Source organism: Artibeus jamaicensis, unplaced genomic scaffold (assembly GCF_021234435.1).
Source record: "Artibeus jamaicensis isolate MK-2021 breed Jamaican fruit bat unplaced genomic scaffold, CSHL_Jam_final contig_61, whole genome shotgun sequence".
Classification (NCBI taxonomy): Eukaryota; Metazoa; Chordata; class Mammalia; order Chiroptera; family Phyllostomidae; genus Artibeus; species Artibeus jamaicensis.
In genome coordinates, this window is record NW_026521906.1 from 2968694 (window position 1) to 3040782 (window position 72089).

The window sequence follows — 72089 nt, forward strand, 5'->3', positions numbered from 1 at the left end:
GGTGAACATAGGCAGGAAAATCTCAGATATTCCAAACAGTAATATTCACCAATATGTCCCCTAGAACAAGGAACAAAAAGAGAAGAATAAAATAATGGGACTTCACCAAAATAAAATGCTTCTGCATTGCTAAAGAAGACATCGGTAAAATTGAAAGGAAACCAAACTTATGGGAAAGTATATTTGCCAATGATACCTCAGTCAAGGGATTGAGCTCCAACATATATAAAGAACTCACATGACACCACTCCAGGGTGACAAACAACCCAATTAAAAAATGGACAAAGGACATGAACAAAGAATTCTCCATGGAGAACATACAAAAGGCCTAAAGACATATGAAAGAATTCTCGGCATCATTAGCCACCAGAGAAATGCAAATTAAAACTACATGTAGACACCACTTCACAACAGTCAGAATGGCCATCATAAATAATTTAACAATCTTCAAGTGATGGCCAGGCTGTGGAGGAAAAGGAATTTGAGGCACTCTTTGTGGGAATGCAGACTGGTGCAGCCACTGTGAAAACAGTATGGGATTTCCTCAGAAAACTAAAAATGGAACTGTCTTTTGACCTGGCAATTCCACTGCTGGGATTATACCCTAAGAATACTGAATCACCAATTTGAAGGAACCTAGGCACCCCAATATAAATAGCATCACAACTTACCATAGCCAAGTGTTGGAAGCAACCTAAGTGCCCATTCATGAATAAGTGGATGCAAAAAACATGGTACATTTACACAATGAAATACTAGGTAACAGAAAAAAGAAGGAGCTTCTACTCTTCATGACAACATGAATGGATCTGGAGAATATTATGCTATATTAAATAATCCATTCAGTAAAAGACAAATACTGTATGATCTCATCTATATGTGGAACTTAATCAACCAACCAAACAAGCAAGCAAAATAGGACCAGAGACAATGAAATAAACAACAAACTGACACTAACCACAGGGGGAGTGGAGGGGATGACATGGGTGAAAAGAGGGAGTGTCATCAAGTAATGCGTATAAAGGACACATGGCAAAGCCAAAGCACATTTAGGATCGAGAGTGGGAGGTGCGGATGGGTGGGTCAGGTGGGATTAATATGGGGAAATGGAGGCAATTGTACTTGAACAACAATAAAAAAATTAATTGATAAATTCATACTTGAAATTTCATTCAGTATATGATGTGTTGACTGCCTTTAATTAAAGTCTAACAATTAGTTATCAGTAATTTTCTTTCTAGGTAAAAATTGGGAACCAACTGGATAAAGAAGAGAGTAGATAGAACGACTGCTTAGGTAATCAGTATTGAAATGTAAAGGGAATCCTGAAGATTTAAGCATGAGTAAAAGAAGAGAGATAAAGGGGACAAGAAAAGTTGCCCAATAATGATTACTTTCTTCATTATCTTTATGAGTATATCAATGGTGGGCCTTAGCCTTAGAATAATAGAAGATAGGCTGAAGAAAAGGGTGGAGTGACATGAGGGCTGCTGGACATGGCCAAAGGGAGAAAAATGGGAACATCTGTAATAGTGTAAACAATGAAAATAAAGTTAAAATATTAATTTTACAATAACACACATAAAAAGAAAAAATTAACAGTCTGCTTCGTATAAACATATTTCAACACCTAGCCATCACCTCATTCACTAACAGAATATGCACAAAATGTCGCTAAGAAATTTGATGACATTTGCCAAAAAATTTTGTGTCCTTATACTTCCTCTTCTCCCTGGTAAGGGTTAAAGTCTTATACATGTGGCACTGAAAAGGAGTCTGGAAATCTTCCCCTTTCTTGTACTGCAGAGGCAGTGCTAAATGATTACTTTTACCAGGTTTTTTTTAAATTTCAGTTACTAAACATATTGTAAGATACTTATGAGGCACTAGAGGTTATTGAAAATATTATTGATGTTCTCTTGCCCCTGGTCTCCCACAGGCACAGAGCACAGTAATTTTGCCTTTGGGAGGCACTAATACAACTCAAGGAACAGCTTCAAATAGCTTTATTTATGTAATTTACTATAGCTCATTTTATTTGCTACCGAAATATCATTTGTTTCATATTTTTCTTCTTTCTGGTTGTTTAGAGTACAAATTAATTTCTTGTGGATCAAGGCTGATATTATTTAAAAATGAGTACCTATTAGTAAATTACATGAAAATAGTTAATTAATTATTTAATTAGTTTTGCAGTAATAAAAATTGTCCTTTGAAAAAATATGAATATAACCCGACCAAGTTTTTAATGGCCTTCAGGATTAGCTGCAATTATTTAGAATTTCTTAGCTTTTCCTATATCATACAAGTGAAAATATTTTTTAATCATACTTTATGAACATATGATTTAGGGTTTTAGCTGAGTTATCAAAAAAGGGAAGACTCGGCTAATCTGAGAAGTTGAACAGTGAATACCTTAATTGTATTTCTAAAGCTATCAACTATGATTGTTTCTACTCATTAGATGCTAGGTTTACCTCACTAAATATGAGTAAACTTAGTGGGCTATGATACTTTAAATTATGTGAAAAATTCTTGTCTACTGTGTTCTCAACAGTCATTCTCTGCACTGTGCAAAAAGGTCCACAGGTATAATCCAATTTTGCAAGTATACTGGAATCACTGTTGATTTGAGTTGATTAGCTGTTCCTATTAGCCTTTAGACCTAACATATCCTAGATTCCATTATCCTGACTCCTACCCTGACTGATAAATGTCACCACAATCCTCTTCTACTGTTGTGTGCTGAAAGAACCCAAGCTCTTCAAGGCCTTCTGGGGAATTAAACACTGGTATGTACTGTGAGTCATTGCAAGATAATGAGCATTCAGTAGAACTAAAAGAAGTAAAATATTAAGAATAGGAATAAGGCAAGAATAAGTTCTAAATAATGGGAAGATGACAATAACAATAATATTAGCTTCCTACTGTTACTGAACAACAGGGAGGGGCAATACAATATTTGGCCCACCTAGGGATGCCCAAAACTGCTATACAACAGGGGCCCCTCCCAAAAACAAAATACTAAAATCTACTGGGCCCTTCTGTCTGCCGCCAATTGGAAAGACATCTCTTAATGCCAGAGATTTGTGAAAAGGAAACAAAATGTTTATTTAATGCTATTCAGGCCTAATGCCACCACTAAAATATCAAAGTCCTTTAGGGTATATACACCTACACCCACACAGCGTTCCCTTCTCCCACTGTCCCAACTCCGGGTACCGTAAATCAGGAAAAGAGCACACGTCTGTGTTGCAGGCCGCTGGCACTGTCAGCTGTGTCACTGTGCAGGATCTTGAGTTAATCCAAAGTACTGTGGTACCCTCTCATGGTCCACTGGCAAGAGTCCTTTGTACCCAGTTCCAGTCAAAGTCTCTCTTGCTTTTCAAGCTCCGCGGCCAAAGGGGGCACCCCAAAGCCGCATGGGCCTCTTCTACCAAAGCTGCAGGAGTCCGCACTCCACCAAAAGCATGTGGCTTTCTTCTTCACCTGGCTGCAGGGATCTCCACTCTGGCAAAGCTGCGTGGTTCTTCCCTTTCACCTGGGAAAGAAGGGGTCTGCACCCTGCCAAAACCACGTGGCTCCCTCTTTCACCTCACCAAGAGGGGGCCCTCACTCTGCTGAAACTGCGTGGCTCTCCCCCATCTGGCCAAGCGGGGACCCTTCATGTCCTGGAGCCAGTCTTTTCCAAGCTCTCACACAGGCCTTCTCACTCAGGAGCGCAGCCCCTCGTTACCATCCTGAGTCCCCAAGCCCTTCTCACTCAGGAGTGCAGCCCCTAGTTCCCATCCTGAGTCCCCCTAGTTCCATCCTCAGTCCCTGCTAGTTCCATCTTCAGTCCCCATCCACTACCTTCTCCTTGGCTCCAAACTTGGCCACTGCTATTTAACATATCTATGAAACCAGTTAAAGGTTATAGATATGTTAAATAACCATTCCTCCAGAGGTTAGCTCCAAAACTGTTGCTATGCAAAATAGCTCTCAATGGCCCTGGCTCCATTCATCCCTTCCCCCTGGGGGGGGGGGGGGGTGAGGACATCTTATATGTCTCTCCAATATTTCTATACATTTTGAATTCTGGACACCTTTCTAAATCTTTTTTTGGGGGCCCCCTGGCTGCACCCTGTATCACTACCATAATTCATGTGTTTATTATTAATCCTCCATAAACATAGCAAAGTTAAGACTAATTCTTTCAGAATCCAAGATGGCAATTACACTCACCTCCTCCCATGAATAAACTGGAATTACAATTAAAATATAGAACAATCAACCTAAGTAACTAACTGAAAGCTAGTTGAACAGAAGTTTTTTAACCAAAGATTTGCAGAAGTTAAATTGAGACTGGTAAGAAAGGAAGAAGTGCAAAACAGCCTGGCCCCACTCCCATATGTGCCAGCTGAGAATATGGAGATGCTTATCTGATGCAAAAATTCCCCCTCAGGAGTTCAGAGTCTCAACTCCAAGTGGGACTTCCAAGCCTAGAACACCAGAGCCATAAACAGGCACCCATATAACATCTGGCTGTAAAAAATTACAGCCAGGGCTGGGGATTCTATCTGCTACAGAGAAACTGGAATCTGTTAGAAACCCAGGTGTCCATTAAAAGGACCAATGCGTGAAATCTCACTCAGACCCTCTGGATTTTAGCAAAGAAAGGGAAGTTCAGAGTGAACTAAAGTCATGTGAGGACAGACTGGGTCTGTGGCTGCAGAGAGAGACCTGAAAGGAAAGCCTTCAGGGCCCCTGTGCTGTGTGTCCTGTCCCACATTGTTCACAGATACCATTTTTCTTGGGTAAACGCATTGCTCCTCTACATTTGGCATCAGCATGGGAGAATGCAACAGCATTACCCTCCCCACTCATGTCACCTCGTTCTGCCAAACTCATACTCTTTCAAGGAGTCAGCTGCCTAGAAATGTGTCATAGATGTTTAGGAAGCTTCAAGGGGTGTCAAAGACTGAGCTTGCAATTCTGGGGTGGGGACCATCCTCCCCCTTCTCACTGATGCTGCCCTATCCCCGTGAAAAATTCACTAGCCTTAACATACTGACTCCTGATGACCTAGCCCTTATAAACTAGGGTTCTTGAGGAGATCTGGCCAAAATCAAGGACAGAATGAACTATGTGGCTTTCGGGAAGAGGCCATTTATTCTTTGCATGGCTGACTGATGCCACCATTCTTGTGCAATGCCCTCCATTCGCACGGCCATATCTATGTATTTGGGGGCATGATGAACATTTCTGGTCTCACCATGAGAACTTCATGAGACCATGCCCCAGTATAAAAATATGAGGGCACTTTATGGTTAGCAGCTGGCCTTGGTGTACCCTGGGATTCTTTCTTTTTTTAATTTTTATTTATTTATATTTTTAAATTTAATTATTGTTCAAGACAGTTTTCTGTCTTTTACTCCCATCCCAGCCCACCCCCTCAGTGCTCCCTATGTCCCTCCCATTTCTACCCCCTTAGTTGTTGTGCATGTGTCCTTTATACTTTTTTCTGTGAATCGTTCCCCTTTTTCCCCTGAAATTCTCTCCCCTCTGGTTCCTGTCAGCCTGTTCTCTATTTCACTGTCTTTGGTTATATTATGCTTGCTTGTTTGTTTTGTTGTTTAGCTTCCTGTTAAAGGTGAGATCATATGATATTTGTCTTTCAATGCCTGGCTTATTTCACTCAGCATAATGCTTTCCAGTTCCATCCATGCTGTTGCAAAGGGTAGAAACTCCTTCTTTCTTTCTGCTGAATAGAATTCCATTGTGTAAATGTACCATATTTTTTATTGTTTTATTTTTTAAATTTTATTTAGTTATTTTTCAAGTACAGTTTTTTGTCTATTTCTCCCATCCCAGCCCCTGCCCCCCCGCCCCCCACCCCTTGCTCCCCACCTCCCTCCCATTTCCACCCTCCTTAGTTCTCCTCCCTGTGTCCTTCCTATTTGTTCCTCCAAATCCCTCCCCCTTTTTCCCCTTAAATTCCCTCACCTCTCCCCTCTGGTCACTGTCCCCTTGTTCTCTATTTCAGTGTCTTTGTTTTTATTCTGCTTGCTTGTTTGTTTTGTTGTTTAGCTTCCTGTTAAAGGTGAGATCATATGGTATTTGTCTTTCAACACCTGGCCTATTTCACTCAGCATAATGTTTTCCAGATCCATCCATGTTGTTGCAAAGGGTAGGAACTCCTTCTTTCTCTCTGCTGCATAGAATTCCATTGTGTATATGTACCACAATTTTTGATCCATTCATTTACTGATGGGCACCTAGGTTGCTTCCAACTCTTGGCTATTGTAAATTGTGCTTCTATGAACATTGGGATGCATAGGTTTTTTCGGATTGGTATTTCAGGGTTCTTAGGATATACTCCTAACAGTGGAATTGCTGGATCAAAAGGCATATTCATTTTTAGTTTTCTTAGAAAATTTCATACTGTTTTCCATAATGGTTGTACCAGTCTGCTATCTCACTAACAGTAAACTAGGGTCCCCTTGGAGAGGTGGTGGGGACAACTTCTCCAACATTTGTTGGTTGTTACTTTGTTTATGATGGCCATTCTGACCAGTCATTACACCCTTATTAATACTGATTCATTTGCTATTGACAGTGAGACTGTGGGGGGAACTATATTTGTGGATGTGGGTTTGTTTCTGGGGCTCTGTGGTTTTGTTCAGGCAGTACCTGTGCACCAGTACACAAGACAGGGTGGGCTAAGTGACCCTTAGTCAACTAGAGGCGGGGAAGGACCAAAGAAAGGTTAACTCAACAACAATCAAAACTCAATTACATCCAGAAAACCATCATAAAAGGCACAAAAACATCACAAGAACATCAAGTTCAGGCGATGAGACTGTACCACTGAACTTCACAGGACTCGCAACATAGTTCATACCACAAAGTCAGAAAGTAAAAACCGATCACTTTAAGAAACAGAAGCAAACAAGAAGAGTCCCACAAGCAATGGAAAGACAAAGAAAACAATCCCCAATCAAAAGGAAAGGAGGAATCCTTAGAAAGAGTGCTAAAGGAAATAGAGGCAAGTCAACTCAATACAAACTCCATTTTGAACTCAATATGGAGTTCAAAAACAATGGTTATAAGGAAGCTGAATGAACTCAGTGCAAATTATCAAAAAATTACAGGGAAATTATGGGCAACTTACTGCAAACTATAACAGCATTAAAAGGACATATAAATAATCAGCAAAGGCCAAGAAGAAATGAATAATACAATTTCTAATTTAAAGAACACAATAGAATGAATCAAAAACAGGCTCGATGAAGCAGAGGATTGAATCAGTGAGATGGAGGACAAAGTAGAAAGAAACTTCTAAAAAGAGTAATAAAAAAAAGTCTGAGAAAGAACAAAGAGGGGTTACGGTAAATTCAGGACAACATGAAATGAAATAGTACCTGTATAATAGGGATACCAGAAGGAGAAGAGACGCAAAGGATAGAAAATCTATTTGAAAAGTAATGATGGGCCCTGGCTGGTGTAGCTCAGTGGATTGAGCATGGGCCTGTGAAGCAAAGGATCACAGCTGGATTCCCAGTTAGGGCACATGCCGGGGTTGCAGGCCAGTTCCCAGTGGGGGGACACATGAGAGGCAACCACACATTGATATTTCTCTCCCTCTCCCCTTCCCTTCCCCTCTCTCTAAAAATAAATAAATAAATAATATATTTTAAAAAAGAAAAGTAATGATGGAAAACTTCCCTAATTTGATGAGAGTAGAAGCCACACAAGACCAGGAAGCAGAGAGAATCCCAATCAAGAAGAACCCGAAGAGGCCCACTGCAAAACACATCATAATTAAAATAGCAAAAGAGAGAATGTAAAGACAAAAAGATAATCTTAAAGGCAGCAAAGGAGAAACAGAAATTAGCATACAGGGGAACCTCAATAAGGCAAGTAGCTGACTTCTCAACAGAAACATTACAAGCAAGAAGAGAATGCAAAAAATATTTCAAGTATTGAAAAGCAAAGGCCTGCAACTGAGATTAATCTATTCAGCAAGGCTTTCAATTAAAGTGGAAGGTGAAATAAAGAGTTTCCCAGACATAAGAAGGCTAAAGCAAAACACAAGCAAATGAGAAAATCTTGTGCTTTACACATATAATCTTCATGTGTATGAGCTGTATATGATATGTGTTTGTCTGTGTATTACATGTGGTACATTTTCTGCCTCTGGATGGCATTACTAAGCATAATGTGTTATTGGCCTAAAGAAATTAAATACTTACATAAATTAAGCAAGATTTTGTGGTTTGGACAAATTATTTTATGTTACAACTAGTTTTAAGCATAAATAATATCTTGAAGTTATTACCATAAAAATATGTTGTCTTACAAAAAGTTTATGTTATAGTCCTTTGGTTAAGTTTATTTGAGAGCCTTCCCAAGTTTAACATTCAAGAACTTTAAAAAATTTTGTTGTTGTTTTTCACTTACAATTGTCCCCATTATTCACCCTGTTACTCTCCTATACCTCATTCAACCTCTGTTCCCAAATATAATACACATTCCACTGTCCTTGTCCATGGGTCCTTAGCATATGTTCCTCTTCTATCCCCTGTTAGGGGCGTGGATCTTCCTCCCCTCTCCCTATTGGTTACTGTCAGTTGGTTCTTTATTTCAATGTCTCTGGCTCTTTTTTGCTCTTTTATTTGTTTTGTTGATTAGGTTCCACTTATAAGTGAGATCATATGGTATTTGTATCTTACCACCTGCCTTATTTCACTAACCAAAATACTCTCTGGTTCTGTCCATGCCATCATTAAGGGTGGGAGCTCCTTCTTTCTTTCTTCTGTATAGTATTACATTGTGTAAATGTACCATCTTTTTTGATCCACTCATTTACTAATGGGCATTTAGGCTGTTTCCAGCAATTGGCTATTGTAAATTGTACTGCTATGGACATTGGGGTGGATCAGATTTTTTTCAATTGGTGTTTCAAGATTGTTAGGCTATAATACCAGCAGTGGAATCACTGGATCTAAAGGCAGTTCCATTTTTATTGTTTTGAGGAAATTCCATATTATTTTCCACAGTGGCTGCATCACCAACAGTGTAATAGGATTTTCTTTTCTCACAACCTCATTAGCACTTAGTATTCAATTATTTGTTTATAATGGCCATTCTGACTGGTGTGAAGTGCTATTTCATTGTGGTTTTAATTTCCGTTTCTCTGATGGCTTCTGATGTTGAACATCCTTTCATTTACCAAGGAGACCTGTGTAGGTTTTCCTTGGGGAAGTGTCTGTTCTGGTTATTTGCTCATTTATTAATTGGATTGTTTACCTTCCTGGTGTGGAGTATTGTGAGTTATCTATATGTTTTGAAGATCAAACCCTTGTGTGAAGTATCATTGGCAAATATATTTTCCAATAACTTTGGTTCCCTTTTTACTGTGCTGAAGTTTTCTTTAGATGTGTAGAAGCTTTTAATTTGATATAGTCCCATTTGTTTATTCTCTCATTTATATTCATTGCCCTGGGGGACATGTCTATGAAAATATTGTTGCATGGGAAATATGAAATTTTCATGCCTATTTTCTCCACTAGGACTTTTATGGCCTAACAACTTATATTTAAGTATTTTATTCATCTTGAAATTATTTTGGTGTATGGTGTAATTTGTGGATCTAGTTTCATTTATTTAAATATACCTGTTCAGTTCTCCTAAAAATATTTGTTGAAGAGATTATTTTTACTCCATTTTATATTTCTGCCCCCTATGTCAAATACTAATTCACCATAAGTCTTTGGTTTATTTCTGGGCTCTCTAATCTGTTCCACTGGTTGATTTGTGTTTTCTTACGCCAGTGTCAGATCATTTTTATTATAGTGGCTTTGTAGTATTTTTGGTAGTAGGTATTGTGATCTCTCCTACTTTGTTCTTCTTTGTCAAAATCATTGAGGCTATTCAAGGTTGTTTGGTTCTATTAAACCACAATTTTGAAATGTTTGTTGTATATCTGTTAAATGTGTTTTTGGTATTTTAATAAGGACTGTGTTGAATCTATAAATTGTTTTGGGTAATATGGATGTTTCAATGATGTCAGTTCTTCTAATACGTGAAAATGGATGCTACCAATTATTTTTTTCTTCCTTAATTTATTTCTTCAGTGTTCTGTAGTTTTATGAGTCCATGTCTTTTACCTCCTTGATTAGGCTTGTTCCCAGGTACTTTAGTTTTGTTGTTGCTATAGCAAATAGTATTTTTTTCCTTATTTCTGTTTTTGATGTTTCATTGTTGGTGTACAAAATACCTTTGATTTTTAATGATGATTTTGTCTTCCATCATTTTGTAAAATTCACTTATTAGGTCAAGTGGTGTTTTGGTGAAATCTATAGAATTTTTTGTGTACACTATCTTGTCATTTGCAAATAATCTCAGTTTTACTTCCTCCTTTTCAATTTGTATGCCTTTTATTTCTTTTTCTTGTCTGATTGCTGTGGTTAGACTTTCAATACTAGGTCGAATACAAGTGGTGAAATCAGATACCCTTGTCTTGTTCCTGATCTCAGTGGGGAAGCTTTTAGTTTTTGCCCATTAGTATGACATTGTCTGTAGGTTTCTCATATCTGGAATTTATTATGTTGAGGTATACTCCCTCTACTCTCACTTTGCTGAATGTTTTTTTCATAAGTGGATGCTGTGCTTTATAAAATATTTTTCAGAATCTATTAATTTTATTATATGACTTTTGTTTTTGTTTTGTTTATGTTATGTATTATGATTACTGATTTGTGAATATTGTGCCATCCTTCCATCCCTGGATGAATCCCAGTTAATCATGGTATATAATTTTTTAATGTATTCTGAATGCAGTTTGCCCATATTTGTTGAAGATTTTAGCAGCAATGTTCATCTGCAATATTGGTCTATAGTCTTGTTTGCCGTGTCTTTATCTGGTTTTAGAATTAGCATGATTCTTGGATTTTTTGGAATTGTTTGAGGAGGATAGGCATTATCTTCTTCTAAAATAATTTCTAAAATTCTCCCGTGAAGCCGTCCAGTCCAGGGCTTTTGTATGCTGGGAGTCTTTTGATTACTTCTCCACTTTCACTACCTGTTATTGGTCTCTTCATACTTTCTGCTTCTTGTGATTCAGTTTTGGAAGTTTGTATGTTTGTAGAAATTTGTCCTTTTCACGCAGGTTTTCAAATTTCTTGGTATGTAGTTGTTCACAGTAACTTCTCACATTTCTTTTTTTTTAATATTAAATTTTTTTAGTTACTTTTCAAGTACATTTTTTTAATCTATTTCTCCCATCCCACCCCACCCCCCCGCCCGGTCTCCCCCCTCCCTCCCACCCCCCCCCCCCCAGTCCTCATCTCTGTGTCTTTCATACTTGTTCCTCAAAATCCCTCCCCCATTTTCCCCTTAAGTTCCCTTCCCTCTCCCCTCTGGTCGCTGCCCACTTGTTCTCTATTTCAGTGTCTTTGTTTTTGTTCCATTTGCTTGTTTGTTTTATTCTTTAGCTTCCTGTCAAAGGTGAGATCATATGGTATTTGTCCTTCAATGCCTGGCCTATTTCCAGTTCCATCCATGTTGTTGCAAAAGGTAGTAGCTCCTTCTTTCTCTCTGCTGCATAGAATTCCATTGTGTATATGTACCACAATTTTTGATCCATTCGTTTACTGATGGGCACCTAGGTTGCTTCCAACTCTTGGCTATTGTAAATTGTGCTGCTATGAACATTGTGGTGCATAGGTTCTTTGAAATTGATGTTTTAGGATTCTTGGGGTATAATCCTAGCAGTGGAATTGCTGGGTCAAAAGGCAGGTTGATTTTTATTTTTCTGAGAAAATTCCATACTGTTTTCCATAATGGTTGTACCAGTCTGCAATCCCACCAACAGTGAACTAAGGTCCCCTTTTCCCCACACCCTCTCCAACATTTGTTGTTTGCTGCTTTGTCTATTATAGCCATCCTGACTGGTGTAAAGTGGTATCTCATTGTGGTTTTAATTTGCATCTCTCTGATAGCTAACTATATTGAGCATCTCTTCATGTGTCTCTGGATGTTCTGTATGTCCTCTTTAGAGAAGTGTCTGTTCAAGTCCTTTTCCCATTTTTTAATTGGGTTCGATGTCTTCCTAGAGTGGAGTCGTGTAATTTCTTTGTATATTTTGGAGATTAAACCTTTGTCTGAGGTATCATTGGCCAATATGTTTCCCCATACAGTTGGTTTTCTCTTTAATTTAATACTGTTTTCTTTAGCCATGCAGAAGCTTTTTATTTTGAAGAGATCCCATTTGTTTATTCCTTCCTTTATATTCCTTGCTCTAGGGGACATATCGGTAAAAATGTTGCTGCGTGGAATATCTGAGATTTTCTTGCCAATGTTGTCCTCTAGGACTTTAATGTTGTCACGGCTTATATTTAAGTCTTTTATCCACCTTGAATTTATTTTGGTGTATGGTGTAAGTTGGTGCTCAAGTTTCATTTTTTTGCACGTAGCTGTCCAGTTCTCCCTACACCATTTGTTGAAGAGGCTATCTTTACTCCATTTTATGTTACTGCCCCCTTTGTCGAATATTAATTGACTGTAGAGGGTTGAGTTGATTTCTGGGCTCTCTGTTCTGTTCCATTGGTCTATGTGCCTGTTTTTATGCCAGTACCAGGCTGTTTTCATTACAGTGGCTTTGTAATACAGTTTGATATCAGGTATTGTGATCCCTCCTACTTTGTTCTTCTTTCTCAAAAGACCAGCTGCTATTCAGGGTCATTTATGATTCCATATAAATTTTTGAAGTGTTTGTTCTATGTCTGTGAAATACGCCATTGGTACTTTAATAGGTATTGCATTGAATCTGTATATTGCTTTGGGTAGTATGGACATTTTGATGATGTTAATTCTTCCAATCCATGAACAAGGTATATGTATCCATTTGTTTGTGTCTTCCCTGATTTCTTTCTTCAGTGCTGTGTAGTTTTCTGCATACAGGTCTTTTACCTCTTTGGTTAGGTTTATTCCCAGATATTTTCTTTTTCTTTTTGCTATATCGAATGGGATTTTTTCCTTGATTTCTGCTTCTGCTGATTCATTGTTTGTATACAAAAATGCCTTTAATTTCTGGATATTGACTTTGTATCCTGCTGTTTTGCCAAATTCATTAATTAGTTTGAGCAGTTTTTGGGTAGAGTCTATAGGATTTTCCATGTACACTATCATGTCATCTGCAAACAGTGACAGTTTTGTTTCCTCCTTTCCTATTTGGATGCCTTTTATTTCCTTTTCCTGCCTGATCGCTGTGGCCAAAACTTCTAATAGTATATTGAATAGAAGTGGTGAAAGTGGACATCCTTGTCTTGTTCCTGATCTTAGTGGAAAAGCTTTTAGTTTTTGCCCATTGAGTATGATATTGGCTGTAGGTCTCTCATAAATGGCCTTTATTATATTGAGGAATGTTCCCTCTATTCCCACTTTGCTGAGTGTTTTTATCATAAATGGGTGTTGTACCATATCGAAAGCTTTTTCTGCATCTATTGATATGATCATGTGGTTTTTGTCTTTGCTTTTGTTTATGTGATGAATTACATTTACTGTTTTGCGAATGTTGAACCATCCTTGAATCCCTGGGATGAATCCCACTTGGTCAGGGTGTATAATCTTTTGGATATATTGTTGGATGTGATTTGCCAATATTTTGTTGAGGATTTTAGCATCTATGTTCATCAGCGATATTGGCCTGAAGTTTTCTTTCTTTGTTGTATCTCTATCTGGTTTTGGAATTAGGATGATGCTGGCTTCATAAAAGGAGTTAGGGGAGTTTTCCATCCTTTTGGATTTTTTGGAATAGTCTGTGAAGAATGGGGGTTAGCTCTTCCTTAAATGCTTTGTAGAATTCTCCTGTGAATCCATCTGGTCCGGGGCTTTTGTGTGATGGGAGTTTTTTTTATTACTGCTTCAATTTCTTTTGCTGTTATTGGTCTATTCAGGTGTTCTACTTCTTTTTCATTGAGTTTTGGGAGATTATATTTTTCTAGAAATGTGTCCATTTCCCCTAGGTCTCAAATTTCTTGGCATACAGTTCTTCATAGTAATTTCTTACAATCCCTTCTATTTCTGTGGTATCAGTTGTAATCTCTCCTCTTTCATTTCTGATTGTGTTTATTTGTGTCCGTTCCCTTCTTTTCTTGATGAGCCTACTTAAAGGCTTGTCTATTTTGTTTATTTTTTCAAAGAACCAACTCCTGGTTTCATTGATCTTTAGAATTGTACTTTTAGTCTCTATGTCATTTAGTTCTGCTCTGATCTTAGTTATTTCCTTCCTTCTACTTGATTTGGGCTGTTTTTGTTGTTGTTCCTGGAGTTCTTGCAGGCGTAGAGTAAGGTCACTTGTTTGAAATGTTTCTGTTTTTTTTTAGGTAGGCCTGTATTGCTATAAACTTCCCTCTCAGGACTGCCTTGGCTGTATCCCATACGTTTTGGGTTGTTGTGAGATCATTTTCATTTGTTTCCAGAAACTTTTTGATTTCTTCCCTAATTTCATTCTTGACCCATTCATTGTTTAATAGCATACCATTCAGTCTCCATGATTTTGGGTGTTTTGGGTTTTTTCCTTTGGGGTTGGTTTCCAGTTTCAGTCCCTTATGGTCAGAGAAAATGCTTGGTATGATTTCAATTTTCTTGAATTTGTTGAGGCTTGTTTTGTGCCCTATCATGTGGTCTATCTTTGAGAATTTTTCTTGTGCATTTGAAAAGAATGTGTATTTAGCTTCTTTGGGGTGAAGAGCTCTGTATATATCAGTTAGGTCCATTTCATCAAGGGTGTTGTTTAATGCCGCAATGTCTTTGTTGATATTTTGTTTGGAAGATCTGTCCATTTTTGATAGTGGGGTGTTAAAATCCCCCACTACAATTGTGTTGCTGTCTATATCTTTCTTGAATTCCTCTAAGATTTTCCTTATATATTTTGGTGCTCCTATGTTGGGTGCATATATATTTATGATGTTAATGTCTTCTTGGTGGATTCTTCCCTTGAGTATTATGAAGTGACCTTCTGGGTCACTCTTTATGGCTCTTTCTTTGAAGTCTATTTTGTCTGATATGAGAATTGCTACCCCAGCTTTTTTTTCTTGTCCATTTGCTTGGAAAATTTGTTTCCATCCTTTCACTTTTAGTCTGTGATGGTCTTTTGTCCTGAGGTGGGTCTCTTGTAGGCAGCATATGTGTGGGTCATACTTTCTTATCCATTGAGCTATTCTGTGTCTTTTGATTGGAGCATTTAATCCATTTACATTTAAGGTTATTATTGATAGGTACTTATTCATTGCCATTTTTGTACCTGTGTTCCTCTCTGTCTCTTTTTCTTCCTTTCCTTAAAGCAGACCTTTTAGTATTTTTTGTAGAGCTGGCTTGGTGGCAGCAAATTCTTTTAGACTTCTTTTGTCTTGGAAGCTCTTTATTTGGCCTTCTATCTTGACTGAGAGAGAGCCTTGCTGGGTAAAGTAGCCTTGGTTGTAGGCCTCTGGTTCTCATTACTTGGAATATTTCTTGCCAATCTCTTCTTGCTTGGAGTGTCTCCATTGAGAAGTCAGTGGCTAACCTTATTGGGATGCCGTTGTATGTTATTTCTTTTTTCTCCCTTGCTGCCTTTAAGATTCTCTCTTTGTCTTGGAATTTTGCCATTTTGATGATGATGTGTCTTGAAGTGGGCCTCTTTGGGTTCCTCTTGAATGGGACTCTGTTTGATTCCTGGATTTGTGTGACTTTTCCTTTTGTCAAATTAGGAAAATTTTTTCTCATTACCCTTTCAAATATGTTTTCTGTCCCTTGTTCTTCTTCTTCTCCTTCTGGTATTCCTATTATTTGGATATTATTACGTTTCATATTGTCTTCCATTTCTCTTAATCTTTCTTCATTCTTTCTGAGCCTCTTTTCCCTTTCCTGTTCTTTCTGTGAGATGCTTTCTACTTTGTCCTCCAATTCACTAATCCGATCTTCTGTTTCATCCACCCTATTTTTAATGCTTTCCACTGTGTTTTTAATTCAGAAATTGTGTTCTTCATTTCCTCTTGGCCCTTGCTAATAATTTCCATTTCCTTTTTCATGTTGATATAGTTCACAGTGAGATCATTGTAGCTTCCCTGTAGTTTCTGGTAGCTGATTGTGAGCTCTTTGAACTTCCTGATAACCAGTGCTTTGAATTCAGTATCTGATAGTTGACTTGCCTCTATTTCATCTAACATTCTTTCTTAGGATTCCTCCTTTCCTTTCATTTGGGGATTGTTTCTTTGTCTTCCCATTGTTTGTGAGACTCTTCTTGTTAGCCTCAGCTTCTTAGATTAATCTGTTTTGACACCCTGGGTTTATGGTATGAACTTTTGTGGTGGAATGGCTGTGAATTTCAATGGTGCAGCCTCTTTTGGTTATCCTGTTGTTCTCTGCTTCCACCTACTCAAATATGCAGCAACTTGTGGCTTCTCTCCTACAACAATGTGCAATTTGTCTCTCTGACTCTACTATTGGGAGGCCTCTTCTATGGGTCCAGCTCTGGTCTTTTCATATTTTCAAGTTGATTGTGACTCTTGTGGGTAAAAGAAAGAAATGATAAGGAAAGAAATAAAAGGAAGAAAGAAAAAAATGGTAGGGGAATGGAAGAAAGAGCAATAAGTTTAGAAAGAAAAGAAGGAATAAAACAGAAAATCCGAGAAAAGAGGACAAAAGTATGGAAAGATGAAACAGTAATAACATTTAAAAGAAATAACAGATTACTTTAAAAAAGCAAAAAAGATAAAGAAAAGGAATAGAGAAGGAAGAAAGGTAAAAAAAAGAAATAATAAAAATAAAATAAAGTAAAAAAAACAAACAAAAAACGCACAAACAAAAATAATATCTCAAAAACAACCTCAGAAAAGGAAATGTCACTTGTTGGCTTCAAACTAGCCGAACCGGTTTTTCTGGTTGCAGTTGGCTGAGGGTCGATTTTTGTGATTTTTTCAACCAGCCCCTCTCAGGATCCAGACACTTGGTTCCTGTCCCCCAGCTCCCTACAATGGGGAGCTAGGACTTTCTCACAGCACTCCCCTCCCAGGGGTTACTGCCATAGTCTGGTTTACTGTGCTTGCAGGCACCTGCACCGGCCTAGTTGCCTGGTTCCCTCGCGATTGAGCACAGGCCTGCCCCCGTTCAGCTGGGAAGCCCCAGACCCTGTGCCCAATCCTGGGTTTGCTGCCAAGCTGGGTGTGAAGCAGACCAGGCTGCTGTGTCTACTGGATTCAGAGCCCCAGGCTGCACCTCTGAGTTCTCCTGGGCTGGCAACCACAGAGTCCTTGGTTGGGGCCCTTTGTCTTCCTCACCCTCTCTGTAACCTCTATCAAACAAGTCTCTCCTGGCCCCCCACCTTGCTTGGCCAGAAAGGGAGGGGGTTGAGGGTCTCAGCTCTTTTCCCAGGACCCCTCAGCGTCCCGGGCTTCCAGATAGTCTGAGGGGGGTAGACGAAGCCGGGAGCCAATCTGAGGACTGGGCGCCGACCTAGAAACTCTGTGTGCACATCATGGCACGTGCGTGGTGTGTATCCCTTCTGCTCCTTTGTTTGTCTGGGTCCCCTGGCCAACCTCTGGCAAAAAAAAAAAACCTAGTGATGTAGCAGCACCAAGCTGGGCGCTGCACCCAGAACTGTGTGCAGGCTGAAATCACCTCTGCTCCCCTCTGGTTGGGCCACTTGTCAGGTCCCGGGCCCAAAAATCCCAGGGAGGGTGCCCTCAGGGTGCTGAAGGCTGTCCCAGGAGCCCTTGGGCTCTTGTCACAGGGCGCTGGTTCCCCTACCCTGCACGGGCTGTTTCTCCCTGCTCCGTCCCAGAGACTACTGTACTGCTGCTCTCTCCCTACCGTCTGGTTCCTCCGTGACCGGTCTCTTATTTTCATATATGCTTGGCAACTGCTGGCTTGCTGGCCTCACCTCCTCCGATCGGATAGGTTTCTGTCTCTTTTGTACTAGGAACTGGTATCTGCTCCGTCCTAGTCCACCGCCATCTTCAAGATGAATCTTAAATAAAACTCCAGGGAATTAGGTTGAGTAAAAAAAGCCCTCTCCAAACAGTTAAATATTGTGGGACTTGACTTCTTTTAACATTCTTGAAATGTCAGAATTATAGAGCAGGAGAACAGACTGTGGTTGCCCCTGGTATTTGATTCTTATCAAAGAACAAAGCTCTTGGCTTTACCCACCAGGTGTATCAGTGGCAGAGTTCAACTTCTCACATTTCTTTGCATTTCTGTGATGTCAATGGTAATCTCTCCTCTTTCATTTTATCTGGTTGGGTTCTCTCTCTCTGTGTGTTTTATGAGTTAACGGTTTGTCAATTTTATTTATATTTTAAAGCAACCATCTCCTGGATTTATTGATGTTCTGAGTTGATATTTTAGTCTGTATGTCATTTAATTCTGCTTTGAACTTAATTATTTTCTTTTTTCTACATGCTCTGGGATTTGTTGTTCCTCTATTTCTTATAGTTTTAGGGTTATGTTGTTTATTTGAAATATTTCTGTACTTTATCAGTAGGCCTGCATCGCTATGAACTTCCCTCTCAGGTCTGCCTTCACCTTGTGGCATATGTTTTGAGCTGTTATGTGTCCATTTGTTTTGTTCCCAGAAACTTTTTGATTTCTTCATTGATCTTTTTGTTAATCCATTCATTTTTAATATGTTATTCACAGTACATGAGTTCCACTGTTTTTGATTTTTTTTCCTTGGTGTAGGTTTCTGGTTTCAAGTCTTTGTGATCCAAGAATATGATGATATCATTTCAATTTTCTTGAACTTCTTGAGGCTTGTTTTGCATCCTATCATGTGGTATATCTTTGGGAATGTTCCATGTGCATTTAAAAAGAATGTATATTTTGCTCATTTGTATTGAAAAGTTTTGTGTATGCCAATTCAGCTCATATCACCTAGGATGTCTTTCAGTGCCACCATATCCTTATTGATTCTTGGGTTGGAAGATCTGTCTATTGTTAATAATGGCATATTAAATCCCCTACTCTAAGGGTATTAATGTCTTTATACTTTTTGAAGTCCTCCAAGATTTTTCTTATATAACTGAATGCTCCTACATTGGGTGCGTATGTTTACAATGTTTATGTCTTTGTGAATAATTTTCCCTTCAGTATTATGAAGTGACCTTACCTATATCTTTTAATGGGCTTTTTATAGATTCATTTTGTCCGATATAAATATTGGTACTCTGGCTTTTTCTTGCCTATATGCTTGGAATATTTTTTCCAAACCTTCACTTTCAGTCTGTATAAGTCTTTCATTCTGAGGTGGGTCTCTTGTAGGCAGAATATGTGCCAGTTATGTTTTTTTATTCATTTAACTACCATATGTCTTTTGATTGGAGCATTTACTCCATTTACATTTAAGACTATCATTGATAAGCATTTATTCATTGCCTTTTCCCACCTTTGTACTTCTATTCCTCTCTCTCTCTTTCACTCATTTCTTCATTTTCTTAAAGCAGTCCCTTTACCATGTCTTGCAAGGCTGATTTGGTGCAGGCATATTATTTGAAACTTCTTCAGTCTGAGAAACTACTTATTTCACCTCTAGTTTAAATGACAGCTGTGCTGGATAGAGTGGTGTTGTTTGTAGGTCTTTGATTTTCATTGCTTGGAAGGTTTCTTTACCTTCTCTTTTGGCTCCAACTGTTTCTGTTGAGAAATCACTTGCTAGCCTTGTGAGAGCTCCCTTGTATGTGGCTATCTGTTTCCCCCTTGTTGCCTTTAAGATTCTCTCTTTGTCTTTGAATTTTGCCATTTTAATTATGATGTGCCTTGGTATATGCCTCTTTGGGTTAATCTAAATTGGGACCCTCTGTCCTTCTTGGATGTGTGGGACTTTTTCTCTCATCTAGTTAAGGAAGTTTTCTATAATTACTTTTTTCATACAGTTTTTCTGTCCCTTGTTCCTCTTCTTCTCTTTCTGGTGTCCCTATTATATGGATATTGTTATATTTCATGTTGTCCTACAGCTACCTTAACCACTCTGTGGTTTTTTTTTTGCATCATTTTTTATAGTATTCTTGTCTACTTTTTCCTGGAGCTCACTGATTCAACCCTCTGCTTCCTCTCACCTGCTTTTAATTACTTCTACTGTGCTCTTCATTTCATATATTGTTTTTTTTTAATTTCCTCCCCTCTCTTATTGATAGTTTTTATGTCCTTTTTCATGCTGTTATAGTTTGCCATAAGTTCCTTAAACTTATGGCAAACTATAGAGTTCTTTGATGTTTTTACTAGCTCCTTAAGCATTCTTTTAATCAAGATTTTGACCTCGATGTCTGATAGTTCGATTGCTTCAATTTCATTTATCATTTTTTCTGAGGATTTTTCATTTCTTTTTGATTGGGAATTGCTTATTTTTCTCCCCATTTTAGGTGACTTTTCTTGTTTTTTTTCTGCTTGTTAGATTTATCTGCTTGAATCTCTGTCTTTCTGGTGTGATCTTCTGTGGTAGGAGTCCTATGAGACTCAGTGGTGTAATCTCCTTGATCATCTGTGTTTGATGCTCTTCAGCTGACCTTTATGCCTTTTATATGATTGTAATTGGTTTTGATTGTTGTTGATTTGTTCTTTGTTGGTTTCTTCCCTCTAGCTGACCGATTGAGAGTCACTTCACCTCGACATCTTGTATATTGTTGTACAGGTACTGCCAGAACAAAAACCAAACAGCTCAGGAAACAGACCCACACCCACAAATATATTGCCACACACAGTAATACCATAAGCAGCAATCTTCCAATATTAATAAAGGTTTAAAGATATTAAGACTGCTCTAAGAAATGAAAGGTGAATACGAGATGAATAATTGAAGGAAAATATTTTTTGTGAGGGCAGAGGGAGAGGCAATAATAAGAGTATGGATTAGAGATGAGGCAAAGTAGAAAATAAAATAAAATTTACGTGTGTGCAAAAAATGGAGGAGGAAAGGTGAAATGGAGTAAGAGAGGACAAGTGGGTAATATTAGGTTAAATCTGCAATTAAAAATATATTTCTTTTTTCTTTCTCTTTATATATTATATATGCACATATATTATATATGTGTGCATATTATATATATAATATATATATGCCATAATTGCAGAAAAATCTCCACCATACAGATATCAACAGCCAATGAACTAAGATTTATATAGGTGAGATGGGAATAAGAGGGCGCAGGAAAGAAAGAAAAGCTTGAGAGTTGTATAGAGGAAAGAGAAGTTATTTTGACTGGATAGAGGGAAAAAGACTACTAAAAGCGTGGGATGAAAACCAGGCTAAGACAGCGAGTAATTAATGTTTAAATATAAAAATGGGAGGACAAGAGGAAGGCAAAATGGAGTAGGAGAGGAGAACATTGAAATTTGAGATTTGAAATACAAAGATAGTCACTACATAGAAATAATATTGAGGAACTATAACAATAACCACCTTATCTACTACGTATGAGCACAGATTGAAAAAGGTGGAGAGAGAATAAGGATATTTTAAGAACAGAAAAAGGAATGTGAGCTGACTAATGACAATCATGAATGGTTGAGAGAGGCTAGAGGGGGAAAAAATAGCAATAGTGAAGAAAAGAAACAAGTCATAGCAAGAGAGAATATAGAATTTAAAACAAATATATGAAGGAGGAGGAAGGAGGTAGAATGTGGTAAGAGATTTGAAATAAACTAGACTAGAAAACCTTGAGACCTATTACTCCCAAACTTGAAGGATATGAAATGAATGTTAAACAGTTTTACAGGACAAAATATTTCATCTTGTTATTCCTGCCTCTATTTTTCCTTCTCTGCTGGGTTTAGTAAATTGGGACCTAAGGTTCTATGTAGAATGCCGTGTCTGGTGCAGGTTTCTTCTGAGGAAATGTACACAGCCGCAGAAAACTTTCTGGCCTGACCTTTCCACCAAACCTGTAATGCTCCAGGTGGAGATTGGGTTCACATGTCTGTGAAAGGTTCTGGCTGACTGAAGTTATCTCCGGCATTAAGCTCCTGCTTTCCAGATCTAAGCCTGCTGCTCTCTCATAGGAGGTTTGGCCTGAATTCTCTATTCTTTTTTTTATTATTTGATTACTTTTTTAAAAATTTTATTCAGGTATTTTTCAAGTACAGTGTTTTTGTCTATTTCTCCCATATCAGCCCTCGCTGCCCCGTGCTCCCCACCTCCCTCCCATTTCCACCCCCCTTAGTTCTCATCCCTGTGTCCTTCCTATTTGTTCCTCCAAATCCCTCCCCTTTTCCCCCCTTAAATTCTCTTCCCTCTTTCCTCTGGTCACTGTTCCCTTGTTCTGTATTTCAGTATCTTTGTTTTTATTCTGCTTGCTTGTTTGTTTTGTTGTTTAGCTTCCTGTTAAAGGTGAGATCATATGGTATTTGTCTCATAACCCCTGTCCTATTTCACTCAGCATAATGTTTTCCAGATCCATCCATGTTGTTGCAAAAGGTAGTAGCTCGTTCTTTCTCTCTGCAGCATAGAATTCCATTGTGTATATGTACCACAATTTTTTGATCCATTCATTTACTGATGGGCACCTAGGTTGCTTCCAACTCTTGGCTATTGTAAATTGTGCTGCTATGAACATTGTGGTGCATAGGTTCTTTGATATTGATGTTTTAGGATTCTTAGGATATAATCCCAGCAATGGAATTGCTGGGTCAAAAGGCAGGTCGATTTTTATTTTTCTGAGAAAATTCCATTCTGTTTTCCATAATGGTTGTACCAGTCTGCACTCCCACCAACAGTGAACTAAGGACCCCTTTTCCCCACAACCCCTCCAAAATTTGTTGTTTGTTGCTTTGTTTATGATAGCCATCCTGACTGGTGTAAAGTGGTATCTCATTGTGGTTTTAATTTGCATCTCTCTGATAGCTAATGGTATTGAGCATCTCTTCATGTGTCTCTGGATCTTCTATATGTCCTCCTTGATGAGATCCCATTTGTTTATTCTTTCCTTTATATTCCTTGCTCTAGGGGACATTGAATTCTCTATTCTGATCTGCCTTCTGCTCACAAGTCATATTGGTTCAGGTCCCTGAGTTTTTTCTTCCCTGAGTTTTCAGTTAGCAAAGCTGCTGTGCCCATGCACACAAACTGGCCAGAAACTGGACTGTATACTCATGTCCCTGCCAAGACTAGTGTACATCTCAGCTCCCCATTTTAAACTCCTCCAAAATCCACAGTCTCTCATGGTCAGAGCTGGCCACCTGCTTACAGGGTCTCTTTACAGCCTCTTGACAATTTTATTTTATTTAAAGATTTTTATTTATTTATTTTTAGAGAATGGGGAAAAAGAAAGAGAGGGAGAAAAACATCAATGTGTGGCTGCCTCTCAATGCACTCCCTTCTGGGGACCTGGTCTGCAATCGAGGCTTGTGCCCTGTCAGTAAATGCAAAGAAGGGACCCTTTGGTTCGCAGGTCCATGCTCAATCCACTGACCTACACCAGCTAGGGCTACTACCTCTGACAATTTTAGATAAAGTTTCTCTCTGGATCTTTCTTGTATGGTGTTGGAAGATCCTCTCATCTCTATTATAACACAAGGTGATGATGGTGCTGTCCGTCATCCTCCAGAGTTCTTTAGCCTCAGGCCTACCTCTTCCTGCCATGCTGTTTATGAAGCTTGCACCTCCCAGGACTTCTTTCACAACCCCAGTAATTCACGGGTCCTGAGCCAATCTACAGCCACCTCATCTCTGCAGCTAGCAGTGTTGGGCTTGGCATCAGTGGTTAGCCACCTAGAAAGACTGGGTCATTGGCTCCAAGTCTGCCTAAGAAAGCCTGGGCCATCAGCCCCCAGATGTACTGCAAGTGGGCCAGTTCTTGCATACTCCTACACACTCCCCATGCTCTTCTCCATGTATGCTCTCACTCACAAATGCTTTCACTCACTCTCTGCTCCGAGTTCTGACTTCAAATCTGGTCCATGTCTAACAGGTACCTGCTACACTGCCTTCATCTTGATGGATGTAGAACTAAATTTTAAGAGACTTTTTTAAACTGAGAAATGGCTTTGAGATATTCCAATGGGCCCCTGGAATACCTCAAGAGTTTGTTTTCTGTCTTTTATGAAAGAGAAGTTTTTAACTTCTTTAACTTCTCTTAAAGAAGAATTAGGCCTATTTAATAGGTTTAAAGTACCTGGGAAGCTTTGTCCTATAAAGAAATAATAAATATGCTCTATTTATTTATACCTATTGTTATTATTAAACTAGAAGTGCTAGACATGAACACTGATACACTTTCATTTGTGATTTTAGGTATCTTAGAATGTTGTTGCAGGAAAGCAAATTCCTTTGTAAGCTTCATTACGCTCAACTTTATAATCATGTCATTAAAAATTTTGTCAATTTTAAACAGTCATTGTTTTTGCTCTAACCCATTAGCAAAAATTTATATTGTGTCTTATATTTATATAATATAAATTTGTATTATATCTCAAAAATTTGCATTATATCATGTAGAGGACTCTGACTTGTTTTGGATTGTATATTTTTGAGAGCATATTTTGAGATCATTCCTTTGAACTGGGTTAAGATCCTGGAGCTGTATGAAATGACTGATTTATAGAGGTATCTGCAGATGATCAGGGTAAACTGAAATTAATCATGGGCTCTAATAAACTGAAGATAATTGAGGTTTTTATAACCTTTTCCTTGAAAAGTATTGCTAATTTTTAATTATTTGTTTTTCAGACATAAAAAGTTTCTGTTTCTTAAAGCAAGTTGGTAAAGAATAATTTCATAAACAATACAGAGGCATTTATATTTTTCTCTCTGACTGATCCCTCTGGAACTTTGAAGCTTTTGAGTGAATATTATTCTTTCTATAGAAACATGCTTGTTTGCATAAATCCAATAGGAATCTGATTGCTTTATCACAGGATGCATAAAACTAGTTTCCAATTATGGTTTTAACAAAGACTTTGACTGAAATTTCTTGCTTAAATTAGGCATTCCTGGGCCCTGGTTATTATCAGAAAGGCAATTGATATTGGAACTGCAATTAACTTTTGAAACCAATAAAAGCAGACTACAGAAATTGCCTGGTACCATGTTTGGTCATGTGGTTCATGGCAGTCTTTCCAGGGAAGGAACTAAAATCTCTTTCCTGAAAGATGGCTAGGAAGACCCTTGAGGAACCATAGGAACTTCAATGATGAGGGAAGCAGTTGCTGTAGACAAAGCCAGATGGCAGATATGCAGCTTAGCTTCTATGCCCTGAAGAGTGGACCAAAGGGTCAATCTAAGGGTTTCTTGTGTGAGTTCCAGCAAAGTAGACTTAAAGATCCTATGTGACTTCTATTGCTCTTGTTGTGTCTATGCAAATCAATAGATAAAAATTAAAACTAGACTTAATACAGTCTTCTTGATAGAAATGAGGGTGATTTTAGGAGAAAAATTATATTTCAATAAAATTTATTATACATAATTATGGAAATTAATTCTAATTCAGTGCATTGTCTGTAAAATTTCATTTTTCATCTATGAACTAGACTGGATATTAGTGTTTCAGTTTTTTCCCTCATCCTTTGATTTGTAATTATTAGGAACTACCAATACAGTGTTAACCATACAGAATATACTTGAGCACCTGATGACATCACCAGAGACATTTGAACTATAGATAAAAAGGATCTATCCAATTGTCACTCTTTAATTTTATTCCAGAAAAAGCTTTGCATTTGGAAGTCTTCTCATCTAACACTTTTGAAGACTCAGAAACTGGTTTATGATTTTCTGTGTTTCTTATCCTTTGTATTCTTTCTGTTTTTTTTCTTTTTAAAAATTATATTTTATTGATTATGCTATTACAGTTGTCCCAATATTTTCCTCTTCACCACTCTCCACCCAACACCCCTCACTCCCTCAGGCAACCCCTACACCATTGTTTTTATCCATGGGTCATGCATATAAATTCTTCAGCTACTCCATTTCCTACACTGTACAATACACCCCCTGGCTATTCTGTAACTCCCTGTTTGTACTTCTTGGAAGGTAGCTGTGCTCACCACTATACCACCAACACCTGTCTGTACTTCTTGATTCCCCTCAGCTCTTCACCTTTTTCCCCACATTCCTCCCATCTGAAAGTCATCAAAACACTCTCCGTGTCCATGGTCCATGATTCTATCTCTGTTCTCTTTGTCTGCTTAGTTTGTTTTTTTTAATTAATTTTATTTAGTTATTTTTCAAGTACAGTTTTTTGTCTATTTTCCCCATCCTAGCCTCCCCCGCCCCTTGCTCCTCACCTCCCTCCCATTTCCACCCTCCTTAGTTCTCGTCCCTGTGTCCTTCCTATTTGTTCCTCCAAATCCCTCCCCCTTTTTCCCCTTAACTTCCCTTCCTTCTCCCCTCTGGTTATACAATGTATATTATGATCTTGTTTTCCTGGTTTCTCTGTTAAATTCTTGGGGGTTGTCTAGTTGGATTCTGCAGAAGCAACATCTTCCCCTGATAGGCAGGAATGCTGACCATTGTGAACAACCATTCAGACTGCTGAGTCTGTACAGTTTCTGATCATGACTTCTGCCAGCCTGCCATGGATGTTCCACCCTAACATCAGAAATGCTGGGACTGGATGAAATGGTGGCAGATTTCTGACCCCCTGTTCAGACAGACACATGAGAAGGTGTTTTCCCTAATAAAACAGCAGGCTAATTGCACCAAGCCATAGCTCATATACACAGTTTGGAACAGGGTAGGGTGGCTGTGAGAATTACAGGTAAAAATATCACAGCCCATACCCATACATTCTGAATGCACAAATGGGATGGAAAATGAAACTGTGTAATTCATGGGGTGGATGCCAGCAGCTCTCTGCAAGAATATTATGGTAATGACTGCTACAGACTATTGGTGGTGTTCCCTCTTCCTAGGTCTTTTTGTGTTCTATCTTGCATTTTTAGTTTTGGGATGTGGCCTTTACTGTAACTGTTTTATATGGATGTAATGTGCCAGCATGCTCACCACAAAGGTCTTCTCTTAGAAGAATTAATGTGCAGAATGTTTTTACAACACTTCACTTTCAGGCTCTGTAGGTCTCTTGTTCTGAGGTAGGTCTTTTGTTCTGAGGTAGATCTTTTGTAGGCAGCATATATGTCGGTCATGTTTCAATACATTCAGCCACCCTGTGTCTTTTGATTGGAGCATTTAATCCATTTACAATTAAGGTTACTGTTGATAAGTATATATTCATTGCCATTTTTTCTTGTGTACCTGTGTTTCTCTCTCTCTCTCTCACTCTATACTTTCATCTTCTTAAATGAGTCCCTTTAGCATGTCATGCAATTGTGTTTTGGTGGAAGTGTATCCTTTTAACTTTCTTTTATGTGGGAAACTACTTATTTTGCCCTCCATTTTAAATGGCAGCATTCTGGACAGAGTAGTCATGGTTGCAGGCATTTGCTTTTTATTACTTGGAATACTTCTTGCCATTCTTTTGTGGCTTGTACTATTTCTGTTGAGAAATCAGCTGCTAGCCTTATCAGAGCTCACTTGTATGTCACTATCTGTGTTTCCCTTGTTGATTTTTAAGATTCTTTCTTTGTTTCTAAAATGTGGCATTTGTGCCTTATAGTGGGCCTCTTTGGGTTTACCTTTGTTGGGCCTCCGTGTGCCTCCTGAACTTGTATGGCTTTTCTTCTTTCAAAGGTAGAGAAATTTTCTGTCATTTTTTCAAACAGTTGTCTAATACTTGCTCATTTTCTTCTTCTTTTTTTTTTTTTTTTGGTATTCCTATGATGCAAATGCTGTTATGTTTTATGTTGTCTTGAAGTTTTCTGGAACTTCTCATATATTTTGACTCTTTTTTCATTTTGTTGCTCTGCCTGTGTATTTCCTTCTATCTTATCTTCTAGCTAGCTGATTCAGTGCTCTGCTTCATCCAGCCTGCTAATAATTCCTTCTAGTGTATTTTTTTAAAATTCCAGATAGTGTATTCTATGTTTCTTCCTGGTTCTTGTTCATAGTTTCTGTTTCCTTTCTCATGCTGCTGTAGTTCCCACTCACTTCCTTGTAGTTGTCACTGAGTTCCTTGAGCATCCATATAATCACTTTCTTTTGAAATCTATGTCTGATGGATGGTTTGCCTCAATTTCATTTAGCTCTTTTCCTGGGGATACTTCCATTCCTTTTTGACTGGGAGTTTTCCTTTGACTTCCAGCAACACTTATATCAGACAAAATAGATTTCAAACAAAGGCCATAAAAAGAAACAAAGAAAGTCATTTTGTAATTCAAAAGACCCTAGTAGAGGAAGACTTCCCCTGGTAGAGGAAGACTCTACCAGAAAGTTATAAGTATTGTTAACATATATGCACCCAACATAGGAACAATCAAATATATAAGGAAACTCTTGGAGGACTTCAGGAATGATATAGACAGCAACACAATTAGAGTAAGAAATTTTAACATCCCACTGTCAACAATGGATAGATCTTCCAAACAAAGAATTAACGAGGACATAGTGGCACTGAATGACATGCTAGATCAAGTGAGTTTAACAGGTATACACAGAATCTTTCAACCCAAAGAAGCAAAATATATATACTTTCCAAATGCACATGGAACATTTTCAAAATAGAACATGTGATAGGATCCAAAACAAGCCTCAAAAAATTCAAGAAAATTGAATCATTTTCTCAGACAAAAAATGGCTTAAAATTAGAAATGAACCTCAAGAAAAAAACTAAAAAAAAACATTCAAATACATGAAGACTGAACATGTTATTAAACAATAAATGGGAAAGCAATTAGGTCAAGGAAAAAGTCAAAAAGTTTCTGCAAACTTATGAAAATGAACACACAATAACCCCAAAACTATGGGACACAGTAAAGGCAATCTTGAGAGGGAAGTTCAGAGCAATACAGCTCTACCTAAAAAATACAGAACATTTCAAGTAAATGACCTAACCCTACATATACAGGAACTAGAAGACAACCACAAGCAAAGCCCAGAATTAGTAGAAGAAAGGAAATAATTAAGTCAGAACAAAATTAAATGACGTAGGGAAAAGAGAACACTTCAGAGCATTAATAAATCCAGGAGCTGGTTCTTGAAAAGATAAACAAAAATCAACAAGCTGTGACAAAAAACACCAAGATAAAAAGAGATAAAACCCAAGTAAACAACATCAAAAGGACAAAAGGAGAAATTACAACTGATACCACAGAAATGCAAAGGGTCATAAGAAATTACTGCAAACAACTATATGCTAAGAAATTGGAAAACCTGGGTGAAATTTCTAGAATCATATGGTCCTCCCAAACTGAGTCAAGAAAAATCAGAAAGCTTGAATAAGCCAATAATAGCTAGTGAAGTTGGAATACTAATAATAAAAAAACTTCCAGCACACAAAAGCCCTGGGTTGAACTGATTAATAGGATAATTTTATTAAATATTTAGAGAGGACCTAACCCTGCTACTTCTCAAACTATTCCAAAACAACCATGAAGAGGGAAGACTCCCAAACTTTATGAGGTCAGTGTTATCATAATTCCAAAACCAGATAAACACACAGTGAAGAAAGAAAACTATAGGCCAACACCACTGATAAGTATAGAAGCTAAAATCCTCAACCATAATTGAAAAACCAGATTCAATAATACATTACAAAGATCATACACTATGGTCAAATTGGATTCATCCCAAGGACGCAAGGATGGTACAATATAAATAAACAAATAAATAAATGTGATACATCACATAAACAATAGGAAAGACAAAATCCACATTATCATATCAATAGATATGCTGAAAAGCATTTGAAAAATACAGCAACTATTTACAATAAAATCACTAAGCAAAGTGGAAATGCAGGGAGCATACCCTCAATATAATAAAGACCCTATACAAGAAACCTATGGCCAATATCATAAACAATGGGCAAAAACTAAAAGCTTTTCTCCTAAGATCAGGCACAAGAAATGAATGTCTGCTTTTACCAGTTGTATTCATCATAGTATTAGAAGTTCTATCAACACTGGTCAGCAAAAATAAATAAATAAATAAATAAATAAATAAATAAATAAAGGCATCCAAATTGAAAAGTTGATGTTACTGTTTCCAGATGACATGATATTGAATATAGAAAACCTGATAAACTCCACCACAAAACTACTTGATCTAATAAATAAATTTGGCAAACGAATTTGTTGACTTTGTATAATGACCAGTAGGCACAATACAAAGTCAACATTCAGAAATCAAAGATATTTTTGTACATCATCAATAAAATATCAGAAACAGAAGTCAGGGAATAAATCTTACTTGGCATAGCAACAATAAAAATAAAATACTAGGAATAAATCTAACCAAGGAGTTAAAAGACCAGTACTCACAAAACTATACAACACTGAAAAAAGAAATTAAGGAAGACAGAAATAAATGAAGCATATACCATGTTCATGGATTGAGAGAACTGACATAATCAAAATGCCCATACTGCTTTAAATAGTCTATAGATTCAACTTAATCCCTATCAAAATACCAATGACATATTTCACAGATTTAGAAGAAATATTTCACAAATTTATATGGAACCATATAGGACCCCAAACAGCCTCAACAATTTTGAGAAAGAAGAACAAAATAGGTGGAATAACAGTACCTGATACCAAAGTATATTACTAGGCCATTGTAATCAAAACAGTCTGGTACTGGCATAAGAACAGACACATAGACAAATGGAACAGAATAAAGATCCCAGAAATAAACCCATGTCAATATAGTGAGTTAATATTTGACAAAGAGAGCAGAAATATAAAATGAAATAAAAACAAATGGTGTTCAATAAATGGTTTTAGGAGATCTGGACAGGTACAGGTGAAAAAAATTAAACTAGACCCCAAGTTACAGCAAACACCAAAAAAGAAAAAACCCTCAAGATGGATAAAATACTTAAATATAAGTCATGACACCATAAAAGCCCTAGAGATAAAACAGGCAGGAAAATTTCAGATACTTCATGCAGCAATTCTTTCACCAATGAATGCATCTCCTAGGACAAGGGAGATAAAGGATAGAATAAACAAATTGGACTACATCAAACTAAAAACTTCTTCATGGCTATAGTAAACATCAACAAAATGGAAAGGGAACCAACCATATGGGAAAACATATTTGCCAATATCTAGGACAAGGGTTTGAATTTACATGACTCCACATGAGGAAGACAAACGATCCAATTAATAAATCGGCAAAGGCCTGAACAGATATTTCTCCAAGAAGACCCATAGACACATAAAAAATGTTCAACATATATAGCCATTAGATAGTTGTAAATAAAAATCACAATGAGTTACCACTTTATGCTAGTCACAATGGCTATTATGAATAAATCAACGAACAGCACATGCTGGTGAGGTTGTGGAGAAAAAAGAACCCTAGTACATTGTTGGTGGGAATGCAGACTGATGTGGAAACAGTATGGAATTTCCTCAGAAAAATACAGGTGGAACTGCCTTTTGATCCAGTGATCCTACTACTGGGATTATACCCTAAGCACCCTAAAACACCAATTCAAAATAACCTATGTCCCCCCAATAATCATAGCAGCATTATTTACAATAGCCAAGTGCTGAAAGCAGCTAATTGCCCATCAGTAAGTGAATGGATCAAAATTGTGGTAAATTTACACAATGTAATACTAAGCAGGAGAAAGAATGAAGGAACCCCTACCTCTGGCAACAACATGGATGGAACTAGAGAGTCTTATGCCAACTGAAATAAGCCAGGCAATGAAAGAGAAACAGCATATGATCTCATCAATAGCTAGAACCTAGTCAACAAAGCAAACAAACAACTGAGCAAAACTGAACCAGTGACTTGGAAATGAAGACCAAGCTGACAGTGACCAGAGTGCTGGGGGAAGGAGGAGATAACAGGATAAAGAAAGAAAAGAGCCAAGCAAAGGAACAGGAATAGAGGACTCATGGGATCGGACAATGGGGAGCAGTGACTGTGTTTGAGTGGGGGTATGGGAGAGCAAAGTGGAAAAAGACCAGACAACTGTAACTGAACAATTTAAAAAGTAAAAAAAAAAAAAAAAAATGCAAAGAATATAAAGTAAAAAAGAGCAATTTGGGTTGGAGTATGTGCTCAATGGACACGGCTCTTTCTCCTCCCACAATTGTAGGCTGACCAAGGGGTCCGTGGCCAGAAGAAATGTGTATTATTTTAGAAGTGGTTTGTAGCTTCCTCCTTATCATATTTTGGGAGTGGCTTCCTGTCCTGTGCTTGTTTCTTTACCTTTTCTTTACACTGTGGATATGTAGTTTAGCATCACACATAGGACACATGCCTTCTTTGTCTCAGACATCTTAAAACAAGTCTCAGATATGCAGGGGAATGGTCCTGCTTGCCAACTCAATAACATTAGAGCTCCCTGTAATATGAGCAATAAAGGCAATGCCTCTTCCACCCAGTCCTCCTTGTGGATTTTTTGGCTTATCAGAATGAATAGTCAATATCTCTGGGCTTGATCTTTTGTGTTAATATAAAGAAAAGAAAAAAATAATTGAGAAATAGTTCTCAAAGAATAGATTTTAAATACATTAAATAGATATTTTAGCATATTTAAATTATTTTTATTCATTTTGCTATGTTTATAATTATAATATTAATAATTACCTTGGTATTACAATGAACATATTAATTTATAACAACTAATTTGAATTAATGCCAACTTAGCTCAATGTTATATGAAAACTTTGCTGGTTTCATCCCCCTCCTTTTTGCATCATTACTCTTGTTATCTTTATACTTTGTATGTCCATCATCACAGATTTATAATTATCACTTTATGCAGTTTTCTTTTAAATCTGATGAACAAAAATTTTACAAAAATACATTATAATGTCTTTTATGATTTTATAGTATATTTACTTTCATAGTTACCTTTATCAGAATTCTTTATTATTTTATGTGGATTTAAGTATCCTCTATTATTTTTTCATTTCAGTCTGAGGAACTCCCTTTAATATTTATTATAAGGCAAGTTAGTTAACAGTTGATTTCACTTTCATTTCTTTTTTAACAGGGAATGTCTTAAATTACCTTTCATTATGAAATATAATTCAGGAGATCTAAAATTCTTGTTTGGCAATTTTTCTTTCAATATTGTAGAAATGCCTTTCTATAGATTCCTAGATTCTATGTTTTTTTGTGAGAAATTAGCTGTTAGTTGTATTGAGGGTAACATGTATCTGATAATGTTCTCCTTGATGCTTCCAAAATTCTCTGGATTTTTTCCTCTTCACAATTTTGCTATAATGTGCTTGGGTGTGAACATTTTTCAGTTGAATTGCTTAGAGCAAGGGTCCCCAACCCCTGGGGCCACAGACCAGTACAGGTCAGTTAGTAGCCTATTAGTAACCAGGATACACAGCAGGAAGTGAACTGTGGGTAAGTGAGCAAAACTTCATTTGTATTTATAGCAGCTCCCCATCACTTGCATTATAGCCTGAGCTCTGCCACCTCTCAGATCAGCAGCAGCATTAAATTCTAAATAAGAGTGTAAACTCTACTGTGAACTTGTGCACTCGAAGGAGCTAGGTTGCGTGCTCCCTATGCATGATGATCTAATGAGCTGAATCTAATGCCTGATGTTCAGGTGGAGCTGAGGTGGTAATGCTAGTGCTGGAGAGCAGGTGCAAATACTGATTATCATTAGCAGAGAGATTTGACTGCACAGAGACTATAATAAATCAATTACTTGCAGACTCATATGAAAACCCTACCAGTGAGTGACAAGTGACAATTAAACTGCACTTAGTGGCACGCTTTACAGTGGCAAGTAAGTTGATGTACTTCAATTATACAGCTGTATCTGGTGGCAGGCTTCAAATGAGAATTCAACAATTATTTTAGTCCATGCATGGCCCACCCATTATTTTATTTATCACTTCCATCTGCCTTTTTCCTGAACTGCACATTTGTCTCAGTCACAATATTAGTAAGCCCACAAGCTAACCCTAGCTAAAATGAGTAAAAAACAAATTTCATTGGAAACCTTCTTTGAAAAGTGGGAAAGACCCAATGGTGAGACAACAGAAGACGTAGAGTGCCAATAAAAGAAAAGCTGCATTTTCCTGGAAGTCTATTTCCTTTGCCAGATTGGGGAAGTTATCCTTTATTATTTGTTCAAATAAATTTTCCACTTGTGGCTGTTCTTATTCCCCTTCTGGTATCCCTATAATTCATATGTTGGAATGTTTAAAGATGTCCTAGAGGCTCCTAAGCCTCTCCTCATTTTTTTGAATTCTTATTACTTTATCCTTTTCTGTTTGGTCATTTTTTTTCCTCCTTCTGGTCCACTCCTTTGATTTGAGTCCCAGTTTCCTTTCCATTACTATTGGTTTCCTGTGTATTTCCATTCATTTCAATTAGTTTAGCCTTCATATGTTCATCTAATTTGTGACTAAAATCAACCAGTTCTGTGAGCATCCTGATCACCAGTGTTTTGAACTGTGCATCTGAAAGTTTGGTTATTTCTTCATCACTTAGATTTATTGGCTCTGGGGCTCTGAGTTGTTCTTGAGCCATGTTTTAATCTGTTTGTGACTGTTATGTATGAGGAGTGGAGCCTTAGTTGTTCACCAGGGCGGGGCCACCCAGGTTTCTAGTTTGTGACACTGTATGTGGGGGTGGGGTCAGAGAGGGACAATGGAGGTTCCTCTGCTGCTTCCTGCTGCTGGGGCCTACGCAGTCAGTCTCACTGCTAGATCCTTCACCGGTTTATCTGCGTGCAAATGTGTGACCTCAATCAGCCCTCAGTGGGTTCAACACCTTGCACCCTCAGTGTGTCCGCCTGCTTCTCCACACCTGGGATCCACCCACGGCTGCTGTTGTACCTGGGTGGCGTGCCCATGGTGGATCTTTCATGCTGGACCCCACTCTGCTGCTGGCTCTGCCCCTCTTACTGGTTTGGCTGAAGGGTTCGTTGAAGCTCAGAGAGTCCCTAAGAAGTTGGACCCAAGAAGGAACACACCAAGGCACATCATCATTACATTAGCCAAGATTAAAATGAAGGAGAGAATCCTAGAAGCAGCAAGATAAGGGGACAGTCACCTACAAAGGAGTTCTCATCAGACTGTCAGTAGATTTCTCAAAAGAGACCTTACAGGCAAGAAGGAGCTGGAAAGAAATATTCCAAGTCATGAAATCCAAAGACCTACATCCAAGATTGATCTATCCAGCAAAGCTTATATTTAGAATGGAAGGGCAGAAAAAGTGCTTCTCAGATAAGATCAAATTTCAGGAGTTCATCATCACCAAGCCCTTATTATATGAAATGTTAAAGGGACTTACCTAAGAAAAAGAAGATAAAAAAGATGAACAGTAAAAGGACAGCAAACTCACAGTTATTAAGAACCACACCTAAAACAAAAGCAAACTAAGAGGACAGCTAGAGCAGGAGTGAACCATTGAAATGAAGATCACGTGGAGGGTTAGCAACAGGGGAGTGGGAGAAGGAGAAGGGGGTGAAGGTACAGAAAATAAGTAGCATAGATGGTAGGTAGAAAATAGAGAGGGGGAGGGTAAGAATAGTATGGGAAATATAGAATCTAAAAAACGTGAGACAGGTGGCATAAACTAAAGGGGGGAATGGTGGGGGAGGGGGTGTGCAGGGTGGAGGGGAATGAAGGGGGAAATAGAACAACTGTAATGGCATAATTAATAAAATATATTTGAAAAATAAAAAAAGAAAATCTTCATTTTAAAGAAAATAGGAAGAGTCTTACTTAAATTATAAGTTCATTGCAACAGGTGATTCATATTCTTCAAGCCCACTTTGTAAAAATGTGAACATGAAGAACAGAAGCAATTATTGAAGGCATTTCATCAACTATGTCTGCAGTGAGAGAGTCATTTTCAGTGATTAACCACATTGCTGAAGCTAAGAGACCCTTTGCTGTTGGTGAAGAGTTGATCCTGTCTACTGGTGAGGACATTTGTCATGAACTTTTAGGAGAGGCTGTAGTTAAAAAAATGGCACATGTTCCTCTTTTGGCTAGCACCATAACTAAATGAATTGATGAAAGAGCAGAGGATATTGAGGCACAATTGTTAGAGAGGATTAATGAGTCACCATAGTATGCAATTCAGGTTGATGAATCTGCCAATGTTGACAACAGGCAACAATGCTTGTTTTTGTGCTATATATTTTTCAGAATGGTATGCAGTGTGCACTGTTATTGCCAACCAACATAACAGATGTGGAACTATTCAAGTCTTTGAATGATTACAAACTAAGAAAACTGAATTGGTCATTTTGTGTCAGTATATGCATGGATGGAGCAGCTGCCATGACTGAAAGGCTTTCTGGTTTCACTATTTGGGTCAAAAGATCACTTCTGAATGTAAATCCACATACTGTGTCACCTGTAGAGAAGTGCTGGCCAGACAAAAAAAATGGCACCTGAACTTAACAACATCTTCCAGGATGTTATTCAAATTATCAAGCTCATTAAACTACATATCCTTAATTTGTGTCTGTTTGTGCAGCTCTGTGAGGCGATTGGCAAAGAGGACATACATTTTCTCTTACATGCAAAAGTGAGATGACTTTCCAAAGGTAGATCACTGACCAGAGATTTTGAGTTATGAGAGCTACTCCAGAGATTTCCTTTAGAAAACCAGTCACCACTGGCAGCACATTTCAGTGACACAGAATGAGTCACAACACTTGCTTACTTGTGTAACATATTCAATATGCTCAATGAACTCAGTATGTCACTTTAGATGAGAACAACAACTACATTCAGGTTGGTGGAAAAGTGGCTGCATTCAAAGCCAAACAGGAATTATGGGGGTGATGAGTGAACTTTAGGATTTTTGACATGTTTCAAGCTGTAGCAGAAATTTTGAAAGACACTGAACCAGAGACTTCTTTCCTTAGTTGGTGCATGATCACCTATCTCAGCTTTTAGAAGAGTTTGAACATTATTTCCCAATCACAAAAGACTCCAAGACTGGGAAGGAATAAATTCATAACCCATTTGTAAATAAGCCAGATAAATCAACTTGGTCTGTGATATGAGAGGATCAACTGACTAAGATCACAAACTATGTTAGCCTTAAAAGTATATGTGGAAAAAGGGGAAGGGTTTACAGGACACATGGATAAAAACTAGGGGGGTGGAAATGGGAGGGAGATGGGGATGGGTGGGGGGAGGGCTGGGTTGGGAGTAAAAGACAGAAAACTGTACTTGAACAATTAAAATAAAACAAAATAAATTAAAAAGTATATGTGATCCATTTATTTACTGATGGACAATTAGGCTGCTTCTCACACTTGTGCTGCTATGAACATTGGGGTGCATAGGTTCTTTTGAATTGGTGTTTCAATATTTTTAGGGTATAATCCCAGCAGTGGGATTGCCAGGTCAAAGGCAGTTCCTTTCGCAGCAGAAGGAAGGAAGTAGCTCCTACCTTTTGCAACAGCATGGATGGAACTGGAAAGCATTATGCTAAGTGAAATAAGCCTGGTGGTGAAAGACAAATACCATATAATCTCACCTATAAGTGGAATCTAATCAATAAGGAAGCAAAAATAGACCAGAGACAGTGACATTAAGAACAAACTGACAGTAACCAGAGGGGACGTAGGAGGGAATAATGGAGGGGAAATTTGGAGGGGTTTTTAGGAACATATATAAAAGACACATGGACAAATCCAAAGTGGGGTAAGATCCAGGATGGAAGGTGAGATGGCTGTGATGTGGCGGTGGGGAGGAAGGGGTGAAATAGAGACAACTGTGCTTGAACAGCAATTAGAAATGTAAAAAATAAAATACAATTTAAAAAAGCATATGTGAGACAACTTCAAATCTCCACACATTCTGGATTAAAATTAAGATTGAATATCCTGAGATTACCATAAAAACACTGAAAAGCCTGCTTCAATTTTCAACATCCTGTGTTGGCAAAGCAGTTTTCTACAGCAACAGCAACCAAAATGTTATTTTGGACTAGGCAACACAATTTAGGTTTCACTGTCTCCTATCACCCCCAGATGGGACAGTCTAATTGCAGAAGAACAAGCTCAGGGCTCCCACTGATTCTGCATTATAGTGAGTTGTATAATTATTTTATTATATATTAAATTGTAATAATAATAAAAAATAAAGTGCACAAGAAATGTAATGCATTTGAATCATCCCAAAACCATGCCCCCTACAGTCCATGGAAAAATTGTCTTCCATGAATCTGGTCCCTGGTGCTAAAACATTGGGAATTGCTGACTTGGGGAGTATTGAGCTTCTTGGATGATAGATCAATATTGTTCCTCCTATTCAGATAGTATTTTGGTCATTTTTCTTCACATAGTCTTTTAACTTCTTTATGTCTTTCATCTCTTTTCTGAGATTCAATTTTTTTTCATATATGGCATGCCAGATGACACCCTACATGTCCTGAAGCTCTGTCCTGTTCATTTATCATTTTTTATGTTTTTTCTTTTAGCTTCTTCAGTCTGGTTAATCTCAATTTACATATTTTCAAGTTTACTAATTTCTTCTTTTTTTTTTAACCTGGTCAAATATGCTGATATTTTGTTCCCCTAGTGATTTTTTTCTTTTTGATATTGTGTTCTTCAACTCTAGAATATCTGATTATTCTCATTATAATCCCTATAATGAGAAGAAATGACCAGGCCACGCGGGGAAAGCCGCCCTTCTTTCTTCTCCTCCCTCCGTCCGATAGCCCCGGGGCCCGACCCGGGGGGTTCGCACACCCTGCGGTGAACGTCCCACGCGCTGCGGGCCGAGCCCGGCTCTGGACCGTGCCGCGCAGCCCGCGGGCTATTTTTATTTATAGTCTCTATTTCTGGAGAGAGCATTCTGATGTCTTTCTTTAATTACTTAGACATTATTTCCTTTAGTTCTTTGGAGATATTTAGTATAACTCATGCAAAGGTGTGTTCTAGGAAGTCCAAAGAATGGACTTTCTCAGGGACAGTTTCTATTTGTAGGTTTTGCTTCCTATGTGTGGTTCATACTTTTTAGTTTTGTTAAGGTATTTATGCACATCTCATACTTCTTATTAACAATTAAATATTTTATATTAACACTATAAAGTATGTTTAAGAAATCAAATTCTTCCCTCCTCTTAGGGTTATGGATGTTGTTATGGATTTTGTAGTTTGCTTGTTTCTGAGCTAAGGTGCACTCTTAAACATGTATACCCATTAAAATCTCTGTTCAATTAGAGTAGTTTTCAGATAATTGTCAGGTAAGAGTTTCCTTGAAGTCTTGAAATCAGTGAGCTTTTCTAACTTTGATGAACATTTCTGTGACCATGTTAGGACACACCTTCAGCGATAAAACAGACAGTCTACTACAATGTCTTAACTTTCACTTTCTGTTTTCATAGACAGTATCAGGTGGAGGTGATAGCTTAGATCTCATTCACCTTTTTTCTGGTCATGCACACAGATCTATACATAGGTATGGCCTTCTAAATTACAAGCAATACATCAGAATTTTTTTAGTTTCCTGTGGATGTCTCATTTCTCAGCTTTCAAATATTTTCTTTGGCTGATTATTTGCCTCTACTATTTACTCTCAGGCATATGTGAAGTTAAGACAATAATTTTGAAAATTTATGAGAAATAACCCAGGCAAAAAGGATTTATTCATTGAGTAAATACCAAGTCAGATCAACTCAAGACAATCTTGAAAGTGCGCTCTCCATTGAACCGTCACACATAATAAATATTAACATTTTTTTGAAAATGAGGCTATGAAGTAGCTCCAACCTTAATTTGCTTGGTCTGGTTGACTGATGCTGGTTTTTTCCATGACTTCATTGGCTGATTTGAAATATTAACTATTAAGAAGGAGAAAGACAGTAAAGTTAAATTTCACAAATTTACAATTTTGCCAAGATTTAGTCATTTTAAAAATAAATTCTGAAACTCTTACTTGATGTTTTAGTTGACAGGTCACAGGTTGTCATGCTAGCTGATATGCTTCCACTAAGCAGTTTAAGTGCCCATATATGTAAGGGATCCACACAGTCATGACCATCATTCATCCATTGGTTCTTTTGTCAGCAACAAAACAACAATCTCTCACAAGTCTTTTCATGGCCTAAGGATTCAGGCCTTATCCTTCTCTCAGTAGGCATCAGGGGGATTTGGCAAAGTATAAACAAAATTCAGCAGAGATGATTAAAAAAAAACCTTCAAGGTTAATAACATCCTTTTCTGAAGCAACAAACCTGGGGTCAGATGAGCAGTTAATGTTTGAGTGAGTAAATCCAGCTGGATATGGGGAGCCTAAACCTCAGCTTCTGAATGTCTTGAGATAGACAGAAATAACAGACATACTTTAGAATATTAGAATTCTGAAATGCTGATTTTTTAAAACTTTTTTTCACAGTTTCTCATTTTAATGAAGAAGTGAATTTCTGGAGGTTTTTATTCTGTCATTTTCACTTACATTTGCCAGAATTTAATTAAGAAGAAGGAAGAAGAGAAAGCAATAAAGGTGAGGGCATCATTTCAGATACAAGCTTTAAGGCAGTAATTAGCATACAATATGCTAATTACTGAAGCAATTAGTTGAACAGAAACAGTGGGAACTTGTGGAATAATTAGGATAAGTTTGATTTAGTTTAGTAATAGAGGGTTTAAAAACTCAAGATAGGAAGTTTGGCTATGATATTAACGTAATAGAAAATTTCAGTTGGTTTATAAAAATAATGGTCAGGATATCCCTTCATGAAATTTCAAAATCTAATTTCTCATTTACATTGAATGAAATCACTGTTAGAAAACTGGCTTTTGTGCTAAATCAGTAAAATATTATTTATTGTTTCATTGTTGTTTTCTCATATTTATTATAAACAAAGATAATATAATTATGATTCATTCAGGATAGGCACATTTTACTGGGGTGACAACAACACTAGGGAAAAAAGATGAATTTTAAAAAATAAAGATTTTATTCTTATACATGCCATATGTTTGTTATGGCTTGGGAAGTCCATTCTGCCTTTATGTTGCAATTCTGTAGTTTCTTCAAGAGTAAGGAAAGTCTAACACCAGCAATTAAGTAATTTTTACTATGTAGGCTAGAAGTTCCTTGACTAAAACTCATTTCATACCTTTCTCTTCACTTGGAGATCTCATAGGTTCAATCCCGCCATTTACCAGGGTCACTGAGAGCCACAGGGATTCAGAGAATGTCCCACATGGTTACCACAAGTTCTTCATGCCTTGCACACTGCTAAGCACTGAGCTTGGTGTGACTGCTGTGTTAACTTCATAATAGTGGTTATAGGCTAGAGTAGATCAGCCTGATCCTTTCATTCTTACTATATCTGTAGGGCATGTCTTATGGAGACTTACTGATAACTTAAATATTGAACTATCTTGATTATTATTGTGGAAGTCTTGACACCTGTTGAACAAATATATGTCTGTATATTATCACCCATGTAGACGAGGATTTAAAGTACAAAAACACAAAAATAATATTTTTATGCAGAAAACATAATATTTTCTTCTCTAATATAAAAAAAAGACTTCTTGGGAGTAAAAGTTAAAAAGCACAAACAAATGCAGTAAAATAAAGATGCAATAAGGAAGATGATACATGATAAAATACTATTCACCTATAAAACTGGTGAGATCCTGCCATTTGTGACGACATGTAAGGATCTTGAGGGTCTTATTCTAAGTGAAATAAATGAGATAGAAAAAAAGCACCATGTTATTCACGCATATGTGAAATATAAAAACAAAACAAACACTCCAAAACAAATGCATAGAGGCAGACAACAGATTGGTGGTTACCAGAGCGGAAAGTGGTGAAGGGAGGGCCAGATGGGTAAAGGAGGTCAAATGTATGGTGATGGATGGAAAGCAGACTTGATAGTTAGCACAGTATAATTATACATAAATGTTAAATTATAATGTTGTACAACTAAAACTTAAATAATGTTATAAAGCCATGTTACTTCAATAAATGAATAAATATTTTACCCTTAGAAAAACCCAAAAGAATAAATTAAAATATTTCTAGTTTTGCCAAACTATTTGACTTCAGCTGACATATGTGCTAGAATTTCCAAAATAGAGAAGCTCCAGGAATGTTAAAGAAGTTCATATTGTGAAAGCGGCTCAAACTAATTTGATAAACTTTTATTGAGCTTTTTTGTTGTGCATGGCGTTTGATAACCTTTGCAATGTTGACAAAGTTAAATAAATTATTTTTTCTCTCAAACTCAAATCCCTTTTATGTCTTCTTGAGATCAATAGGTATCTCTATATTTGCCTCTTCTGCTTTAAAAATAAGACCCTAAAATTATGTATGAACAGTTTTACCAAAGTAAAGAGTCTGAGAAGATATTGTACCTAGGTGAGGCTCTATGAATAGTGGTTGATGAATGAGATTTATAAATAGGCAGCAGATACTACAACAGGTTTAGGAAAGGGAAACCACCTACTTAGGGGAAACAGGGTGTTTGAAGTGGCAAGTCGTCTATTCTCTGAATCTTGGTTATGAGAGGTAAAGTCCTAGTTATGACATTTACTAGTTTTTTGGATTTAGGCAAATTATATACACTGTGCTTCCCTAGATCATCTACAATACCAAGAAGGAAAGTATACATTCCTAACAAGGTGGGTCTGAGGTTTGAGTAAATACTTCTGAGGCACATAGCACATGCCTCACATAGAGCTCAGTAAATATTACTATTGTTATTCTGGCATAGTCTATTCTACTGCTTTCCTTTCTAAAAGTTCACCCTTATATAATTTCTTATAGTAGAAACATGTATTGTCACAGAAATATTCCTTACAAGAAGAATTTTTATGTAGCCTACTCTATATTGTTCTAAACATTTACTGAACATTAGTTTTTTTCACTACACAACTATTTTAAGTGTAAGCTGACAGGGATCATAGAATAGAGGGGAGGGAATTTCAGGGGAAAAGGGAAAGGATTTTCAGGAACAAGTATAAAGGATACATGGACAATATCAAGGGGGGGATGAAAATGGGAGGGAGGTGGGGAGAGCTGGGGGTGGGTTGGAATGGGTGTAAAAGGCAGAAAACTGTACTTGAACAACAATTAAAATTTTAAAAAAGAAAACTAAGGTATAGACAATTGAATAAATGTCCTCAAGACAACATCACCACATGACATAAGAATCAGATGTCAACACCAGACCATCTGGCCCATATCTTTGATTAAAATATATTATCTCCTCATGTTCTAAGTGCAGTGATCTAGAGAACAGAGGCATTTTATTCTCTGTCCTTATCCTCTACTCTGTGCAGTCTTATTATGAGGGCTTCCAGAGCCCCCATACCAGTCAGTTCCTTGTATTTTAATTAGAAAAAAACACAATTAGAATTTACTTTTTCTTTTAAAACCCTAGAGATTCAGCCCAAAACTTGGTTTTCTTTTGAGTTTAAATGTTGTTCTTATCTTCCTAATTTACTAACTCTTTATTGGTGTCTACTACATGCCAGACACAATGCTAGGCCAGAAATTTTTAACTAGTGAGAAAGAAAAAGGGAAAAAAGTAAAACTGCAACATCTTGTAGTAAATGAAATAAGACTATTTTAAAGTGTATTATATATATATGTATAAGGAAGGGCATTAAATGTATGAAAATCTTCTTGGAAGAGGTGCTGGTTGAGCTATACATTAAAGAATAAATACTTGTAAGACCTAGGAGTAAATTGATCAAAGTAGGTAAAAGACCTGTACTTGGAAAACTATAGAACACTGAAGAAAGAAATTAAAGAAGATATGAATGGTTGGAAGTATATATCATGTTTATCGATCAGAAGAATTAACATAATTAAAAGTCCATATTACCCAGAGCAACCTATAGATTAAATGCAAAAATACCAATTGTGTGTTTCACAGATCTAGAACAAATATTCCAAAAATGTATATGGAACCAAAAAAGACACCAAATATTCTCAAAATACTTGAGAAAGTAAAACAAAGTTGTGGGGATCTCAGTACCTGATATCAAACTACTGCAAGACCTTTATAACCAAAAACAGCCTGGTATTGGCATAAGAACAAGCATATAAATCAATGGAACAAAACAGAGCCTAGAAATCAACCCACATCCATATAGACAATTAATATTTGACAAAGGTGGCAAGAGCATACAAGGGAGCAAAGACAGTCTCTTCAATAAATGGTATTGGGAAAAGTGGACAGGCCCATGCAAAAATTAAAAAATGGAAGAAATTAGACAACCAAATTACACCATACATAAGAATAAACTCAAAAGGGATAAAAGACTTAAATGTAAGTCTTGCAACCATAAAAATCCTAGAGGAAAACATAGCCATTAAAATTTCAGACACTCTTGTAGAAATATTTTTTGCTGATATGCCTTTTAAGATAATGAAAATAAAAAATAAGCAAACAGGACTACATGGAACTAAAAAGTTCCTGCATAGTAAAAAAAAAAAAAGAGCAACAAAATGAAAGGGAACACAGTAATTGGGAGAACATATTTGTCAATGATATATCTGATAAGGGGTTAATTTCCACAATATATAATGAACTTTTATAATTCAGACCAGGAAGACAAACTATCCAATTAAACAATGGACAAAAGATCTGAATAGACATTTCTGCAAAGAGGACATAGAGATGGCCAACAAACATAAAAAAAAGTTCAATGTCAGTAATAATCAGAGGAATGTAAATTAAAAAGCACAATGAGTTACCACATCACACCTGCCAGAATGGCTTCTACCAGTAGTCTTCTACCATTAATAAATCAACAAACAACAAATTCTGGCATGGATGTGGAAAAAAGGGAACCCTAGTGCACTGCAGAGTTAGTGGGAATGTACAGCAGTACAGTCACTGTGAAACGTTAAAAATGGAGTTGCCTTTTAATCCAACAATCCCACCTGTAGGAATATATCCTAAGAATTGCAAAACATCAATTCGAAAGAATTCATGCACCCCTATGTTCACAGCGGCATTATTTAAAATAGTCAAGATCTGCAAACATCCCAAGTGCCCATCAGTAGATGTGTAGACAAAAATACTGTGGTATATTTACACAGTAGAATACTACACAGCCATAAAAAAGAATATTGTACCTTTTGTGGCAGCGTGAATGGACCTGGAGAGCATTGTGCTAAGTAAAATAAGCCAGTCCAAGAAAGATAAATACCATATGATTTCACTCATCTGTGGAATCTAGTGAACAAAATAAACTGACAAACAAAATAGAAACAGAGGCTTGGATAAAAGAAACAGACTTACAGCCATAGGAAGGGAGTGAAGAATGGGGAGGGCTAAATAAAAATAAGGGGAAGGGATTAGTTAAAAAACATATGTGTATAACTCATGGACATAGACAATACTGTGGTGATGGCCAGAGGAAAGAGAGGGTGGGAGTTGGGTGAAGGCAGGCAAAGATGGTAAAAATAGGAAAATTTGTAATACTGTCAACAATAAAAGTAAAAAAAAATTATATTTAAAAAATAAATTTAAAAAGTAAAACTGATAAAAATAAAAAAGAAAAGAAAAGGTATAAGAAATGGCGTGAAATTGGGTGTCCCAGCAGAGGTGTAAGATGTTCAGAGAATCATGGTATTACCTCTGCAGCACCTTCTCATTACTTTCCAGGAAAGAAGAAATCAGATTACTGATATGGAAAAAGTTCAGTTACTGTATTATACATAAGAAATTACTCAAAATTTAGCAGCTTAAGACAATACATACTTATCTTACTTTTTCTATGGGCCGGGAGCACAGAAACAGTTTAGCTGGCCTCTGACTTGGGGAGGTTGTAATGAAGTTGTTACCAGACATGCAGTCATCTCCAGGTTTCTGTGGGGATGTATTAACTTCCACGCTCACTCACATGAATGTTGCCAGGCCTTGATCTTGGTGTCTGCTTTCCAGAGGCATCACTCAGTTACTTATCAAAAGAGCTCTTTTTGTGAGAGCTCAGCAAAAATCAACTGGCTTCCTTCAGAGTAAGTGCATGAGAAAGGGCACCCAGGATGGAAGCCACAGTCTTTTTGTTGCCGTGGTTATCCTTGCTTAAAAGTGACATTCCATCATTCCTTTCAAAATCTAGCTGAGTTGCCAAATGTGGGATGCCTGGTTAAGTTAGAAACTCAGATAAATTACATTTTTAATGTAAGTATATTTGAAATATTACATAGGACTTTATACAAAAATATTGTTTATCTGAATATTTTATTAGCCATTCTGATTTTTGCTTGCTAAGTCTACCAGACCTAAGCTACTGACATTCTATCACCTCCGCCACATTCTATTCATTTGTAGCAAATCATTACATTCAACTCACACTCAAAGGGGTGGAGAATTATATGAAAGTGTAAGCGTTAGGATGTGGGACCATCAGATTCATCTTAGAGGTGTTTGACAGTCTTGACTAAAGACAGGTATTTAATCATATCTTTTATGATACATTCTGGGCTGGCATTTCAGCATATTTTTTCTAAGTCATCTCAGACCCGCACTGAAGAGGTCTATGGGAGTCTGCTATGGCTGCCATAACAAAATGCCATAGTCTGGACAGTTTAAACAGCAGACATTTATTTCTCAAAGTGCTAGAGTTTGAAAGTTCAAGATCAAGGTGCCAATATGGTTGGTTTCTTATGAGTCTTCTCCTCTTGGCTTGCAGAAAGCCATTTTCTTTATAGTCTTTCCTCTGTGCTGGTGTGGAGTGAGAGAAAGAAAGATCTCTGATGTCTCTCCCTTGTCTTATAATGACACTAGTCCTATAGGGCCCCACCCTTATGACATAGGATTACCTTAATTACCTTCCTGAAGGCCCTGTCTGCAAAAATAATCACACTGGAGATAAAGACATCAATATATTAATGGGGTTGGGTAACAGTTTGGTCTATAACAGGGTCTTTTGCAATAAAAACATAAGTTAATGCAATTCATCCTGTTGCCATAGTCACAGCCAGCCCAGAACTTCTTACTAGCTGCTAACAGAAAGCATTTCCTATTCTCATCCTTGGCTTGGAGGCTCCAATAATAGGAAAAGTACTTTCAGCTCTCTTTTTGCATGAAATCAAACCCAAGTGAGAAATCGTATGAAATATGTTTCAGTAACTTTGCAATACAAAACATGTTAGTGGAGAGTTCTTATGCAGAGTGCAATTATGTTTAAAGTCTGATTGTTTATCAATATTGTATAGTGCATAATTTAGGCAGTATAATAACCTAAAACTATATTATGGTACTTAATTTAGTCAATTTCATAACCTTAGTAAATGTTAATGTTAAAAGTCAGGCATGGCACTGACCGTTATAGCTCAGTGGATTGGGCATAGGCCTACAAATCAAAGGGTTGCTGGTTTGATTCCCAGTGAGGGCTCATGCCCAGGTTGTGGGCCAGGTCCCCAATTGGTGGCTCACAAGAGGCAACCACATACTGATGTTTCTCTCCCTCTCTTTCTCCTTCCCCTCTCTCTAAGAATAAATAAATAAAATATTTTTTTAAATGTCAGGAATTAAGCCCCACCTAGTATAGCTCAGTTGATTGAGCACAGACCTGCGAACCAAAGGATTGCGGTTCAATTCCCAGTCAGGGCACATGCCTAAGTTGCAGGCCAGTTAGTTCCTAGCAGGGGACACAAGAGAGGCAACCATACATTGATATTTCTCTCCCTCTCTCCTTCCCTTCCCCTCCTAAAGATAAATAAATAAAATATTTTTTAAAAAGTCAGGAATGAAGGAAACTCCCCCCAAATTTAGCAGTTTTGTGGGAACTCTTTAATAATGCCAACATACAAGACAACAGTTGACAATAGTTGAATAGGGAATTAGAGTATTTGGGTTTTTAATTAAGGGACTTTATTATTATATCCTTATAAACTTTCTAGGGGTTCAAGAAGGCCTGTGCTCAGAGCCACTCATTGATGAATCTGAACTGAGGCTGACTTTTTTCCTGCTCTCCCTACTTAAACATATCAGATTAACATCTGTTTAGGAAAAACCTCTTAGTAATGCTTCCTTTCTAATGAAACTCCAAATGGAATACTTGTTATGAAATCTAACTGCATACCCTAAGAAAAGAAAGGTGAACAGTAAGGGATAGGGGGGTCTCAGCTGTGGAATTGAGAGTAGAATGTTATGTGACTACAAATTCTTACAGTTAAACAAGTAAAAATTCTTCATCAGAATATAGTTCAACATATTTAGTTAGATGACACATAGCTCATCATGATCTCAATTCTGCTTGTCTAACTTATCTTTTTCCTTTGCATTATATGAGCGGGTATAGAAGGCTGCATCCAGGGGTCCCCCAAAAGAAGGATTTATGATGGGGTCCAGAACTCAGGGTGTCCAGAAAATATTAAAAATATGAGATGTCCTCACCCCCACAAGTCTAAGCTGGAGGATGGGATACATGGAACATGGCCATTGAGTTGTTTTGCATAGCAATGGTTTTGCAGCTAACCTCTAGAATGGTCATTTAACATATCTATAACCTTTAACTGGTTTTATAGATATGATAAATAACTGTGGCCATACTTTGAGCCAGGGAGAAGGGAATGACTTCCACCCAAGATGTAACTGGGAAGCAACTCCCTCTGATTACAGCTCCTGCATGAGTGCTTGGAGATGATTGGCTCCACACCATGGGGTCCCGCCTGCCTAGACTCACTATAGCAGCCCAGTAAAGCTGAAAGGATATGGGAGTGCTGGCAAGTGAAGCCAATTGTGGGAGGAGTCAGAAATGGGGCTTCAGAGGAAGATTGTCCTGGGGATTTAAACCCAGACAGAGCAGCCATTGAGGGGAGAGCCATGTGCTTTTGGCAGAGTGGCGATCCCTGCAGCCATGTGAGGGAGAATCGCCATGTGGCAGAAAGAATAATAATGCAGCTTTAGCAGAGAACCACCACATGGATTTTTATTTCTTTTCCTGAGATACGGTAGCTCGGACTGTGCAAAGCGGGGAAGGGAGGGCTGTGTGTGTTTTAAGGGACTTTGGGGTTTTGATGAAGACATTAAGTCATTACTCTTAAGTCTATAACTTGAGTAAATAATTCCTTTACTTTTCATCAGTCCCTAACATGGAGAGCTATAATTCTCTGGTGAATGGAAAGGTGAACCTAGTATGGGGGGACCCCCTTCCCTGGTGGCCAATCAGGGAAAATCACAGGAGACCACACGTGCAGTAGCTTTAAAGTAATACAACTACTTGTATATGTGCAGTAAAAGCCTGCCAAAACTAGCCAGGAAGAACCTGCCCTATAAGAATAGAATCCCTCCAGTTCCTGAGGTCAATCTCAGCTTCAATTTGGCCTGCTCTCATGTTCTCTGTTATAAACCCTGGGTGTTTGGTTCCATTGTTTGTCCCGATCATCAGTAACTTGGTTATCTGTGACAGGGGGACCCAAAATAACCTAGAATTACCTTCTGGAGGGAGGGCCCTTGTAAGTACAGGCTTCCCCTGATAGGTGAGTATTCTAGGAACCCCACCTCTGTCAGTGTATGAGCTGGCATTATTGTGAGAGGCTGCATTTGGCTTCAGTGAGTTATTTTAAAAACTTACAATGTGTTTGCCCATTTCATTAAGTGATTTACCAGCAAACTTGCCCACATTGTGCTTCACGATCATCAGTTTTGATCAAAAAGGACATGACCTTTATACCCCATCCTCCCTATTCATTTTTATCTCACTCTGAGTGACTTTTTTGTTTTGTTTTGGTTCATGAAAAAAATCCTCAAATGGAAACCTTTTTCTGATGTGGAAGAGGTGAAACAAAAGACAGCAGAAAGTGCTAAAAAGGCATGAAAATCGACAAATTCAAAAACAGTTTCGAGAAGTAGAAAAAAGTCTTGATAGGTGTACTACATCAAATGAAAAGTGCTTTGAAGGTGATTGAGCTTTAAATACGTAAGAATAAATACACAATTTTTTACAAATAAATTCTGATTCATTTTGCATCCCTCCTCATATATCAAAGTTAACTATTTTGTTGGCATTTTGCAGAAAATACCATAAACTCTTTATCATCTCTGTGACTTTGAAGGTATTGCTTGGAATACATGAACTAAATTTTTTGTCTTTTTTTTTTACGTGAACTAAATTTTAATTGGGTTATTCTGAGTGAACCTCCACAATACAGTTGATGTGTCGATGTCCCTAGAAGGCTTTATCTGGTTGACACCCCTCCAATTCCCTGGGTTATATAAACCATACCTTTTATTCCATAGGAATTGTTCATAATTGTGTTTTAGCATATATTATAATTTTGTGATTATTAGTTTACTTGCATATACCTTACTCCCAAGTAAAATGATTCATGGCTTTATGAAGATAGAGATAGTTCTACTTATGATTCCATGAATAAATTAAAATGCCTAATAGAGTACATGCACATATACTGCTCAAGAATTTTCTTAATGAAATATGAATTAAAGATGAGTCTTGTTAAATTTCAAGTTCCCTGCAATTACAATCAAATGACATAACATTAGTTTCATCAGCATGATAGTAAATTATACTATTCAATTGTATAGAAATATAAGTCAATCAGGAAAATTTAACTGTCTCCTCCACAAAGAAACCCCAGTGCTTGGTGTTAATAAGCTTAACATATTATTCTGTCCTTTAAAGCACTTACAATCTAGCTCTGGGTAATCAACAAATACTTAACTAGAATTATAACTAGAATATAACAGTAGAAATTTATTGATTTTCTTAGTTGTACTAAGCACTGTGTTAGGAATAAAATTAATTAAATGCAACACAGTAATCTTCCTTAAGAACCTAATATTTTAATCCAGAGAAAAACAAGATACAGGTATTAAAGTATTATTAATAAGTACTCTATTGAAGTATAAACCTTAAACTCATGGAACTAGTCTAATAGAAAGAAGACTCAGTATTTTCTCTTTTATTAACCACTAATTCATTTATCCTTGATTCTCAATTTAGATGGTTTGATCAGCTGTTAAATACTCCCCCCCTCAAGGCAAGTAGTTTCAGATATAGCTCATCTTGAGGGGCATCTTCCACATTTGGAAGAATAATTTTATGTTTCATGAGGAAAAAAATCCTCTACTCTTCAGAGTCATTTATGTTGCTGAAGAGCAGAAAGTTTAGCTGTGTTTTGTATTTTGCTAATTGTGTTTCTGTTTGTGCTGAGACAGGATGACAAAGCTCTCTCATTCATCTTGTTTCATCAAGTTCACTAATTGATCTAATCCAGTTTCTTAATTTTGGCACTATTCACATGTTTGGCCAATTTGTCCTGGGGGATGTTCTGTACATTATATTATGTTTAGGAGCACCCTTGGGTATGACCATTTAGATGCCAGTAGCATGATCTGCTTCCAGTCAAGACAACCAAAAAGCATCTCCAGAAATTTCCAAATGTTTCCTAAGGACCAAAACACTCCTGATTGAGAGCCACAGATCTAGTCTAATGTAGATCTGGATCTTAAGAAGAAAGACTCATTTGTTATGAACCCCCCACAAAAGAATTTATTTATTGAAATGGAGTCCCCATTGTCAACTGAGGGCCCATATTTTTTTAGATAATAAGAGTATAGTGGCCATTGGCTGACAAAAATCCCTTACATGCTCTATTTACTGGAAAAATCCTTACACTGAACTCAATATCCTGCACTATACTACACTTGTTTATACCATCTAAGACAATAACTTCAGTGAAACCCTAGTTTTGTGTTTCTACCAAGAGATTGAGATCTGCCTTGTCTAATCAATTTTGCTCAATTTGGATGCTTCATTTACATGAAATGAAAGAAATTGAGAACCTGGGTGGAAATATTCTTTCAAAAGGCAGCCTTTCCTTGTGTTGGTGAAACACAGTTAATTTTGCTACTGAGTCTGTGTCTTCGAGGCTACAGCTACTTTTTAAAAAGTATATTTTATTAATTTTGCTATTATAGTTGTCCCATTCTTTTTTCTCACCTTTAACCCCTATGCCCAGTACCCTGTTTCCATCCAGCATACTCCCCATTAATTAATGTCCATGGGTCATACATGTAAGTTATTTGGCTTCTCCATTTCCTGTACTATTCTTAGCCTCCCTCCCCCTTTATATTTTGCACCTACCATGTATGCTTCTTGTTCCCCTGTACCTTTTCCCTCATGCTCCTCCTTTCCCCTCCCTACTGGTAACACTCCCTGTGATCTCTGTTTCTGTGATTCTGTCCCTATTCGACTTGTTTGCTTAGTTTTTTTGTTTTTATTTTAGGTTCAGTTGTTGATAGTTGTGACATTGTTGTCTTTTTATTGTTCATAGCATTGATCTTCTTTTTAGTAGATAAGTCCCTTCAACATTTCATATAACAAGGGCTTGGTGATGACAAATGCCTCCAATTTTACCTTATCTGGGAAGCACTTTATCTACCCTTCTAATTCTATTTTTTAAAGATTTTATTTATTTTATTTTTAGAGAGGGGAAGAGAAAAAGAGAAACAGGGAGAGAAATATCAATGTGTAGTTGTCTCTCAATCACCCCTGCTGGGCACCTGGCCAGCAACCCAAGCATTTACCCTGACTATGAATTGAACCAGTAACACTTTGTTTCACAGGCCAGCATGCAATCCACTGAGCAACACCAGCTAGTGATGCCCTTCCATTCTAAATTATAGCATTTCTAGACAGAATAATCTTGAATGTAGGTTCTTGTCTTTCATGACTTTGAATATTTCTTTTCAGTCCCTTCTTTTTTGTAAGAATTCTTTTGAGAAATCAGTTCATAAATTTATGGGAACTCTTTTGTAGGTATCTTTCTCCTTGTCTCTTGATACTTTTAAATTCTTTCCTTATCTTTGATCTTTGGCAATTTAGTTATATGTCTTGGTGTATTCTTCTTTGGGTCCAATTTATTTGGGATTCTCTGAGCTTCCTGGAATTTTCATGTTTATTTCCTTCTCTAGATTGGAGAAGTTTTCCTTCATTGTTCAAATAAGTTTTCAATTTCTTGCTTTTCCTCTTCTCCTTCTGTCATTCCCATGATTCAGATGTTGGAACATTTAAAATTATCTCAGAGGTTCCTAAGCCCCTCCTTATTTTTTTTTTTAAATTTCTGTTTCTTCTGTTCTGGTTGAATGTTTACTTCTTCCTTTTGTTCCAAATCATTGATTTGAGTCCCTGTTTCTTTCCCTTCACTGTCTATTCCCTGTATATTTGTATTTATTTCACTTTAGATAGCTTTCAATTCTTTTATTTTGTGTCCATACTCTATAATTTCTGTGAGCATCTTGATTACCAGTATTTTGAACTCTGCAAAGAGTGGACTATCTCCTCCTTACTTAGTTCTTTTTCTGAAGTTTTGATATGTTCTTTTATTTGGGTCATATTTCTTTGTCTTGTCGCACCTATTACATTGTAAGGGTCAGGACCTTATGTATTTTCCACTATGGAGCAACCCACTTTCATGCATTGTGGCACTGTATGTGGGGGAGGGTCATAGAGGGAACATTGCTGCTTTCTCAGCTCCCACTCTGCTTTCAAGAGACTTGTGGTTTCTCCCACCACAACAACTACAGATTTTTATAGCCAGAGGTTCTAAGACTTTATTTTTGTTGGTGTTGGACTCCTGGGTGGTGTGGTCTGTCTCACTCCCCAGTTATTCCTCCCAGTTATTTACTCACACAAATGTGGGACCACACAGTCTGCAGTCACTGTCTTGTTCTGTGTCCTTTCTGCCCTGACTACCCATCACTGCCCCTCCTACCAGTATGGTGGATGCTGTTCTTTGACAACTTGGTTGTTAGACTTCCATACAGTTTTATTTCCTGGAAGTTCTGTTTTTTTCTTTTCTTTTTTTAAAATGTTTTTTTTCCCTTCTTTTGACTGTGCCAGGACACAAAGCATATCTACCTGTGCCTTAATCTTTGCTGTAACTCTGTAGCTACTTTTTGATCAAATGGATGCTCTTATTCATTATTAACATTATTAGAAATTAATTTGGTTTGCATTAATGGTGTTAGTAATAGAAATTGGGTGCCTGTCCTCTGATCTACAGCACCACCATGGATTCATGGCAGGTGATAGCAAGAGACCACTGCTCTCTACTGCCTCCTCTCCAACTCTGGCTTTCAATGGTAACTTTCCCTTGGATCCAAATCTCCATCTTTTGTCAAGGCTTTGACCTTTCTATGAGTATTCTTTTTTTTCTCTGTTTATTAGTGAACACTCATCTGAGTGAAAATTCAGATTCAATAATTTCTATCTCCTTTTATTTTCAGGATGGGGATTCAGGTTTCTGTTTTCTTTTTCCCTCTGCTTGTCTACCTGAAGCACCTCAGGAAAGATCCCCTTTGTTCAGGTTGAGGCTTGGTCTATACAGTTTTCAAACCAAGAAAGGAAACATTTATCCATATCTGTGTTTGGTCCATTTGGTGAGCAGACCTCATCCATAACTTGGACTCAGTCCTATCTTAAAAATTTGTGAGGATGCTCCTGCTTCAGGTGCACTTGAGGGGGCATCCTCAACAGGTAGTGAGAAAGAAGTAACTCATGTTAAAGTTATAATTGGATAAGTCTCTGAACAACAGTTACCCAAGATGATTTATAGTTTAAATGGTATCTTTCCTTCCCCCACCTTCTTTGTCTACAAACATGTGACAGGCACCATCTTTTGTTCATGCTCCACCTCAGCACTATCTTTCCCTAGGGAATTCTTATAAATTCAAACTTTCTGATGCTGTTTTTCTTTCTTTCTTTATGAGCTTTCCAACTTTAATGAGAACAATTGATTTCTACTTTCTTTTTTGTTTGTGTTTGTTTTAAGTCCACCTGAAGGGACACTATTTAAGGAGAAGATTTCAGATCTACCAGAGATAATATAATATATAATTTTATTTAAAATACAGTTTTAAAGGAATTCTTACAACATTCAGAACTTTGGGTAGCAAACCAAAAGCTTAAATTAGTCTGTATGTTAGACACATAATTTAAATCCTGTTTTTCTTTCAACTTTTTAATCATACTTCAGACATAAAGCAAGCATCTTAAAATGAAAGCTATGTAATATGTATCTGTGTCTGTCTGTTGTTTATGTATATTTATGTTTGTATGTTATAGATGTGACATATTTCTACCATGGAATGGTATTGCAAAAATTGATTTGTAATTATACTATGTGGTGATGGAGGAGCCTTATGCAATTAACTTAAACAAATGACTGCTCATATGGACTAGAGATATAATAGAAACTTGTCTATTGCTTTTCAAATACATACAATATGGAATTAATTTTTAGTAAATAAAATCTAGCTTAATGTTGTTGTTTAGTAAAGTGGTCATGCCTTAAATTATCAATGTTGAAAAATAATGCAGATATACAGCTTTCGAATAAGCTAATATATTATTTTACCAAGGCTGTCTAACAATATTAAAGACAATTGGTTTAAAGTCTATTAAATCTTGAACAAAAAGCTAAATATTATTACTTAAAAAGATATATTGTGAAGTAATTATTCAAGTAATAGTCATTGAGTAAATCATTATTATATCAGATAAAATATTAATTCTTAAATAAGTCTTCAGTTTTCTTATGACTTTAAAAAAAGATTTTATTCATTTATCTTTAGAGGGGAATGGAAGGAGAGAGGAAGAGAAACATCAATGTATGGTTGCCTCTTGTGTATCCTCCACTGGGAACTGGCCTGCAACCCAGGCATGTGTCCTGACTGGTAATTGAACCACGATCCTTTTGTTCACAGGCCCACACTCAATCCACTGAGCTACACCAGCCATGGCTTCTTATGACTTTTTGTTACAGAGAAACTATAAGATAAACTTGAATCTGGTTGTGAGATTGTTTTAATTTTTATTGAGGAAAATGTTTAGAACAATTATGAAATATATTTACCAGTGAAAGAACCTATGCTTTTAGAGGTTATGAAATAGATTTATCAATGTGCCAATTTGGGAGTAAAAGACAGAAAACTGTACTTAAACAATAATTAAATTAAAAAATATTTTAAAATAAAAATGCTGATTATCACTTACTTTTTAGTTTTCATTACAAACTGAGGCTTATAAGGGTTGGAATTCTGATTAACATGGAAGGAAATAATGTGTATTTTCAGTGAAGGAAGGTATAAATCATTGGATTACATTTTTGTAGAACTAGAGAAAAATGGTTTATATTAAGATAGGTTGGTTGTTTCTGAGTGAGTAAAAAGAGAAAAACTAAGGGAGAAAATTAAGTTGTAGAAGGCTTGTTCAAAAGGAATCATAAGAAAGAAATTGTATGAATGGTCAAGTTCTGTTATACTAAAAAAATTGAATAAGTGAATTTTGATATAAAAATGGTCTGATTCAAAATTAGACTTTGGTCCTTTTACTGTTAAAGGAGCAAAGTTTTTCTTGTACTATTTTTATGATTTTCACAAAGAAATATCAAGGAAAAGTAAAGATTTTGTGTGTTATCAAAATTATTTATTGGGCTCTACATCATCAAGTTTTCAATTGCTGAGGTAAGCCACATTTTTTATTTTAAAAGAGCTAAACCTCGTGTCTAATTATTTAAATTTCTATAACTTCTTTTAAAGTCTTTAAGTGTTAGCATAATTAAATAGAAAACTAAAATAAGAGAATCTTATTTAAAAAAACCTGAAAGTGTTGTATTTAGGCTTAGTTAAGGCTTGAAAAGTGGGTTTTATTTCACACACACACACACACACACACATTTTTTAAATATATATTTTTATTTTATTGATTGTGCCATTACATTTGTTTTATTTCCCCCCTTCATTCCCCTCCACCCGGCACACCCTCCCCCACCATTCCCCCCCTTTAGTTCATGAACATGTGTCTCAAGTTCTTTAGATTCTATATTTTCCCTACTATTCTTACCCTCCCCCTATCTATTTTCTATCTACTGTCTATGCTACTTATTTTCTGTACCTTCTCCCCCCTTCTCTTTCTCCCACTCCCCTGTTGCTAACGCTCCACGTGATCTTCATTTCTATGGTTCACTCCTGATCTAGCTGTCCTCTTAATTTGCTTTTGTTTTAGATGTGGTTGTCAATAACTGTGCCTTTGCTGTCCTTTCACTGTTCATCTTCTTTATCTTCTTTTTCTTATAATAAGGGTTTGGTGATGATGAACTCCTTGAATTTGATCTTATCTGAGAAGCACTTTATCTGTCCTTCCATTCTAAATGAAAGGTTTGCTGGATAGAGCAATCTTGGTTGTAGGTTTTTGGTTTTCATGACTTGGAATATTTCTTTCCAGCCCCTTCTTGCCTGTAAGGTCTCTTTTGAGAAATCTACTGACAGTCTGATGGGAACTCCTTTGTAGGTAAATGTCCCCTTATCTCTTGCTGCTTCTAGGATTCTCTCTTTCATTTTAATCTTGGCTAATGTAATGATGATGTGCCTCAGTGTGTTCCTTCTTGGGTCCAACTTCTTTGGGACTCTCTGAGTTTCTTGGATTTCCTGGAAGTCTATTTCGTTTGCCAGAATCAGGAAGTTCTCCTTTATTATTTGTTCAAATAAGGTTTCCACTCATGATTGTTCCTCTTCCCCTTCTGGTACCCCTATAATTCAGATGTTGGAGTGTTTAAAGATGTCCTGGAGGTTTCTAAGCCTCTCCTCATTTTTTTTGAATTCTTGTTTCTTCATATTTTTCTGTTTGGTCATTATTTTATTCCTTCTGGTCTTCTCCCTTGATTTGAGTCCCAGTTTCCTTTTCATTACTATTGCTTTTCTGTGCATTTCCCTTCATTTCAATTAGTTTAGCCTTCATATGTCACTCTAATTTGTGGCTAAAATCAACCAGTTCTGTGAGCATCCTGATCACCAGTGTTTTGAACTATGCATCTGAAAGTTTGGCTATTTCTTCATCGTTTAGATTTATTGGCTCTGGGGCTCTGAGTTTTTCTTGAGCCATGTTTTGATCTGTTTATGCCTATTACGTATGAGGAGAGGTGCCTTAGGTGTTCACCAGGGCGGGGCCACCCTGATTTCTGGTTTGTGACACTGTATGTGGGGGCAGGGTCAGAGAGGGAGCAATGGTGGTCCTCTCCGCTTGCCCGGTCTACCTCACCACTCGCCCCTGCCTGTTTATCTTAGCGCAAATGTGGGAGCCCGCCACCCTGTGCTGGGTTCTGCGTGGTCTGTCTCAACGCTAGTCTCTTCACTGGTTTATCTGCACGCAAATGCATGACCACAGACAGTGAGCTGTGCCATGCCTTCCCTGAGTCCGCTGTAGCTACCCCACACCTGGGATTCATGCCCTCGGCTGCCTGCATGCCGCCTTGGTAGGGGGATCTTTTTTTCCAACCCGCTCCGCTGCTGGCTTCGCCCCTCTCACCGGTTTAGCTGAGCAGTTCATTATTTTCCGACTCCATATTGTTCGATTTTCTGTGGTTTGGTTGTATTTATTGTTAAAACTTTATTATTTTTAGATTTGGTTGTGGGAGGAAGCAAAGTGTTTCCACCTATGCCTCCATCTTGGTGGAAGTCTCCCCACACACAAACATTTTCAAGGACAAAAACATACTAGTCACTTGTATGTATTATTATTGGGTGGAGGTACTCTCATGCCAAAGGTAAAAAAAAACGTAGTTCCAAAATACTTCAGGGAAAGATTTTCCCTGCTTAGAAAAAGCTAACACAGGACCATAGTGATTGAGAAAACACATTTTATAAGACAAATTCTAAACCAGTAATGCAAAATTTGACCAAAATTATACAATTTTCACTGTGGTTATTATTCCCAGTCCTATGGCTTTGTAGCAAAAAACCAATATGATATTAAAAAATCAGCTGTCAAAATTTGTTAAAAATTTTAATGTGCCTTGGCCTACAACCCTTCCCTTAATATTGCTTAATCTAATATCTACTCCTTTAGGTAAATATCAATTCTCTTTCTTTGAAATCACTAATGAAAAGCCTCTGATTTTTAGTCGATGAATGTACAAACCCACCTGATGAAGGAGATGTACAAATCCACCTGACTTATTTTAAAGTCTTTTTCTCGTACAAGGTGTTATTTTGTATTTATATATTTTTTCTTTATTTCTGACCATCCAATGACGCAAAATTAGTATGTCCTGGTAAAAGGAAGTGTTTTTATTTTATGGAACATACATTATTTTAAATGTGAATTATTCCTTTTAATTTGCTAAAAAAGAATTTAACCTCAATATTGATAGTTTATCAGTTATTCAAGTAAAAAGGACCTGCCTTTGCATTAAGGTGGTTTAGAGCAACATCATAAAGTGTTGCATAACACTGTTGAATAATTTTTTTTCAAAATTTTATTATCCTTTTCCCAATAAGTTATACTGGAAATTAAGAAGTAATTTCAAGTATATAAAATATTTATTTTATGTAGTTGTGAAGGTTTGACAGTAGCTAGTCTGCCAGTTTAAGGACGAAATTTTTCTTGAGTTTATTCTTGGGACTAACTCTAGTAAATGCAGTTTAACAATTTTTTCTGGTTTATTTATTCAATTGCCTAATGCACATTATATATACTTTCCAGTTATTTTGATTAATGTTTTGTAAACTATTTTGGGTAAGCAAATCTTGTTTTAAAACTTGCCAGTTGCTCGCTCTAGTATGAGTCAAATTTAGGAATTAGCTCAACAATTCTCATGAAAGTTTCATTACTTCAAAAAAGCCACTCTTCATTGTAACCTCAGGAGAATGAAGTTTTCATTAGGAAAAAAAACACAACTCTTTTTAGTAACCAAAATAATACTGTGTTTCTTTGTGTGTTCTTTAAGAAGTAGTACATTTTTATTTGATCCATTCGTGACCCAATTAAACATAGACTTCTTCTAGTGCTTTGCTGAATCTTTGATTTTTGAAGCTTCTTAACACATTCATTCAGTCTAAAAACTAATCTGGTACAAGGGCTGTCTGTCTCTGGGAACAGTTTATAAGCAAAATAAAACATGCAGTTTTAGAATAGGCCAGCTAGAATCTAATGACAGTTTTGATCATTTAAATTTTTTCCAGAATCTGTATTTTCAAAACATCATTTTCTATGTATGTAACATTTGGTTTACTTTTCTTTTTTTAATACACATAGTGAAATTCATAAGAATTTGTATATAAATATATTTATATTTATTGATGTTCAAATACAGTTGTCTCCATTTTCCACAAACTTTTTCCCCCACCCCACCCCACCCATCTCCCACCCTCAATCCTACTCCCTTTGGCTTTGTCCATGGGTCCTTTATAACTGTTAATTTAAAACCCTTTCCCTTCTTTTCCTCCCCTCTCCCTTCTGGTTACTGTCAGCTTGTTCTTAATTTCAAGGACTCTGATTATATTTTGCTTGCTTCTTTGTTTTGTTAATTAGGTTCCACTTATAGGTGAGGTCATATGGTATTTGTCTTTCACTATCTGGTTTACTTCACTTAGCATAATGTTCCCCAGTCCATCCATGTAGTTGCGAAGGGTAATATAGCTCCTTCTTTCTTTCTGCTGTATAGAAACCCATTGTGTAAATGTCCCACAGTTTATTGATCCGCTCATTTACTAATGAGCACCTAGGCCACTTCCAGCACTTGGCTATTATAAATTGTGCTTCTGTGAACATTGGGATGCATAGATTCTTTTGAATTATCGTTTCAGGATTCTTAAGGCATAATCCCAGCAGTGGAATTGCTGGGTGAAAAGAAGTTTCATTTTCAGGTTTTTGAGGAAATTCTACACTGTTTTCCACAGTGGCTGCACCAGTTACAATCCCATCAACAGTGCACTAGGGTTCCCTTTTCTCCACAGCCTTGTCAGCCTTTATTGTTTGTGGAACTGTTTATGATGAACATTCAGACCAGAGTGAAGTGGTATCTCATTGTGGTTTTAATTTCCATCTTTCTGATGGCTAGTGATGCTGAGCATCCTTCCATATGTGTCTGGACCCTTTATATGTCCTCCTTAGAGAAGTGTCTGTTCAAGTCTTTTGCCCATTTTTATTGGAATGTTTGTTTTCTGTGAGTTCTTTAAATATTTTGGAGATCAAACTCTTGTCTGAGAAATCATTGGCAAATGTATTTTTGCATCCTGTTGATTCACTTTTCACTTTGCTGATGTTTTCTTTAGCCATGCAAAATATTTTTATTTTGGGGGATGCTGGGAAGATGGCGATTGAGTAAGACGGAGCTGATGCTAACTCCTGTACTCATGGGTGAAAATCCTGCCAGATCTATAGAGAAACAGCACAATAAACCATCAGCTACCCAGCATTTATGAAATTAAAAGACCAGAGATTGTGACCGACGCTGAAACATCAGACAGTGGCAGAGTCAGCTACTGGAGCTGGGTCTCACGCGGCCCCTGTGCTGCCACCAGAGCAACAGGCCTGGGAGCCAGGGAGTAAGGTACTGGAGCCGGACACTCCAAGCCCCTGTGATGGTCATGGGAAACAGAGGAGTCAGGAACCGGAGCTGGGACATTCTCGGCCCCTGTGCCGATGCCATAGCTACCGGCCTGGGCAACGGAAGGGTAAGTAGCAGGAGCTAGGACACCGGAGGCCCCTGTGACGCCATCATAGAGACAGGCCTGGGCCCCCAGGAGCCAGCTATGGGAGCTGGGATGTTCTCAGCCCCTGTGCCACTGCCATAGCGACGGGACTGGATGCTGGGGGGTCCGGTATGGGAGTTGGGACATTCTAAGCCTCTGTGCCACTGCAATAGAGACAGGACTAGACTCTGGGGAGGCAGGTACGGAAGCCGGGACACTTCAAACCCTGAGACAGCCGCGGGCAGCAGTGGAGCCAGCTACAGGAGCAAAACATTCTCAGCCCCTGAGTCGCTGCCAGAGCGACTGGATTGGAATCTGGGGAGTCAGGTACAGGAGCCGGGACGCTGCAAACTCCTGAGACGGCCCTGGGCGGCAGAAGCCCCCTACGGAAGAAGGGACGTTCTCAGCCCCTGTGCCGCTCTAGAAAATGCATACAGACTGTTATGGCTTGCTCTTGCTAAAACTCCATCACCATGGTCTAAAACAACAAGTCTGTATTGTCTACATTCAAGGTAATTTCCAAAACTTTTGTGAATTTTCCCAAGGACAGAGCTAATTGGCTCATTCCCATTCCCCTCTGCATGTTATTTTCATTTCTTTGATTGTACCTAAGATGTAGACAGTAATATTCTATGTAATAGGTAATAAATCTTTCTCTTATGTAAGACCCAAGGAAAACAATAAAAGCCTGTCTAGGCAGGGGTCAATGCGCTCTCCCCTTGAGACAGTGGCCAAGGCATCCATAGGCACTTTCCCTTTGGGAGAGTAGCCATGCCGTTTCCTTTTTCGCCATAGGATTGTTGTCACCTGTGCATTTATTTTCGTCTTCAGTCACAACAGGCAGACTCTGCTGGCCAGAGTCTGACACAAGAAGTAATTATATTTAAAAAATAGACTTTAAAACTAAGACTATAGTAAGAGACAAAGAAGGACACTACATATTAATAGAGGAATCAATTCAACAAGAGGACATAATCCTAGTAAACATTTAGATTCAACATAAGGGCACCTAAATATGTAAATCAAATCTTGATTAACATAAAGGGACAGATTGACAGAAATACAGTCATAGTAGGGGATTTTAACACCCCTTTGACCACAATAGAGATAGGTCTTCCAGACATAAAATCAAGAAGGAAAGAATGACCTTAAATTACATACTAGATCAAATAGATTTAATTGATATATTCAGAATATTTCATTCCAAAGAAACCGAATATTCATACTTTTTGTAGGTGAAATAATTTGAAAGACTGCATGTTAGGATACAAAACAAGTCTCAATACATTTTAGAAGACTGAAATCATATCAAGTATCTTCTCTAACCACCCTAAAATTCAATCACAAGAAGAAACATGCATGGACGAGGAAGCTAAATAACATGTTATTAAACAATGAATGGATCAAAACAAGATCAAGGAAGAACTCAAAAGATACTAGAAAACAAGTGAAAATGATGACTCAACAATTTAGAATCTGTGGGTCACTTGGAAAACAACCCTAAGAGAGAAATTCACAGTATTAGAGGCCTAACACTAAGAGAGAGAGAGAGAGAAGAAGAAAAAGCTCAAATAAGCAATCTAACTATACCCTTAAAGGATCTTGAAAAAGAACAACAAACAAAATCCAATGTTAGTGGGAGGTAGGAAAAAATAAAGATCAGAGGAAAAATAAATGAAATAAAGTCTTTAAAATGATGCAAAAAAATCAGTAAGTCCAAGGGCTGGTTCTTTGAAAAGATAAACAAGGTAGACAAACCTTTACCCACACTCATCAAGAAAAAAAATAGAAAGGCCCTGGCTGGTATGGCTCTGTGGAGTGCCAGCCTATGAACAGAAAGGTCACTGTTTTTTACCCAGTCAGGGCATATACCTGGGTTGTCAGTTAGGTCCCTAATAGGGAGTGTGAGGGGGGCAACAATGTATGTCTCATGCATTGATGTTTCTCTCCCTCTCTTTCTCCCTTCCTTCTTTTCTATCTAAAAGTGTAAATAAATAAAATCTTAAAAAAAAAGAAAATAAAGAGACAGGACCTAAACAAATAAAATCAGAAATGAAAGAAGAGAAATAACAACTGACACCAAAGAAATACAAAAGACAGTAAGAAAATATTATGAGCAACAATAAGTTGGCAAACTGGACAACATGGATGAAATAGATAAATTCCTAAAGACATATAACCTTTCAAAACGTAGTCAGAAGGAACCAGCAAGTCTGAATAGATAGATTACACCTAGTTAAATAGAAGCAGTAATAAAAAAAATTCCCAACAAACAAAAGTCCTGGACCAGATGGCTTCACAGGCAAGTTTTATCAAACATTTTGGGAGGAAATGATACCTCTTCTTCTCAAACTATTTCAAAAAATTCAAGAGGAGAGAAGGCTCTGAAACTCAATTACAAGGCTAGCATTATCCTAATTCCAAAACTAGATAAAGAAACTACAAAAAGTGACAATTATAGGCCATATCCCTGAAGAACATAGACACCAAAGTCCTCAACAAAATATTAGCAAACCAAATACAGCAATGCATCAAAATGATCATAGAGAAGGATCTACTGGGATTTATTCTGGGAATGCAAGATCGGTACAACATTCATAAATTAATACATGTGATTCACCACATAAACAGAATGAAGGATAAAAATCACATGATTATATCAATAGATGTAGAAAAAGCTTTTGACAAAATCCAGCACTCCTTTATGATAAATACTTTCAGCAAAGTGGGAATAGAGGGAACATACCTAAACATAAGAAAGACCATATATGACAAACCAACTACCAGCATCATATTCGACAGGAAAAAACTGCAAGCATTTACCTTAAGAATGGGAACAAGACAGAGATGTCCACATTACTCTCTTATTCAACATAATACTGAAAGTTCTAGCTATAGTAATTTAAGAAGAAGAAAAAAATAAACAGCATCCAAATTGGAAAGAAAAAAGTAGAACTGTCTTTATTTACAGATGAAATGATATTGTACACCTAGAGAATCACAAAGATACCATCAAGAAACTACTAGAACTGATAACTAAATTCAGCATGGTAATAGCATATAAAACTTATATCCAGAAATCAGTTGCATTTGTATATGCCAATAAAAACTAACAGAAAGGAAAATTAAGAAAACAATCCTATTTGCAGTTGCTTCAGAAAGAATAAAATACCTAGGAATAAACCTAAACAAGGATGTAAAAGATCTGTACTTGGAAAATTATAAGACACTGAAGAAAGAAATTGAAGATCCAAATAAGTGGAAGAACATACTGTGTTTATAAATAGAAAGAATTAGCATAATTAATATGCTTGTACTACCCAAAGCAAACTATATATTCAATACCATTCCTGTTAAGCCAATGACATATTTCACAGAACTAAAATAAATATTTTAAAAATTTATATGGAACCACAACCCCACATAACAACAGCAATATTGAGAAAGAAGAACAATGTTGGAGGAATCACACTACCTAATATCAAACCATAAGGTCATATTAAATAAAATAGCATGGTACTGACATACAAATACACACATAAAGCATTGGAGTAGAATACAGAGCACAGAAATAACCCCCCACCTTTACAGTCAGTTAATATATGACAGTGGAAGCAATCTCATACAATAGACTAATGATAGTTTATTCAAAAAATGGTGCTGGGAAAATTCGACAGATACATGCAGAAAAATGAAACTAGACCACCTCCTTATACCACACACAAGAATAAACTTGAAATGGATCATGGACTTAAATATTAGACCCAGAATCATAAAAATCTTAGAATAAAACAGATAGCAAAATCTCAGATATTGCTCATAGCAATGTTTTGTCTGATACATCTCTGTAGGCAAAAGAAACCAAATAAAGGATAAACACATGGGACTACAGCAAACTAAAAGTTACTGCACAGCAAAGGAAATCATCAACAAAATAAAAAGACAACCCACAGAATGGGAGAACATATTTGCCAATGCACCTGGAAAAGGTGCCAATGCACCAAAACTTATAAAGAACTTACAAAAATCAACACCAAAGAAACAAACAACCGAATTACAAAATGGACAGAGACCTAAATAGACGCTTCTCCAAAGAGGACATGCAGGTGCTTAATTAACATATGAAAAGACTATCAATGTCACTACTCATGAGAGAAATACAAAATAAAACCACAGAGATACCATCTCACACCTGTTATAATGGCTATCATGAATAAATCAACAAACAAAAAATGGTGGCAAGGACGTGAACAAAGGAGAACACTTTTGCATTGTTGGAAATACAGACTGGTGCAGCTACTATGGAAAGTCATAGGAAGATACACCAAAAAATTGACAATGGATCTGCCTATTGAACCAGCAGTCCCACTTCTGAGACTATATCTGAAGGAACCCAAAACACTAATTTGAAAGAACATAAGCACCCCAATGGTCATTGTAGCATTATTTACAATCACCGAGATATGAAAACAGCCTGAGTTTCCAACATTATATGAGTGAATAAAATGATTATGGGACATTTTCACAATAGAATACTACTCAGCCATAAAAAAGAAGAAAATTTTACCCTTTGAGACAGTATGGATGGACCTGGAGAACATTATGGTAAGTGAAATAAACCAGTCAAAAAAAGAGAAATACCATATAATTTCACTTGTATGTGGATGAACAAGTATCTAATGTATCTTTCACTTGTATCTAATGAACGAGCTTAAGTAACAAGGAAAATGGGAACAGACTCATTAATGGAATGTAGCATGACAGCTGATTAGAGGGGAGGTTAAGGGATGGAGGGATTGAACAAAAAGGAAAAAGTACTCATGGCCATGGAAAACAGTGTGGTGATTGCTCATGGGAGGAGTGTATAGGGTACTAAAAGGTAATGGAAAAAAAGATAATGTGTTATACTGTATATATATATATATATATACTTCATGCACTATACATATTTTAAACATATAATTGCATAAGACAATTTTATATTTGCGATAATTTTTTGCATTTACATTTATTTAAAATGGATGTATATATATTTTTTACTGTCTCTTTTAGTTTCCACATTTTTATTTTACTTTTTAAATTACAATTCACATTCAAAACTGTTATGTACTAATTTCAGGTGCACAGCTCTGTGGCCAGACAATGACACACTTCATGAATTGTTTTCCTCAACTCAGGACTCACCTCTCCCCAAACAAAGCCAACACAATTTTACTGATCATATACCCCATGCTGTAATTGTTATCTCTGTGACTATTCTGTAACTACCAATTTGTACTTTTTAACCTGTTCACCTTTTTCACCAAGCTCCCCAACTCCCCTCCAGTCAGGAAATTATTAATCATTCTCTGTATCTAAGTCTTTATACTATGTTTGTTAGTTTATATTGTTCTTCAGAATCCACATATACAGGAAATCATATGGTATTTGATTTTCTCTGCCTGACTTATTTCACTTAGGATAATACCTTCTAGTTTCATCCATACTGTCACAAATGATAATTTTTTAATTATTTATTTATCTTTAGAGGGGAAGGGAAGGAGAGAAGGAGAGAAACATCAATGTGTGGTTGCCTCTCATGAGTCCCCTGCCGGGAACTGGCCTGCAACCCAGGCATGTGCCCTGACTGGGAATCAAACTGTGATCATGTGGTTCGCAGGCCCGCGCTCAATCCACTGAGCTATGCCAGCCAGGGTCACAAATGATAAATTTTTATTGTATTTTTACATTTCATTGAGTATATGTATCATCACTTATAGGGGTGCATGAGTTCTTCATACATGTCTGTTGATGACCTTCCCCATCTTTCCCCCATTATCTTTGTCCACCACTCCTCTGGTTACTGTCACTTTGTTCTTTATTTCCATGTCTCTGGTTCTGTTTTGCTGGCTTGCTTGTTTTGTTGAATGGGTTCCATTATAGACAAGATCATATGGTATTTATCCTTTACCACCTAGCTTATTACACTTAGCATAAGGCCCTCTAGTTCCATCCATGTCATTTCGAAGGGTAGGAACTCCTTTTTTTCTCTCTGCTATGTGGTATTCTATTGTGTAAATATACCATAGCTTTTTGATCCACTCATTTAATGATGGACTTAATTTTGAATTCTTTTGGTTCCTTCAAATATTTACACAAAAGTGGAGTTGCTGGGTCGTAAAGCAATTCAATTTTTAATATTTTGTGCAACATCTACTATTTTATATAGTAATTGTACTAATCTGCATTTTGACCAACTGTGCCCTTTTTATCCACATCTTGGATGACAATTGTTGTTTGTTTACTTATTGATGATAGTCACTCTAAAAAGTGTACAGTGGTTTTTGCTTTAATTTGCATTTCTCTAAAAGACATTGAGCATCTTTTCATGGTCTATTGGCCACCTGTATGTCTTTTTAAAAGAGGTGTCTATTCAGTTCTTTGCCTATTTTTTAATGGAGTGTCTGTATTTCTGTTGTTCATTATATGAATACTTCATAAATGTTGGATATGAACTCCTTATCAGGTGTATAATTGGTGAATATCTTTTCCATTCAGTTGGTTGTATTTTTGTTTTGTTGATGATTCCTCCCTTTATTTCCTGTGTAAAATATTTTTAGTTTAATGCAGTACAATTTTTATGTTTTCTTTTGTTTTTCTTGCTCAAGAAAATATGAAAAAATATTAGTAAAAGAAATATTCAAGATTTCATTGCCATTGTTTTCTTCTAGGACTTTTATGGTTTCCAGTTTTACATTTAGCTCTTTAATCTGATTGAGTTTATTGTTGTATATAAAGAAGATAGTCTACATCAAATTTTTGCAAATATGTGACGAAGTTCCTCAAAACCAGTTATTGAAAAGAATATCTTTACTCAATTGCAAAAGATGAGGCAAAAGAAGACTTACAGTTATTTGTGTGGAAAATAATACAATTAATAAATAATAATATAAGAATTAAATATATTTTGCATATCACAACTGTAAACCTAATTTTGTCCTACTTTGTATTTTCCTGGTTTCTTTGTCATAAATTAACTGCTATATGTCTTTTGGTTTCTTTGTAAGCTCTGTTTATTTGTTTTTAAATCTACGTAAGTTCTTTTAAAGCCAGTAACCTGCTGTTTTGATTACTATATACTTGTAGTTTTGTATTAGTATAATACCACCCCTCCTTGTTCTTTTTTTTAAGATTAAAGTTGTTATATGGGTTCTTCAGTGATTTTATACAATTTTTTTGGTTATTATTTGTTGTTCAAGAACATTTGTCTCCATGTTCCCCCTACCACTCCCCACTTCCCCATTCACTCCACCTCCTAATCTCATTGCTACCCCCCTATTGTCTTTATCCATATGTCCTTCATACATGTTCTTTAACAACCCTTTCCATTCTTTCCCTCATTATCCTCTACCACCCTCCCCTCTGATTACTGTCAGTTTGTTCTTTATTTCAATGTTTCTTGTTATATTTGGCTTGCCTGTTCCTTTTGTTAATCAGGTTCCACTTATAGGTGCGATCATATTGTATTTGTCTTTAACCACCTGTTTTTTTTTTCATTTAGCATAATGCTCTCCATATCCATCCATGCAGTCCTAAAAGGTACAAGCACCTTCTTTTATTCAGCTGTGTAGTATTCCATTATGTAGATGTACCATAGTTTTGATACACTCATTTACTGATGGGCACTTATGTTGCTTACAGCACTTGGCTATTGTAATTTGTGCTGCTATGAACATTGGGGTGCATAGGTTCTTTTGGATTGGTGTTTTAGGGTCCTTACAATATAATCCTAGCTGGGTCAAAAGGCAGTTGCTGGGAATTTCTGGGTCAAAAGGCAGTTCTATTTTTAGTTTTCTGAGGAAATTCCATACTGTTTTCCATAGTGGTTGCACCAGTTTGCAATCCCACTAACAGTGCACTAGGGTTTTCTCTTCTCCACAACTTCTTCAACACTTGCTGTCTGTTGATTTCTTTATGATGGCCATTCTAACAGATGTGAAGTAATATTGCATTGTGGTTTTAATATGCATCTCTCTGATGACTAGTGATGCTGAGCATCCTCTCATATGTCTCTGCACCCTGTTTATGTTCTCCTTAGAGAAGTGACTATTCAGGTCCTTCACCCATTTTTAATTGGGTTGTCTTCCTGGAGTGGTGTCATGTAAGTTCTTTATAATTTTGGACATCAAACTCTTGTCCGAGGTATTATTTGCAAATATATTTTCCCATATGCTTTGTTCCCTTTTCAATTTCCTGATGTTTTCTTTAGCAGTGCAGAAGCTTTTTATTTTGATGAAGTCCCATTTATTTATTATTTCTATTTTGTATCTTGCTCTATGAGACATATCAGTGAAAATATTGGTCTGTGGAATGAGATTTTCCTGCCTAAGTTCTCCTGTAGGACTTTTATGTCACAACTTATATTTAAGTCTTTTACTCATCTTGATTTTATTTTTGTGTATGGTGTAAGTTGGTGATCAAGTGTCATTTCTTTCCATGTAGCTGTCCAGATCTCCCAATACCATTTATTGTAAAGGCGATTTTTGCTTCATTTTATGCTTCTGCACCTTTGTTGAATATTAATTGACCATAGAAATGGGTTTATTTCTGAGCTCTATATTTCATTCCATTGATCTATGTGTCCGTTTTTACGCCAGTACCAAACTGTTTTGATTGCTGATTCCCTATACATTTTTGATACGTTTGTTCTATATCTGTGAAATATGTGATTGGTATTTCAATAAGGATTGCATTGAATCTTTAAATTGCTTTTGTTGGTGTGGACATTTTGATGATATTAATTCTTCCAATCCATGAACACTGTACATGCTTCTATTTGTTTGTGCCTTTCCTAATTTCTTTCTTCAGTGTTTTGTAGTTTTCTGAGATAGGTCTTTTACCTTCTCAGTTACATTTATTCCTAGGTGCTTTAGTTTTCTTGTTGCTATATCAGATGGGATTTGTCCTGATTTCTGTTTCTGATATTTTGTTGTTAGTGTACAAAAATACCTTTTATTTCTGAATATTGACTTTGTATCCCACTGTTTAGCCAAATTAACTTATTAAGTTAAGCTTTTTTGGTGGAGTTTATACAATTTTCTATGCACATTATCATGTCATCTGCAAACAATGACAGTTTTGCTTCCTCATTTCCTATTTGGATACTTTTTATATCTTTCTTTCTTGTTCTTTTATTGCCAGATCACTGTGGCTAAGACTTCCAATACTATTTTTGAATAGAACCAGTGAAAGAGGACACCCTTGTCTTGTTCTTCATCTTAGTGGGAAAGCTTTTAGTTTTTCCCCATTGAGTATGATGTTGGCTGTAGGTCTCTTGTATATGGTCTTTATTATGTTGATATACGCTCCCTCTATTCGCACTTTGCTGTTTTTATTATAAATGGGTGCTATATCTTATCAAAAACTTTCTCTGCATCTATTGATATGATCATGTGATTTTTGTTTTTCTTTTGGTTTATGTGATGCACTAAGTTTATTGATTTTCAATATTGTATCACCTTTGCATCCTGTGATGGATCCCACTTTATCATGTTGTATGATCTTTGTAATGTATTGTTAGATGTGGTTTGCCAATATTTTGTTGAGGATAACATCTACGTTCATCAGAGATATCAGGCCATAGTTTTCTTTCTTTGTGGTTTCGTGATTAAGATAATGCTGGTCAAGCTCATAAAATGAGCCTTGAGTTTTCTCTCTTCTTGGATGTTTTTGGAATAGTCTGAGAAGGATAGCAGTTAGCCCTTGCTTAACTGTATTGTAATATCTCCTGTAAAACTATCTGGTCCATGTCTTTAGTGTGCCAGGAGTTTTTTTTTTATTTTTGCTTCAATTTCCCCCATTATTATTAGTCTCTTTAGGCTCTCTGTTTCTTTTTCACTCAGTTTTGGAAGATCATATTTTTTTCTAGAAATTGTCCATTTCACCCAAATTTTCAAAGTTATTGGTGTATAGTTTTTCATAATAATTTCTGACAATTCTTTGTATTTCTATGGTATCTGTTGTAATTTCTCATTCATTTCTGATTTTTATATAGGTACTTTCTCCTTTGTTCTTGATGAGTGTGCTTACAGGCTTGTCAGTCTTTTCAAAGAACCAGATTCTGGAATTTGATCCTTTGAATTGTTTTTTAGTCTCTATGTCATTTACTTCTGCTCTGATCTTTGTTATTTCCTTCCTTCTACTCATTCTGAGCTTTGTCTGTTTTTGTTCCTCCAGATATTGTAGATATAGGGTTAGGTTATTTATTTGAAATGTTTCTATTTTTTTAGATAGTCCTATATTGCTATGAACTTTCCTCTCAGGACTGTCTTGGCTGTATCTCATAAATCATGACTGTTGTATGTTCATTTTCACTTGTTTCCAGAAATTTTTAATTTCTTGCTTGATTTCATTATTAACCCATTCATTGTTTAATAGCATACTATTCAATCTCCATGATTTTGAGTGTTTTTGAGTTTTTTCCTTGAGGTTGGTTTCTCGTTTCTAGCCTTTGCAGTCTGAGAAAATACTTGCTATGGTTTCAATTTTTCTAAATTTGGTAAGGTTTATTTTGTGTACTATCACGTAGTCTGCCTTTGAAAATGCTTCATGTTCATTTGAAAAGAAAATGAATTTTGAGTGTTTGGGGTAAAAG